This window comes from Suncus etruscus, chromosome 2 (assembly GCF_024139225.1).
Source record: "Suncus etruscus isolate mSunEtr1 chromosome 2, mSunEtr1.pri.cur, whole genome shotgun sequence".
NCBI lineage: Eukaryota > Metazoa > Chordata > Mammalia > Eulipotyphla > Soricidae > Suncus > Suncus etruscus.
This window is the reverse complement of record NC_064849.1, coordinates 94,613,167-94,674,114: the sequence shown is the minus strand read 5'-3', so window position 1 is coordinate 94,674,114 and position 60,948 is coordinate 94,613,167. Positions and strand designations below refer to the sequence as shown.

General features: G+C 56.6%; 3 protein-coding genes across 4 annotated transcripts; 1 reads left to right on the top strand and 2 right to left on the bottom strand.

The window, feature by feature from the left end:
* Nucleotides 1-5,958: 5,958 nt before the first annotated feature.
* MRPL36 (mitochondrial ribosomal protein L36) lies at nt 5,959-6,541 on the bottom strand. Its single transcript, XM_049767951.1, has one exon. It carries the CDS (start codon nt 6,323-6,325, stop codon nt 6,005-6,007), a length of 321 nt encoding a protein of 106 aa, XP_049623908.1. The 5' UTR covers nt 6,326-6,541; the 3' UTR covers nt 5,959-6,004.
* A 267-nt stretch (nt 6,542-6,808) lies between these two features.
* On the top strand, nt 6,809-10,064 carry NDUFS6 (NADH:ubiquinone oxidoreductase subunit S6). The gene is made up of 4 exons (XM_049767950.1): nt 6,809-6,958; nt 7,344-7,397; nt 9,099-9,221; nt 9,965-10,064. Exons 1-4 carry the CDS (start codon nt 6,824-6,826, stop codon nt 10,028-10,030), a joined length of 378 nt encoding a protein of 125 aa, XP_049623907.1. The 5' UTR covers nt 6,809-6,823; the 3' UTR covers nt 10,031-10,064.
* An 18,349-nt stretch (nt 10,065-28,413) lies between these two features.
* On the bottom strand, nt 28,414-33,858 carry IRX4 (iroquois homeobox 4). Of its 2 annotated transcripts, none has more exons than XM_049767933.1 (5): nt 33,757-33,858; nt 33,232-33,483; nt 32,684-32,796; nt 31,290-31,696; nt 28,414-29,770 (listed from the first exon to the last, which is right to left on the bottom strand). In XM_049767933.1, the coding sequence occupies exons 1-5, from the start codon at nt 33,799-33,801 to the stop codon at nt 28,947-28,949; spliced, it is 1,641 nt and encodes a 546-aa protein (XP_049623890.1). In that variant the 5' UTR covers nt 33,802-33,858; the 3' UTR covers nt 28,414-28,946. The 2 variants fall into 2 exon arrangements, with proteins under 2 accessions (XP_049623890.1, XP_049623889.1); XM_049767932.1 differs by having other exon boundaries at nt 31,290-31,618.
* Between the last annotated feature and the right edge of the window lie 27,090 nt (nt 33,859-60,948).

Here is a 60,948-nt window from a genome sequence, read left to right as displayed (position 1 = left end):
ACACTAGCACACATTCACACTGACACATTCTTACACATTTACACTGATTCACATGCTAACGCTCACATAGTCACACTCATACACTCATACGGACAGGCTCACAGAGACACAAATACATTCTCAGAAACTCACACATTCACTCACACACATGCACTCTGACATACTGATGCAGATTTTCACATCTTCACACACTGATACACCCACCTGACACCTGCACTCTCGCACAATGACACACCCAGCTGGCTCTGCTCCCTGCACCCCCAGTCTCCTGACCCAAATAGGCTCTGCCTCTGGAGGGGGCAATGGGAGGTTCAGGCTGGAGCAGCAGGAGCTCAGCACAGACCTCTCTTCTGGTGGACAGTAATGCCCCCCACAGGATGCACAGGATGGTGCCACTTCCCTCAAGCACACCAAGCACACGTAAGCGCACATCACACGCTCCACACGTGCACAGGACACATCCAGGCTCCATAGCCCACCTGCACACAGTTCACGTGTACACCATAATACATGCCAAATGTGCGTGCTTACATAACCAAACGAGGTGCAATGTACATATATGTTCACTCACAGCACATATGGACCACACAAGCACATAGGTGTGTCTCAAAGCATATGCACAAAGTACAGACATATAGCAGGAACCATACATGTACAGGCATACACCAGGAACCACACATGTACACACACAGCAGGGACAACACATGAATCAGGAACCACATATATGCATGCGTACAGTGGGAACAACATGCAGACACACATAGAGCAGGAACCATATATGGACACACAAAGTAGGAACCACACATGTATACATGTACAGAAACAAGCTACACATGTATACACATGCAGCACATGTATGCCTACTCCACATCATTCGTGCATATCCCAGACACATCTCACAGGCACAAGTGGACACCGCAAACCATGTGCCTGCCTTGCACAGGGTGCACATGCCCAATCTTGCAGACGAGGCCTGTGGCCGCCCTGCCTGGATAAGGGACACCAGAATCCCCAAGGTGGGGTTGGAGCTATGCCTGCCCCCTGTGTGTGCCTGGGGAATCCAGTGCCCAGCCCTGAGACTCAGCTGCGGGAATAGGGCCCCCGTACCCAGCCCTCCTGGGCAGGTTTGGGTCTTGGGTGGGCGGCCTGGCCCGCGTGACAATAAATAACGGCAGTGACAGGGCCCCTGGCAGCTGCGGTGATGGACGGTCTGGCGGGCGCCATTACAGCCTGGTGGCGGCGGGAAATTAATTTAAGTGGTAGTTAATTTCTAATGAATTCCACTCAAGCGACTAATACAGTCCCTCGGTGTTATGGTAACCTTCATGGATCATTGCATTATGTAAATAAATTCTACTTTATTCTGCTTTATTCAAAAAGTGGGAGCTGGGGAGCTGGGCTGGGCAGAGCCTACAATGCACACACAAACACATGCACTGCACGTGTGCACTCACATGTGTGACAGGGAGGAGCACCGCGTCCATCAGGGCTGCAGGTACTGAGGTTTCTGTCTTCCTGCGTCAAGCCTGGTGACTCTGCTCTGTGGCTCCGAAGCCCTCAGCCCTCAGCCCTCAGCCCTCAGCAGATCCTGCCTGCTCCCAGCAGGTGGGGGTGACCTCACACCTCTTCTCTGGCACTGCCCAGCAGGGCCTTGGGTCTGTACTCAGGCTGGCATGTTGGATGTCCTGTGATGCTCTTCTCAAACCACATGGCAGACAGAACCCCTGTAGAGCTATTTGTTCCAGGGGACCCCATAGAGCAATTGTTCTGGGGATTCTCCTTTAGGCTAAGGGAAGGACTGCACAGAAAGGGGTGCCATCCCCCATGTTCAGTGCTTTATCATCCAATTTGACTCTGGGTTGTCTCCCTCCTCCCTGCCAGAGAGCTCTGGTTCCAGCAGAGATAACACTTCCTATCATCAGCTGGGGGAAGGGTCCTCCTCGGTCCCCAAATTCACTGGGGGATGGAAGTTGACCCTTGTTGTTAGTTGACAGGCACAAAGGGGTGTGAGTGCAGAGCATGGGTGAGGGAGAAGGGGTAACTGGGTTGAAGGAACCGGAGTCGCCTGGGCCAGTGCAGATTGGGCTTAGTAAGGAGGGGGACTGCACGTGTGGTTGAGATTTGAGATGGGGCTGATGTGTAGCCAGACAAGGGCAGTGGGAAACTCTCAGCAGAGAGCTGAGTCAACACCTGGGGATGCTCAGAATCACCCCAAGATGCATAGATGGAGCCCCCACTGTCCAGAGATGTGGGTGCCCCAGGCCCTAGGGCTCACTCCAGGCTCGGTTCTGGGGTTGTGCAGGGGGCCTGTGGCCAGGCCAAGAAGGCTGAGGGTCCTGGGAGTGTAAGGCCCCCAATGAACCCCTCTGGGCACAGCCCTACCCCCAGACACGGCCTCTGGCCACTGCGGCAGAAACAAAATCCTTTTCTACAGACACTCACGTTGAGAGATGCAGATACCTGATTGGTTTCCCATGTCAATGATCAATGGCCCTGTAGGACACAAGCTGCTGCTGCTGGGGCTGAGCGGGCTGGGTAGTTGGGTGAGCAGTGCTGACAGAGCCAAGGCCACACCTGGGTCAGACACCCTGACTCTTCCCACGTATGGTACAAGAGGCATTGCAGGGTGTGGGGGGCACCAGAGGGCGTGACTGAGGTCTGCCTCCTACAGTAGACAGGATGGTGTGTGTATGTGGGGGGTTCAGGATCTCCTGCAGTAGAGACAGGATTAGGTTTTGTGTGTGTTTGTGTGTGGCTGGGGATCTCCAGCCCCTGCAGTAGAGATGGAGCAGTGCGGGGCTTGGCCAGGGTCTCCCTGCTCACCCTGGGGCCTACGGCCCTCCAGTGGCATGCACAGAGCCCACAGAAGAGAGAATGGACTGTCAGGGATGAGGGAGCACAGCACAGCAGCTGCTTGCTCCACCCTGTCAGTCAGGCTCTGGAGAAGGGTGAGGCACTGTGGGCAGGTCCGGTATCCGGGGGGATTCACGGAAAGTTTTGGATGCGGGTAAGAGCCTTAGGAGAGTCTGCCTCTCCTTCCTTCCCATGCATGTGGGGAAGCTGCTGACATGGGTCAGGGATGAGACCAGGAGAGCTGCCAGAAAGGACTAGAAGGTTCAGGGCAGCTGGGATTTGACTCATCCTGTATCCTCGTCTCACCAGACTGCCTGGAAGGTCAGAAATGATGGCAGGGGCTCCCGGAGCCATCTTATGCCATGAGGTCACTATGAGTATAAAAACAAAGTCCCAGTAGGTGCTGACAAGGGAGGGCAGAGAAGCAGGACCCACTGTGTCACTTAACGCTGCCCTCCCAGCCCCACCTTACACTGGACACCCACTGCAGAGAGCTCACTCTTGGGGGTCACTCAGCTGTGCTCGGAGGTGTCTACGCTAATGGGCTTTGGCTCTGTGCGCTGTGCTGAATAAACAACCGCAAACACTCTGGTCAATTGGGGGACAAAGGAGAAATCGCCCATGACTCCGGCCCACCTCCACATCTGTGTGTGTAGTAGTGGCTTAGGCGAAGGAGATGGGGAAGGGCCTGGGCACAGCCGGGTGTTGTTTGGGGGCCCAGCCTGTCAGCTAAGCGGTGGCAATCGTGTGTGGGGACGTGGCTTCCTGAGCACGGACGAGACCATGAATCTTTCATGGGCAGCCAGGGGGGTCTGTGTGGGCCCCCACGTGGGGCTGCCGTGTGGGGGGGTGTCCCCTGACAGCTCTGCTGTGGAATACTGACGACCGGAGTCAATTTCTCATGCAATGCAAAACAGCTCTTTGTTGGGGAAATTCCTCGTGTCCGCCATGCTTTCTAAACAGAAAAATGACAAGTCGGAATGTGGAAAAAAATAATTGACCTCTAATTGGAAATCACAGTCACTAAGACAAAGTAAGACAGGAGAAAGGGGGACGGAAAATAAAAAATAATCACCTCGAGAGAAGAGACACTGCACTGCGATGAAGTGTCTTGTGGCTGGGGCCACGGACACCCACTGGGACTGAGCCAGTTAAACAGGATTGTTTCCAAATAACATGGTTCCAAACAGTAGGCTGGGCCAGAAACGTAGGACAGAGGGAGGATGCTGGCCTTGCGGTGGCTATCTGGGTTTGCTTCCTGGCATCCCATAGGGTTCCACAAACTGCCAGGAGAGATCCCTGAGCAGAGTCAGGAGTCAGGTCTGAGCACACCGGGTGTAGTCCCCAAACAAAGACAAACAGGACAGCAGCAACTCCCTGTACTGAGTGAGGAGCAGTAAACAACACCCCAAGGCCCAGGTCTGTGGTTAGTCTTTCAGGCTGACACCCCGGACTGGCTGCAGCGTCCAGCAGCGACCCGCACCCGGTTCAGGATCAAACTTTCACCGCCTTGCACCCCAAGTGACCCCACAGAGCAAAGGGGACCCTGTGTGAGGTTGATGGTGAGACACACCTGTGGGCAGGGTGGGCACTCAGGATAGGGGGTCCCAGTGACACCCTGCCTGTGTGACAGGCACACAAGGTGTTCATTGCCCTGGAGGAAAAGAGCCTAGGACTGGAGGTGACATTTCCAACAGTCCCTGTCTTCACACCTTCTGCCTTGTGAATGAATGTGTCTTTGAATCTGATGAGTGTATGAATTGTTAGTGTGACTGTGACTGTGAATGCTAGTAGGTGTATCTGGAGTATGTGTGTGACTGTGTAAATGTATCTCAGTGTATGGGGGAATGAGTGTATTTCATTGTTTCTTCTTCCAAGTGTCTACCGCTGGGACTGTAGATGTTTCCTCATCTACATATCAGTGTCTCTTGAACAGCAGTTCATGTTGACACACACCAAATCTGATTGTCTCCTCATACCTTCCCAGGACTCAAACTCACAGGCATATCCTTCTCTTTTGGTGATGCATTTTTAGATTTTATGTGCAGGTCTATGAACGATCTCACATGTGCTACCTATGATTCAGACTTTTCTTTTTGGACCAAGCCTGGCAGTTCACAGGACTAATTCCTTAAAGAGTGCAGGGAGGGGCCCGGAGAGATAGCACAGTGGCGTTTGCCTTGCAAGCAGCTGATCCAGGACCAAAGGTGGTTGGTTCGAATCCCGGTGTCCCATATGGTCCCCCGTGCCTGCCAGGAGCAATTTCTGAGCAGACAGCCAGGAGTAACCCCTGAGCACCGCCGGGTGTAACCCAAAAACCAAAAAAAAAAAAAAAAAAAAAAAAAAAAAAGAGTGCAGGGGAATGTATGGGGTGCCAAGTACTGAACCCATGTGCAAGGCAAATGCTTACTCACTGGCCCCTTACCCAGTTCCATTAAAGTTTTGGGTCAGTAATCAATGTGCTTAAATAAAGGTATTAAAAATAAAAAAGTTTTGGGCCAGAGTAATAGAACAGCAGGCAGGGTACTTGAGGACTGGGTTCAATCCCTGGCATCCCAAACGGTCCCCAGAGCAGTGCTAGGAAAGATCCCTGAGCACAGAACTAGAGGTAACCCCTGAGAATAGCTAGGTATGCCCCCCCCAAACAAACAAACAAAAATAATCTTGGCACCTTGCAATCAAGTTCTGGCTGGGATGTTCATGAGATTTCACCCAGACTATAGTATATAGCAAGTCTGGTGACAGATACCTAGATGTTTTTCTCATTCAAGGCACTCTAGGACTTAGCAGTTTGAAACACACCTAGTGTGATAGTCTCAAGACTATGTCGACTCACTTTCTGGTAGTGGTCGGTATACATAATCACTTGGAAAGCAAGAGGTCAGGGAGTTGGGGGTCGAATCCTGGGCAAAGTGGGGGGCCGGGGAAACCAAGCCAAGGAATCTGCAGCGGGCTGTGAGTTGCTCAAAGATGTAAGCAGTGGGTGCCTTCCTCTGCGCCATCCGCCCTGCTGTGCCCTCTGTGGCCCTCTCAGAGGAGGGGTGTCGGCCTTCCAGGGTGGCTTTGAGGCGCAGGACCCAACACAGAGACGTGCACAAGCTCAGCTCGGCCCAAGACATTTTAATGCTCCGAGTCCGAGCCGCCCCGCGCGTTACAACATTTGCCTCTGCTTGTGCCTGGGGTTGGTTTTGCAGTAGACGAACCAGCGGCCGCGCCGCTTCACCAGGTAGCAGTCCTTGCAGCGCTTCTTGAGCACGCCCTTGGTCTTGAAGCCCTGGGCCGGCGGCAGGCAGGCCTGGAGGCGGTCGGGGAGCAGCCAGGCCGCGGTTGCGTCGGGGCGCAGCGGCCGCAGCAGGAGCGAGAACGGCCTGGACGCCAGGGGGCCTGCGCTGGGCTGCAGGAGGAGCCGCGCGCCGGGCTGCAGCAGGGGCCGGAGGACAGACATCACTTTCCAGGCGAGACCCGAGGCCATGCTGGCGACCAATCTGCGGGAAAAGCGGAGCAAAACGTCAGGGGCATCGGGAGGAACCTATCCTGGAACCCCAACCCGAGCAGGAAGGGTGGAAGGGGCGCGCTGGGGCCCTCCGGTTCAAGAGACACAAGTTGCACGGGTTGTTTGGAGCCATGACCCACCCTGGAAACGGAGGCACAGCCGGCCTCGAAGCCCCGAACCCCGAGAACCTCCTGACCTGCTGACCTGCTGAGACTGGGAGCAGACGCGCGCCTCACGCCTGCGCAGTGAGACGGATCCACCCGCCGTCGCCCAGAGTCCGCGCCAGGAGTAAAGATGGCGGCGAGTCACGTGGGCGTGCGCGCGGCCCCGCGGTGTAGACACAGGCAACGCGACGAACCCAGTCTCGGGACCCGCGAGAGGCGGCGGTGCCGAAGCGCACTTTGCGCATGCGCGCGCAGTGGGACCGCCTCCTCGGCCAGCGCATGCGTGGGCGCAGGGGTCAGAGGTCACGGAAACATGGCGGCGGCCGTGACCTTTCGGCGGCTGCTGCTCGGCCGGAGCGGCGTCGCGGCGCTGAGTCTTCCCCGGGACGTTCGGGGTTTTGGGGTTCGCACGGCGCCGACCGGAGAGAAGGTGACGCACACTGGCCAGGTAAGTGTCGGGGCTCTTGAGCGGGCACCCCGTAACCCAGGTCTCCGGCCGGCATCCAGGGTCCTCGGCGTCTCCCTTGCCCGGGCCTTCTGCCCGCTGCATGCATGGACCAGCTCTCTGGATCCTGTGTTCCCCGTTACCCCGGGCTGAACCCCAGCTGCTCTCGTCACCCGCATAACCTGCAGCGCGGGCCCCGCCTTTGCCACCCGCTGAGCCGGGTGTCCCCACCTCCCGGCCGCTGGGAGCTGCGAGGTCCCCGAGGTCACGGTGGGGATGGGCACCCCGGGCGCTGCTGGGCTGTGCCAGTTGGGGTTGGGGTCGCGTCTTTCCCTGGGAGGGTCTGCGGGGATCCCCCGATTGTGAGACTCCCCGCTTCTCCCCGCAGGCCTATGACGGTCAAGACTACAGGAAGATCCGGTTTGTGGGCCGGCAGAAGGAGGTGCGTGCGGGGCTTCGAGCCTTTACTTGACCCCCTGACAGGCAGCGGCTGGAGTGGGACCCGGCTGCCTGCCTGTCCTCCGCGACCTTGCACTAGTCACTGCAGAGTCGGTCTCTGATCTGAGTCAGGTCCCCTCCCTTTCCTATGTCCCAGCTGTTTCCCCAGTGTGCTTTACACCCATTTGATGCTCAGGGGTTACTCCTGGCTAAGCGCTCAGAAATCGCCCCTGGCTTGGGGGGACCATACGGGACGCTGGGGGATCGAACCGCGGCCCTTCCTTGGCTAGCGCTTGCAAGGCAGACACCTTACCTCTAGCGCCACCTCGCCGCCCCCCCCCCCCAGAGTGCTTTCCTTCCCCACTGTTTTTCCTCTTCTCCACATGCACTCCCTTTACTGTGCTCTCCCTCCACCTAAGGCTCTCTCTTCTCCCCAGTGCAGCTGTGCTCTCAGTTCTTTAGTGTTGGCCCCGGGTTGCGGGTGCATCTATCTCCAAATAGAGTCCTGCTTCTGTTCTGAGCAAAATGTTCATGTGGCACTGGTGGTGGACCAGGCTGGGGTCATTGGGGACAATCTGGCCCTGCTAGTTACTTCTTGCTGGGGCAGCTGTGTGAGGAGGAGCCACGGAGACCTGACCCCAGTGTGGGGTGCAGGGCAGTGTGCCCAGATTCCCTTGGGGTCATTGCGTGAATTTGACCCTCCATCTGCTAGGGGGACCCATTGTGACTCTCCACCCATTGTCCCCATTATTCCCTTAGCTTCATTCAGCCCTGAGTAGTCCCCGCAGGTCTTATCTCTGTAGGGCACACATGTATGCGTGAAATTGTATACACGTGTACACAAGTGTGTGGCTCATGTGGCTTATATGGCTGTGGACATGGCACATGAGGAACTGTTGCATGGATGTCACATGTGTGGGACTGGATGGATGTGTGTGTGTGAGATTGTGAATGTGGGACCAAATGCATGGATGTAGCATGTGTGAGACTGCATGGATGTAGCATATGCAGACTGACTGGATACATGAATGTATCATGTGCAGGACTGGCTGCGTGTATGTGTCATGCAGACTGATTGCATGGATATAGCATGTGTGGAACTGACTGCATGGATGTATCAAGTGCAGGACTGTCTGGTGTGGTATGTGTATATGACTGCATGGATGTAGCATGTGGAATTGACTGCATGGGTATAGCATCTGCAGGACTGACTAGGTACATGAATGTATCATTTTTTTGTTTGTTTTTGTTTTTGGGTCACACCTGGCAGTGCTCAGGGGTTACTCCTGGCTCCACGCTCAGAAATCACTCCTGGCATGCTCGGGGGGACCATATGGGATGCCAGGATTCGAACCAATGACATTCTGCATGAAAGGCAAATGCCTTACCTCCATGCTATCTCTCCAGCCCCACATGAATGTGTCGTGTAGGATTGACTGCATGGATGTATTAGGTGCAGAACTGACTGGTGTGGCATGTGTGTGACTGCATGGATATAGCATGTGTGGGATTAATTGGATACATGGATGTATCCTGTGGATTGACTGCATGGATTTATTAAGTGCAGAACTGACTGGTGAGGCATGTGTGGGACCGCCTGAGTGCGGCATATATGGAATGGTTCTGATGTGGCATGGGTGGGACTGGGCTTGTGATGCCTGTTGCACCCTTGGTGACCCCCTCACCTTCCTCCTCCCCACTGCAGGTGAATGAGAACTTTGCCATTGACCTCATCGCTGAGCAGCCAGTGAGCGAGGTGGGGAGCCGTGTGGTATCCTGCGACGGCGGTGGGGGTGCCCTTGGCCACCCCCGGGTATTTATCAACCTGGTAAGGAACCCTGCCTGCCCTTTGCATTGTGTCCCTAGGTCTCCACGAAGTGCCAGGTGACATGGTTCAGAGCTGGGGGGAAGAGGCAGAGGAAGTAACGCTCACACACATATACACAGAAACATAGACATACAGTGACAGAGACATGATGGCACATCCATGTACACATAGGAACTTGTGCAGACACAATGGCATGTACATAAAACATGCATGGAGACAGTAGATGACAGCACATGCACAAATATGATGGTGCACACTCAAATGTACACTGACGCAGGAAACATGTGTACACAATGATATGTGGACACAGGCATGCTTGCACAGTGCATGCATGGGACACAATGAGCACGTGATATACAGATACCACTGCATAGACATGTACACGGACACATGGCTGTATGTATATGGTACTTGTATGCACACACATGCCCACAGACACATATGCATATACAGTGGCACACAGACAGGATGGCGTGTGCAGAGGGAGTGTATGCAGGCCAGAACATTCACAGATACAGGGTGGCAGAGGCTTGTGCACAGATGTGGCCGCTGGCAGGCATGCAGACAGATAGGCACACAGTGTTACACACAGGCATATTCAGCAGGTCACACATACTCACACACACACAGACAGGATGGAGCTCTGCCTGGCATCGCTTGCCACTCTCAGCGGGTGGGGTGTGTGTGTCTGGATTCTGGGCTGCCTCTGAATGTCACTTGCTTCTCTGTCCCGCCTGCTGCAGGACAAGGAGACCAAGACAGGCACGTGCGGCTACTGTGGCCTGCAGTTCCGCCAGGAGCCACACTAGCACTGGAGCTGGCAATAAAGGGGCATCCTCAGGCTGCGCGGCTCCTTGTGCTTCTTTGGCTGCATCGCCTTGTGCACCTATGGAGGCCCTGTCACCACCGGCATGGCTCACATGGTAGCCTCAGGGAGAGCTGGACCCCAAGGCAGGAGGGGGTGCTGGGAGTGGGTGGGCCCCAGGAGCCTGGGGGTCCTGAACTCTGCAGTCAAAGCCACATGCACCCCAAGCTCATGCACTCAGGCTCAGCCCAGCTTGGGTTCCCAAGCTGAGTGACCAGGCTCCCAGTCTGCACCCCACATGGGTGTTTGTGTCCTGCCCTGAGTCCAAGTCAAGGCAGAATTTGCTTCTATTGTCCCCAGGGCCAGGGGTGGGAAGCTGGGGACATGTGTGTGACCCCAGGAGCCTGCAGGAAGCAACTCAAAGGGGAGAACTGGGGCCTCCACTGCCCACAGGGCTATAGCAGCTGCTGCATTCCAGGATGGCCTGGACAGGCCGACCTCAGTGTCAGATGTGCAGAGCCATGACAGAGGTTGGGGCAGCTACAAATAGTGGGATTACACCCACGATGATCAAGTGAGGCTCTTCCTGCAGGTGCGTGATCTTTGCCTGGCTTTGTCGAGGGCCTGTGTGGGTTCCAGCACCTCTGGGAGCAGTCTGCTCTGGCTCCTGACAAATGTGCACCTTGGGCGGGAGAGATGGGACAGGAGGAGACCCTCCTTTGTGCACAGACAACCCAGGTTCTATCCCCAGCACTGCATAGGGTTTTCCAAGCCCCTCAAAACAAAAATAGTTTACCTAGCAACGAGAAGGTGACTGTGCACGCTGGATGCCTGTGATGAATTCATGCCCAACATGCTTCAAGAACTCAGAAAATGAGTGAGGGGTCAATATAGCATGGGGACCAGTCACTGGCCTTGGGGAGGGGTGTGGCGCAGAGGATTGAGTTGGTGGCTCAGCGGGTCCTCCAGCTCTCTGAGGAAAGGGGGCTGGTGTGAGTGCATGTGTGAATGTGTTCATGTGTATGAGAGTGGGAGTACGTATGTGAGTATGTATGTATGTGTGTGTAGCAGGAGAGGCCAGAGTGAAGGAGCCGGTGGTGCTGGGATTATGGCAGCCTTGGACAGTGGGAATGTGGTGGGAGGTTCCATCCTGGGGTCCCTGCAGAGATCTACTATGGACACAAACATGCCAGGATAAGGGGGCCACTACTGAACAGTGAATCCCAGGCATGATAGGACACAGCTGATCCTGGAGGTGTCTGTGCAGGAATAGTTCTACTCCTGAGGGCTGCCCTGCAGAGGGAAGGTGGGTGCCTGGCACTGTGGGGGTGAGATTGGACCTTACAGGGCTCCAAGTTACTTTACAGTCGTGGAACCACCGACGTCTTCTTACCCATGATTAAGTTCTGGTTCTGTTCCTGTCCTGCTGTTTGCAGGAGTTGGGTGTGGGGCCTTCTCTGGAGAAGCAGGGGACAACCTGGGTGCCACCTTCCTCTGATGACCTGCCCCAGCACTGATCACTAGAGAAGGATCACGCTACCCAGGGACTCTACTCAGGCTCAATCCTGGGGGCTGGGGTGTCAGCTGGGTTGTGCCCTGGCTCAGTGCCCTCCTGATGCAGCCTCTGGTACCTGGCAGTGGGGGACTCTCCCAGTGCAGCCCATGTCTGTGTCTGTCCGCAGCCCCGTGACCTATCTAACTCCCCAGCCCCATGTTTGTCCCCTTTCTGGTTGGGCAGGGTTTGTGTGTGACTCGTCTGTGGACGTAGCAGCTCTTCTGCCTGGCTCTGCTCAGGCCCTTCCCTCCCTTCCCTGTTTCTTTCCTCTTGGTGTGGCTTTCCGCACCTTCAGGATGTACATATCATGGTTGATGATGTGACCCCATGTTCCCCAGAGAGCCAAGTGCACAGAAGAGTCCATTTAAGGGCCTGAGGCTAGAGTGTCAGGAGAGCAGCTATGAGCAGCATGAGGAAGACATGTGTCCCTAACCAGACATGTGGGTTTCCTGGAGTTGTCACCCCTCCACGTGCACCTGGGCCCAGTGACCTCTCCTTGTGAACTCTGACCCACTGGGGAGCTGTCACCTGTCCATATGAGCAGGGCTCAGTGTTGGTGGTGGGACCTGAGCCTGAAAAATCCACTGTGGAGTCGGGCATCTCCTTTCAGGGGGTGATCATGAGTGTGGCATGGCATTGGGCTCTGTGGCAACATGCATTGACCCCTGGAACAACTTTCTTTTTTTTTTTTTTTTTTTTTTGGTTTTTGGTTTTTGGGCCACACCCTGTGACGCTCAGGGGTTACTCCTGGCTATGCGCTCAGAAGTTGCTCCTGGCTTCTTGGGGGACCATATGGGACGCCGGGGGAATCGAACCGCGGTCCGTCCTAGGCTAGCGCAGGCAAGGCAGGCACCTTACCTCCAGCGCCACCGCCCGGCCCCCCTGGAACAACTTTCAATCAACATTGCTCCTTGCTGTCCTCAGGCACAGACACATTGCCCAGTCTTCTCATACATAGGCACCATCCATTGTCTCCAGATACTTCATACAGATACGGTAAAATGTCTCCTCAGACAGATACCTTCTGCAGTCTCTTTAGACAAACTCGTGTCCACAATCTCCTCAGACTGGAACCATCCACAGTCTACCCAGGCACTGTCCACACTTCAGAAATGAATGTCATCTACAGGATGCATCCACATTCTCAGACAGACAGTCTACAGTTTACACAGACAGACACACCAACGCCCATCTGGGACTGAAAGAGAAGAGAAAGAGAAATCAACTATACTCTATATACTATACTCTATTCCTCCTGGAGTCAGGTCTGCCTCCACCATGGGGGGGGAGGGGGGAGAGAGAGAGAGAGAGAGAGAGAGAGAGAGAGAGAGAGAGAGAGAGAGAGAGAGAGAGAGAGAGAGAGGAGAGAGAGAGAGAGAGAGAGAGAGAGAGAGAGAGAGAGAGAGAGAGAGAGAGAGAGAGAGAGAGAGAGAAAAATTCACTGGCCAGTGGTGGAAGCCTGGGTTCAGAAAAGAAGGAAAAAGAAATGGATGCGAAGCAGGCAGCATCTACCTGAGAACTTTATCTGTGTGCCCTGCACCCCCAACCCCCTACGGACCAGCGGGTGCTGCTCGGTCACTATCCTGGGCTTCCCCAAAGGTCCCAAGTTTTTCCTTTATATTCAGCATGACAAGGGGGTGTGTCCAGAGGTCATGTCCAGGTTCAACTCATTACAGTGAGAGTATCCAAGGGCATTTCCAAGTCCAGCTGCCATACACCAGTACACTGTTCATGGTCTCAGACACGGACGCCAACACAGTCACCTCAGACATAGGTACTTAGTCTCCTCAGACACCTTCCACAGTTTTCTCAAACTGGTCTACCAGTCTCTTCAGATGCAGACACTGTCCACAGTCCCTTCAGACATAGACTGAGGGGAGAGGCAATTGGGACCCCCAGCACAGGTGAAAGACCCTACATGAGCACTAGCCCTGTGGTGACTGGTCAGTGCCCATGCCAGGACAGCCACCAGGGGGCAGTGGCACCCAGCCCAGTTCTGGGTCTGGTCCTGAGTCTCCCAAGAGACCTGCAAGGTGCAGTGGCTGAGACCACAGGGATGCCAGGGAACAATCCCAAGGCTGGCATAGGGGGTGCGCTGGTCCAGAGCCCTCTTTTTCTCTCAGCTTGGAGCTTGTCTCCTGGTCTTTTTTTCTTTGGATTTTTGGGTCACACCCAGCAGCGCTCGGGGGGGTGGGGGGGGCGTTCCTCCTGGCTCTACGCTCAGAAATCGCTCCTGGCAGGCTTGGGGGACCATATGGGATGCTGGGATTCAAACCACCGACCTGCATGCAAGGCAAAAGCTTTACCTCCATGCTATCTCTCGGGCCCCCTGGCCAGCTCTTTATTGGGGAGCTGGAAAGACTTTGAAGCAAGAGCATCCTAGGTGAGCTCAGTCCCTTCCTGATTGGCTGGGCTGACACCCTCTCTGCCACTGAACCCCTGGCTCTGATCCAAGAGGTGCCCCTGAACCTGCGGAGCTTCCTGGGTCTGTCTTGGCTCTGCTGGTCTGGCTGGCAGGGAGCCCTTGGCCCAGAGCATCTGCACATCACATGCCCCGAGGATTCCCTTGAGGAGCAGGTTTCAGGGACACGAGGTCTGCTCTGATACCTAAGGCGCCCCACCCCCCAGTCTCTGCCCTCAGGACTCCCGCACTGCTGGTGGATGGTCTCTGTGCATAGGATGGGCTGGCACTGTCTCCATTCACTCTTGACTGTAGACCTGGCCAGGGACAGAACTCTCTAGAAAGTCATTAGTCAGTTATAGTAGGTGAACCTTTTCACCCAACTTCCTTTTTCCCTAACCTCTTTTGGTGTGTAAAAGCCCTCCTGGATTACAGGACTTCCTCCACCGGGGTTTTGGATAATAAAAGAGTATGGCTTTGGGTTTGAGAGAGAAAGCACAGGGCAAAGAGAGACCCTGAAGAAAAAAGTAGGTTGACTCCGGTTAATTTTCCTCACTACTTGGTGTATTATTTCTTCACTACTACCTGCTTCATCAGACCCATCTGCCCGAGGGGTTAGAAATACGGTGCCTGGGGCGGCTTCACCCAGCCTGTGGATATTTTTTTTTTTTTTTGGGTCACACCCGGCTGTGCTCAGGGGTTACTCCTGGCTCTCTGCTCAGAAATAGCTCCTGGCAGGCACGGGGGACCATATGGGACACCGGGATTCGAACCAACCACCTTTGGTCCTGGATCGGCTGCTTGCAAGGCAAACACCGCTGTGCTATCTCTCCGGGCCCAGCCTGTGGATATTTTTATTTTACAGTTATCCAGGAAATCTTCAGGGCATCTCCAAATTTGGACACCACAGAAGGGGTGGGGCTTGTGGGCTTGGGTGATTTCCTTAGGTCAGTCAGGTCTCTGAGGTCTGCCCTCAGGCTCCTCCGGGGACTCTGCCTAGCCCCCCCCCCCCCTCACTCCTCCAGGCTCCTCCCAGGTCTGAGGCTGAGGGGCCCTGAGAAATGGAAGGGGTGCTGCTCCTGAAGGGCAGCCCTGCTGAGAGGAGCACTCCCGAATGAGTCTGTTGTGCCTCTGGACCCTCCAGCTGTTTTCTGTCACTTCTGGCTTTTCTGGACAGGTGAACCTTCCAGAAAGGCAGCTCCCCTGCCCACCTCCCATCACCTTTCACCTCCCCTGGGGGTCCTGACCATGATGTTGACCCCTCAGGGGCGACCATGCCAGCTGCACAAGGCACAGCAGGGGATTCAGAGCAGCTCCACGGGGACCCTTGAGGTCCACAACAGTGTTGCTGAGACTGCCCTATGCCCTGTGTGACCCTGTTGTGACTGTTGTCTGCCCTGGAGGGCCCCACACTAAGGGGCTTGAGGCCTGCCAAGCTGTGCTTCCTCAAACCCGGCCACTTCACCCTCTGCTGCTGTCATGGCTCTGGGTCCCTAGCTAGAACACAGGCCCTGGTGAAGAGACCCTAGGACTGGCCTGGTGGCACCATAGTCTGATTGGGGAAGATGAGACCCTGATGCCAAGAGGGCACAGGAGGCGTCGCCCTCACAGCACCCACCCTGACCTTCATCTTCAGGCCCTGTGGCTGCCATCACCTGAGATTGAGGTGTATCCTGTTCCATTGGCCCCACTGGACCTGGGTGTGCTGTATCTCAGAAGAGGGTGGGGTTCTCCTTCCCTGACGTGTGGGGGTGGGGGCAGTGAGACGCTTGTAGCCAGCTCAGCGCAGCAGGAAACCCGCCATCACGTCCCTTCCCGGGAAAGGTCACATTTGCAAGGAAGCAAAGAGAGGAGCCTGGTAATTGCTTCCACGCCAGGACCGCAGGCGGTGGCTGATGGTGACGAGAAGGCTGCGTGGGCCCGTAATTAAAAGGAAGCTCGGTGCCTCATTAGATCAGGGGTTGGGCGGGCTCAGTCTCACTGCAGAGTGGGGCTGCATTGGACAGAGCTTCCCCATAGGGTTGGGGGCTGGACAGAGTTACAGGAAGGCAGATGGGGGTCCCAGGACAGACTAGGAAGAGGGTATGAGGGGTCCTAGACAGGTCACAGGAGAGGATGTAGGGGTATGTGACCCTCACAACCCCCGGAAGCTGAACACTGCTTGCTCCTGTCACTGGGATCTTGGGCCAGTACTACTCCCCACATGTACTTGCAAGGCTGAAAACCTGTTGGTACAGCAGCCACCTGTGGGTTTGGGACCCACTTTGAGTCTTGGTGTCTGCCAAGATCCCTGTGGGTGGCTGCTGTTTTCTAACAGGGTGGGAAGGGTCCTTCCAGTACAGTTTGGTTCCATAGGTACCAGTGCGAGGTTGATGGTCAGCCCAATTGACTGACTTCCTGGGGCCCACCCAGCCCCTCAGGGTGGCAGGAGTGGGAAGGGGCTCACGCAGACATCCCAACTGTCCTGGAGCCTGGCCTGCAGAAAGAAGTTGCCCAGGCCCATGACTGCTCTTGTGGGCACTATGGCCTGTATTTGCCCTGTGTGGTGTCCATGTCCTTTCCAAGCTTGTTAAAAGTCGCTATCCCTGGGGAGGGGCTAACAGGAACCCACCTCTCCAGGCACCGGGGGCCAGGTCATCTATGCAACACCCTCATCTGGGTCTGCTCACCTCACCTCACCTCACCTCACCGAGAGCCCACACTGACCGTCTATACCCTCTGTGCCCAGGCTTGGGGATTCCCCACTTCTGTGCTGTCTAAACCCTCCCCAGAGCTGGGGGGTATGACTCGGGGACACACGAGGCCTTCAAGGGGGATATGCAAAGGGATGGGTCTGTCCTCAGGATCACCTGAGGTTCCAGCTGGGGTGGGGCACTGAACCTGGAGAATGAAGCTTTGCATCCAGAGCTTGCGGACCAGTGACCCTCAGCCCTGGGCTTTAGCTGTGGGGCCCTGAGCACACTTGGTGGGTCACATCCTGGGCTTGCACCCCAGGATTCTGACTGGACTGACTTCATCCCTGCCCAGACACCCAGTACCAGTGTCTATTATCAGCTCCCTGATATGCTCAGTGTCCCCCCTGTTCATTCGTGTCCCAGCTGGGAGCTCTGTGGCCAGTGATAGCCACTGACTAGGTTGTGCTGTAGTGACTGAATCTGCCTGGCTCTCAGGAAGCCTAGGTGGGGGCCATGGGGTATGTGCCTGGGGGACAGGTCATGTGAGGTAATGCAGGCTGGAATCTGTGTGAGTGGGGACACATGAGCAGGGTCAGGTCTCGATCTCCCCTGGTGTCACTGGGCTCCCTCACAAGCAGGCAGGAGAGCATCCAGCCCCATGCAAAGGCAACAACAGGCTCTGGGGTGCTCCATCACAGCTGAGGCGTTGTAACACTGGACACGGCAAAGCCTGGTGCAGACAGAGCAAGCCCTTGGGCTCTACATGGTCTGCCCAGCCAGGGCCTTTCCAGTTCCCCAGGCCTGGAGGATCCGTTCTTGGGGAGCTGGTCCACTCTGCCTGCCCGCCCCTTGGCCACTCCTGCTGGCCACTTCAGCAGCCAAGGGCAGACCCTGCACAGGGCTGACAGACTCGGAGAGGGTCTTGGCTCACCTGAGTCTGGGGTCGGGCTCGCCCGGACCCACAGAGTCATTTGTTATTTCTCGGGGCTGCTGGCCCGGCGGGGTGAGGAAAAGGTCAGCCGTAACTCTGTGCTCGCTTTTCCCAGGAAAAATGTAATATTGATCGATGGAAAATGAAAGGCCACACCAGATGACCTTTGCCGTGGCGGGGCTCAATGATGGGAGGGCCACCTGCAGGCCCTCGGCCAGGCCGTCCTCATGGCCGGTTCCTGTCTTGCACCCATGACCTGTTCTGTCCACATGGCCTTATCCTATCCTCACAGCCCGTTCCCATTTTCATGGCCTGTTCTGTTTCATCTCCACAGCCTGATCTTGTTCTCACAGCCTGTCCCCGTCCCTGTGGGCTGTCCCCCAAGCCAGCACCTGGAATCTCTGGTTGGGGTCTCTCTCCCCATCACTGGCTTACTGTGAGGGTCCCAGGCTTGCCAAGATCGGGTGCATTCCCACTCACCACAGTGCAGGTTCCTTGCTGCTGTGCACATGCTTACCTCTATGACACCTTTCTCTCTCTCTCTCTCTCTCTCTCTCTCTCTCTCTCTCTCTCTCTCTCTCTCTCTCTCTCTCTCTCTCTCTCTCTGTCTCTCCTTCCTTGTAGACACAGGTTTGGGTCCTGAGTGATAGCACAGCAGTAGGGCATTTGCTTTGCACACTGACTACCCAGGAAGGACCCAGGTTCAATTCCCAACATCTCATATGATCCCCCAAGCCTGCCAGGAGTGATTTCTGAGCACAGACCCAGGAGTAACCCTAGTGTTGCCAGGTGTGCCCCCCCCCAAAAAAAAAAACCAAAGAATAAGAGACACTGGTTTGTAGTACTGTTACTAAAGAGGTACCCTGCACATAACTTTTCCTCCTTCCAGCACCCAGTCCTTGTCCAGGATGGTCATGTCCCATAGTCACTGTCAAAGTGCTCGCCTCTCCACCCTAACCACCCCTGCCCCATGGCCCATTGTTCCTGGCCCTCGCTCGGGACCATGTTCTGTTTCTCCATCTCCATCTCATGGAGCTGGTGCCTATCACTGGAGCTCTGAGTCATTCTTATCCTGGGAGGGCCTCTGGGCTCCCCACCCACTGCTGCCTCCCTGCAGCATGGGAGGGGACGTGCTGTGAGGCCACAGAACAGTGCTTATGCCCCAGGAGCTGTGCTCAGACCCAAGTGCTACTGAGAGCTGGAAGTGACAGGTGGGGATGTGTGTGAGGAGGTGCTGGGTCCATCAGGTTTGGGGACTGGGAGCAGGAAGGGGGCACAGATGGAAGAACTAGGACAGAGCAGGGGTGACTTGTGGAAGGGTGTCCTGGGTGTGTCCTGGGGAGTGTCTTGGGAGGACCAGCCTACATAGAGAGCATGCCTGGGGATGGACGGGGCCTCCCTCTCTGGGAGGCAGGTGGCCTGTCCCTTCTCAGGGGACAGCAGGGCAGGAAGGGCCGAGATAAGGGCTCTTGGGGCGGGTTATCTGGTGACCTTTGGAGAGGCTGTGAGGCGAGTGCTGGCATTGGGGCACGCAGGGTCACCTGTGGGCGCATCAGAGCAGCAGCTGGGTTCGAGCCAGATGACCCCACAGTGCTGGGCAGGGGCAGGTATGGGGGGAAGAGTGGGGAGGGCACATGGCAGAGACAGTGGGGAGAACACTGTGGGGGAGAACACAGTGAGGAGGGCACAGTGGGAAGGGGCATAGAGTAATCTCGTGATCCAGCTTAGTCACGTCTACAGGCTCAAGCAAGACTCTGCTTCAACCAGAGAAAGGGGAGCTTCTCTGAGTCCCTGAGTGGGAAGGGGGTGTCCAGGGAGCACATGCTTGTCAGACTCCTGTAGGGATCCCCAAATGCTGATCACACAGGTGCACACACATCACCTCACATGTGCTCAGGGCACTGTTTGCACTGACACACCCATATGGTGCATAAATGCACACCAGTAGTCAGAGTCTACTCACACGGATGTGCAAGCACACAAACTTGCACAGGTGCACACACACAGGACACAATCTCATGTTCACAAGCACATATCCACCATTACATGTATACACATGGACACGTGTGCATGTGGTGTACCATAGACAACCCTCACATGCTCCTAGGCATGTATACACCCACATGTAACAATATCCTTGCAGTATACAAACATCTGCAGATACACCCCCTCACACTGTATGGGCACGCCTCCACACAGGTTCCCAGGTACACACATACATTCTCCCACATGCATGTACTTGAGTGTACATGAGGACATGCATGCCTGCACATGAACATGTATGCACAAAGCACACTCGGACACTGGTGCATACACACACAGGCACACACAAACACACACGCGTGTCCACACCCCATCATCCCCATTGGTCCTGGTGCTTTGGTGCTTGCTGGCTCTGGGGACTCTGTCCTTCCTGTTTCTCTCTCCCTGTTCCCCAGCCCTGCAAAACAAGGCAGTGACAGCTGGCAGCTAGGAAGTGTCAGCATGAACCTTTTGTCACCTTCCCGTCACGTCTGACCCTCTGCCACTGTGGTATGTGGGAGGCGTCCCCACCCCTACATAGCTCCTCTGCACCCAGAAACAGTGCTACCAGATAACATGCAGCCCTCCCACCACCCTGCCCCTGCTGCCCCGGGGCACCTGACCTGGGCTTTATGGGCCAACCAAGCACAGCTGCCATCTGGCAGATTCCTGTGGCACTTGGGTGGACAGGGCCAGCGGAGCCCTGCTCAGGACTCCTGTCCTGGGCACCAGGCACAGGGCTTGGTGTGTCCCAGGGCTTCAGAGCTGCATGCACCAGCTGCAGCCGTGGTTGAGAGTGGACATGCTTCCTGGCCTGAGCGGTGCCAGGTGCCATTCACAGGACAAGGTGGCTGGTAGAAAGCAGGCTGGGCATGGGCTGCCCAGGGTTCAAGGGGATGGGCACCCCATGCCCTGACTCTTCGGCCTCTCTTCTGCAGCTGCTGCAGCTCGTCATGGCTGGAGCAAAATAAGCTAAAGAGCATCAAGGAACTGAACAACTCTGGGGGGCTCAAGACTGTGGTGCACTTTGGGGGACCCTGACACTTTCCTGCTCTGCTCTGTTGTGCCAGCTCTCTGCCCTGACCCCTCAGGAGGTGCCAGGACAGGCCCTGAGAGCCCTGGGTACTGTGCTGACTCTGCACAGTTCTGTTTATCTGACTGCAGCTATCACAGTTGTCAATGTGGCCGTGGCCTTGGGGACTCTCTGCACTGGTTCCTGATGACAACACTTATGGAGCTGAACAGTCCCCAAGCTCCCTGATTCTACTCCCTGCACGCCAACATTCTCCAAGATCCCTGATCTTGCCACTACTCCCGACAAGCACTGTGCACTGATTCTGCTCTCACATCCGACCATCCCTCTGTGCTCTTGGTTCAGCTCCCTGAAACCCCAGTTTTCCTTTTTCCTTCTTTTTGATTTTTGGGCCACACCTGGTGGCACACAGGAATTACTCCTGGCTTTATGCCCAGAAATCTCCTCTGGAAGGCTCGGGGATCATATGGGATGCCAGAATCGAACCTGGGTTTGTCTTGGGTCGGCTGTGTGCAAGGCAAACACCCTACTGCTGTGCTATGGCTCCGGCTTAGTTTTCCTTTTCTTCCTTTCCTTGCCTCTAACCAGACCACAGTGTCCCTGGTGACCCTGGTCCCCATCCTCTCTGCTGCCCCAAGTCTACATGTTTCTGCAGCGCTGGGAGGATCTGGTTCCGTCTTGGATGTGGGATGGTGTTGCCTATGTCGCCTGGTTTGCAGGCTCCCTCCTCCACCTCACCCCTGCCTTGGACCCCAGGCTGGCGAGCAGCTACACTGTCTCTGGATGAGGAATCCATGCCCTGGTTTTCCCCTGTACCCCATAGCCCAGGTTCGTGCATGGCTCTCAGTAAGCTTTCCTGTTAACCCAATCAGGAATCAGCAGGCTCTGAGCCCACAGAAGGCCCCACCAGCCCACACACACTAAGCAAGCACCACATAAGACTCACCACACATGCATGCTTGCTCATAGGCTTGCACACGTGCACAGTAACTTGTGTACAATACACACCATGTGCTTGCACACACAGCACCCAGGCATACCTTCTGGCTTACACTCATGCACCCAAGGAACACAAAGCACACATGCACTCACATACAAGCACGAACACACATGTGCACACACAACACACCACATGCACACAAACATGTGAACACATGCATATGTATAAGATGACACCAGCCCTGAATTTTTTATACATATGTACATACAAGCCTATGACTCAGACGTGTAGACATGCACCCAGCATAGATGCCACCTTACAACTCATATGCATGTTCAAATGCTCATGTGTGAGTACATGTGCACAGACTCATGCATAGATATGACACACTTGGGAACATTTCTCCAGCTCTGCTGAAGGGGCGTACGGATGGATGGGGCTGTCCTGTGTCTCTTTCCTCAGTCAGTAGCTGAGGTTGGGGTCATGTCTTGCTGCTGGTCTCTGGGAAGGGGAGCTAGGGAACGAGCCCTGGCCTGCCTGCGGTTTTAGTTCTCTGGAGGCACAAGTAACGGAGGGACCCATGAGTGGATGTCTCCCATAGGAGTCCCCAGATATTTGCATATCGGGTCCAGGCCCCTCCCCTTTTCAGCTTCGTTGTAAGAGAGGGACTCCACACTGCACTGGGGTGCGGACCAGCCCCTGCTGGCTTTGTGGAGTCCCCAGAGGAGCCTCTCTATGGCTCTGCTCTATGACTGTTTAGGCGGGAAGATTCTGTCTCCTCCTGGAAGGAACACACTGCACCGTGTCCGTGAGTGCCAGCCATTCTCTATGAGCCTGGCCTCTGCAGCTCTGAGCACAAGTCATCCTGGCTGGATGGCCCTGGCTGTGTGCATGGCCCTGTTGAGGTCCTGCCTAAATGCATCTCTGGATGAGTCATAGAGGCCCGGCCAGGAATCCTGGGGCTCCTCTCCCATCTTCTCTGAGCTCTGACACCCCAGCTTACTCTTAGTGAGAGTGAGGCTGGAGTGACCTGGGGCTGAGACTGAGGAACGTTGTCTGTCTTAGAGAAGGGTTGGGTCAATACCTGGGGTACAGTACTTGGCAGGATAGCACGGGGATGTCCTACACTCTTGGTCTGGGGTGGAGCTGCAGGCAAGACTCAACCCTGAGTACTGCCCCCCAAATTAGAGAGGATAGTTGAAGGCTCCTGACTTCAGAGGCTAAGCCTGCACCATCTAAGCTGAACTCTAAACTGCAGCTCCTCTGGCCCCACGATGGATACAGGTGGGAACACTGACAGATGGACGTGGAAACATGGCTTGCCATGGTGTCTCTACTGTCCCACAGCACCCTAGTTCCAGCTTCCCATCATTGCCCCTTGAGAGGGGACTGCTCCATGACTTCATTTCTGGGTTTGGGACCCTTGTGGAAGAACCATTTGGATCTCAAACCAGAATCCACTACAGATCTTGAAGTAAAGCAAACATTTCTCCCTCACTCTAAGAGCATATCCTGGGCAGATGGGGCTCCAAGCGTGCTTGTGGTCCTGGGTAGGTGGGGCTGTATGTGTGCCCTTCCCTGCTACAGTCCTGAGTGAGTGGGACTCTGGGTCTGTAGTTCTGGAACCAGTCTCTGGATTGGTCAGGATTTGGGTCATTCCAGGGTTTGAAGCATTTTCCCCAGGTCCAGGCTGACGTCCCCATCTTCAAACCTGCCCAAGTTTCTCCTCGCAGTTTTCTAGCTGCTTTCCTTTTGACCAGACAGAAGAGCTTCTCAGGGATCTTTTTTTTTTTTTTTTTTTTGTGGTTTTTGGGTCACACCCGGCAGTGCTCAGGGGTTATTCCTGGCTCCAGGCTCAGAAATTGCTCCTGGCAGGCACGGGAGGACCATATATGGGACGCCGGGATTCGAACCGATGACCTCCTGCATGAGAGGCAAACGCCTTACCTCCATGCTATCTCTCCGGCCCCGTCTCAGGGATCTTGCTGTGAGAACAAGTCTCCCCCCACCCATCTCACTTTGGAAAGGGACTCATGGTGAAGACCAGGGGTGGCGAACACGCAGTTCTCGATCCGCATGCGGCTCCTAGCCTCTTATCATTATTTTGTATACTGCGGCTCTTTGCCAAGTTTGGATTTTTTTTGTTTGTTTTTGGGCCACACCCGGCGATGCTCAGGGGTTACTCCTGGCTGTCTGCTCAGATATAGCTCCTGGCAGGCACGGGGGACCATATGGGACACTGGGATTCGAACCAACCACCTTTGGTCCTGGATTGGCTGCTTGCAAGGCAAATGCCGCTGTGCTATCTCTCCAGGCCCAAGTTTGGATTTTGTTATGCTGCTTCTGATGAGGGACCTCTGAGAAGAGATCTCCGAGAGCGTGTAGTCCCGCCCCCAGGCTGCGTCATCTCGTCTCCCATCCCTTGGAAACAACTGCATGGGCCAGCAAGCGGGGGGACCCGTGTGTCACATGTTGTGTCACATCTTGCCGTTAGTTCTTAGTGTGGAGAACGCAGCACACCCTCACCATCACTGCAGGATTTTGACCCTCACTCAAAATGGCAAAATGCAATATGTGTTTAATAGATTATTGTTAAAATTAGATGCTTTTGTGTGTTTGTCTGTTTTGGCAGGTCACTGCATGGTATGGCTCTCTGACTCTCACAGTTTAAAATTTTGGCTCTTTGTGTCGAACTTGTTCACCACCCCTGGAAAGACCAAGGGGATGCCAGGGACACAGGTGGGGGTAGATATCAGTATCTCTGGTCCCTGGATCAGGGATGCTGGTCCCCCACCTGAGAAAATTCAGAGTTGCCTCAGCTGAGAGCAGTGAAGAGGGGGGGCTTCTGGGGCCAGGTCTTCTCTGGAGTACGGCTTCATCATTGGCTAGACCATAGGGGAGTGGGTAGCAGTCCTGCCTGCCCAGCTCTATTACTCTGCAAAGTCCCCAAAGCAAAGGGCATTGCCGTGCCCATGTCTGGGCAAGTGTTGGTCTCTCTTGGAAACTTGGGTCAGAGTTAGGCTCAGCACCCTTGATCTTGGGATATAATGAGGGTGGCTGGCCCCTCAGGGAGTCTGTGGCTATGCGGGTGTGGTGTACCCCAAGACCCACCCATATCTGGGAGGAGTTTTGGGAACCGGATAATAGGTGTAACTACCTGCAAGACCTCCCATTTCTGGGAGGGGTCTGGAAAAGGATAGATAAACCTCTGAGCCAGGGGATTCGGCCCTTTTGCCGTTTCTCTCTTGGCCCGGCTTGGCTTCCTGGCTTTTGGATCTTTGGGCCGCATGGAGCCCAGAGGGAAGATGGCTAACAGGAGATAAGATGCAGGGCTAGCAAAATATAGCTGTGCTTGAAAGGTTGACATAGGCCACACACCTGTGGTGGCAAGGGCATGAATAAAGATGATTCTTCCTGAAGCCTGCATGTGAGTGAGTCTTGATTACGCGGATTACCTGGGCCTGAAATTCGCCAGCTGGATGGGGATGAAGCCACGTGGCTGGGGCCTAAGCACAAAGGCCTCCATCCATCGCCATCCAGCACCATCGTTAATTATTTCATGCTACATGCGGGGTGGGGTCAGGAGAAGCTGTCTGGGGGCATTATCTCTCTTTTCTTACCCGGAATAGCTGGAGCACATACCTCCTGAACTCCACCTGGACTCATACTTTCAGTACCATAGAGTGCCCTGATGTGCCCCAAAGTGCCAAGGTGCACCCACTTTCTGGTAGCCAGAGCAGACTGTCCTGCCCTCTGCTGCCCAACCCTACTGCCACCTCTTCTTTATTCCCTCTCCTCCTTTCTGGTCTTCCCCTCTCTGCTTCCCTCCCTTCCTTTCTCCCCTCCCTTTGGCTCTCATTCCCTTCCTGAGGTTCCTGAGTATTGTGTTTCCTTTTGTGGAGGAACAGGGACCCCTAGCACCTTCCAGTAGGGCAGTACTGGGATCTGGTGCCTTTGGCCTAAGGCATTCATGGAGCAGTGCCAGGACTGGTACCTGCAGTGCCTGGGGGGTTAGGAGGTGGTGCTGGGTACTGTGGGGAGAGGGTTTACATGTGTCCTCCCCATTTCCTGCCCACTACATCCCAACCTGCTGAGGAAAGACATCTGAGCTGGAGGGTACCTAGTACCCCAGATGGTCCCAGGGTCTCCCAGGGAAGGTAGGAGCTGAGGGAGATATTTCCTCTCTGAGTTTATGGAGGAAATAAGGAGGCAGAGACACACTGAAAGATAGACACAGAGACTGAGTGACAGGGAGAAAATAGGCAGGGACACTGAGACAGAGACACAGAGAAATAGAGACAGGGAAAGTGATACAGAGACAGGGACACTGAGGCAAAGACACAGAGATAGAGACAGGGAGACTGAGACAGAGACACAGAGAGATAGGGGCAGGAAGACTGAGACAGACAAAGACAGTGAAACTGAGACAGACACAGAGATAGAGACAGGGAGATCGAGACAGAGACACACAGAGCTAGAGAGAGAGGGAGATTGAGATTGACACAGAGACATGGAGACTGAGACAGAGACCCAGAGAGACCCAGAGAGGGGAAGGTGACACAAGGAGAGGGAGAGACCCAGAGAGAAAGGAGGAACAGGCTGTGTGTGGGCTCGGTGGGAGCCAGTGCCCAGGACAGGTAAGTGGCGTGAGCCCAGCAGAACCCCTTGAATCTTTATGGCCTGTAACCTCACTTCAGGGCCAGCCTCTTTGCCTCTGGTAGAGGTGTCTCCTCAGACTCTATTACTTGTAGTGCCTCTCCCTTAAGTTAAATTTAAAAAAAAAAAAAAAAAAAAGGAAAAGAAGAAAAAAATAAAAGAGGAAAAATGGAACCATCAGCGGCGGTGCGAGGGTCGATAAAGCGTTTAGTTGCGGAGCCGAGGGCGGCGCGTGTCCCTGGGCGCAGCGTCTTAATGGAGCTGCGGGAGGCGTGGGGAGAGGCCGTATATCCCGGCGAGGCGCGCGCTGTCGGTGCCTTAATGAAAAGAAACGCGCCGCCGATTACAGCTGGATTTGGGCGAGCCAAGAGCCCGTTAATTCAGCGGCCCCTGCTCCGAGGGACCGGGTCGACACGCTTGGGTGGCCCCGCGCGGCCTCCTGCACCAGACGCCGGCCCAATTGCTGTTCCCCAACCCACCCCACAATTGCTCTCCCACTCCGGCCTCCCGCAGAGCGCCCGCCCAGCCTGCCCAGGCTCTTCCCGGAACCTTTTGGGTATCTGCAAAGAACTTTCAGAGGTTACTCAAAAGAGTTTGGGTTGGGGTGGCCACTGCACAGCCCTGTTTTCGGATGTCCCCTTGAGTTGCGCCCCGGGACTTGGCTGATCCCTTTGTGCCTTCCAGTCTCCATTTCACTCTCTTGGGCATCTGGGTTGTTCCAGGGGGTTGGTTCATCCAGGAGCGCAAAAGGAGGATGGGTTTACACAGTGGAGATGCCTCCTTATCCTGGGGGGAGAAACCCGAGACCCGGTTCCCAGCTCCCCTTCACCCTTCCACTGCCAGCTGCCCATCCAGCCCGGCCCGCGCCCCTCACCGCGCCCCACATCAGCACCGCTCGTCTGGGTGGGGGCGGGCGCGCTCAGACGCATTAAAATTCCTGGCGCCCCAGCCTGGGCCAGAAGCGTCTCCCTAGAGACTCCACTTTCGCTATTCCTGTCAAGTACCCTTGACTCTTTATTTTTGCCCTTTTATCTATTACAACTAATTCGAGTTCTTTTGCCCTTTTCAGTCGACGACGTGGGCTTTCTGCAAAGCCTGCCCGTGCCGGCGATCTCTGGAGCGCGGAGCCTTTAGAAATTGAGGGGTTTACTGTCAAAATGAAAATTTCACTTCAAATTATCTTCGCTGATGCTGGCTGGCCAGGCCGGGGGCTGCCGGGCTGCCGTTTGACAGACATCAGCGGCGAGCTTCCGAGCCTCGATAATATCATCCAAGAGCGGAAAGTCAATACGGTGACAGCGCAGGCGGATACAATCCAATTACCGGGCCGGCGGGGCGGGCGGCTCCCCGCGGCGGGTCCCGGGTGCGAGCGTCTAGGCTCAAGCCTGCGGGGGGCCCCTGCGCACAACCAGGCGCTGGATCGGCCTCCTCTCCGGTTTTCTCTGGGGTGCAGCCGGGCGTCTCCGTTCCCCAAGGGCTTTGCGCTTTTACAAGGCCCCTGGGGGAAGACTCCCCCTAGGCCTCGAAGCCCCAGGAAGGCCGCAGAGGCCCCTGCAAGCCCCCGATTATGTCTTTCATCTCCCCTCCCCTAGGGCCCCTTGGCGTTTGAGAAGTTCTCATGGCAGGGGACATCTTGGAGCTCCCTGGAGGCGCGACTGAGCAGGGAGATATCCAGATCTTTGGACCACCCAGGAAGCTCCCGCCTTGGTGGGTGGTGGGTGGGTGTGATTAGGCATCAGGTCCCCCAGAGAAACAAACCGGTGGCTCTGCCCTCTGACACCACCAGCTCTAGCTCTCCTCTCCACTTGTCCCTGCGCCCCGCCACGCCCCGTCTCCTCCGTGTGCACCTGAGCTCCTCAGTCCCACCTCAGGTCATCCCAAACAACCGCGGTCCAGAAACAAATAAAAAGGGGGCTAGCAGAGGGCCGTCTTAGGAGCATGTCCCAGGCAGGAGCGAGGGCCTCTGGGCAGAGATGCCCAAACCACCCCCACCCTTTGATTCCTGGAACCACGGGAGTTGGAAGGTCCCCTCCCTGGGAAACTTATGCGCAATGGGGCCTGGAAATAGGATCGCCATCAGCGCGCCCCCATTTTATCCCCATCTCCCCCGATCCACTCCTCTCCTGGGAGCGGGGGAGGGGGCTACCACCCCGGCCGGCCGGGAAGCGCGTTCGTTTCTGCGATGCAAACATCACCACTCATTTATTGGTTTTGCTGTATTTAGCCTCGAAGCAGGCGGTCGCCAGCGCGCACAGACATTAGAGAAAAAAACAAAAACAAAAACAAAACAATTGTATCGCGTTACGTGTGCATTCGTGTGAGCTCGCGGGGAAGCTGTCGGTGAGACGGGGTGCAGAGGAGAAGGGACGGCGGGTCATCCTGGAAAGCGGCATGCCTCAGACCCGCCGGGGCGCGCAACGCGCGCGCCTTTCCATGTAAACTTTGGGACGTAAACTTGGCGCGTCGGAGGCCGCTGCATTCCGCCCGGCTCGGACCTAGGTCCGGAAGGACCAGGTCCACTTCGGTGGGCAGGTCGGGCTGTGCTGGTGACCGCAGGACTTGTCCTGGGGGCCCCGGGACACCGAGAGCCCGGCCCGCCTCCTGGGCTTGCGGGGCGCTCCACTGTGCGCCCTAGGGAGCCGGACACCAGGAGTGTACGCGCCCCATCCTGAGCGCCCCAGGCTCCTAGGCTAGGATCTGGCTAGGCTCAGGCGCAGAAGGGCTTCCCGCCGGCTTTAGGCAGAGCCAGTAGCTCCTCGGAGCCTCCACCGGGGCCCGGCACATCACGGGGCGCACCCGGCGGGAAGGCGCGCGCCAGGGGTGTGGTCAGCACGTTCGCGCCGGACCCTAGCGAGCGTCCCAAGGGCCCCGGGGCCAGGAGCGCGCTCTTGGCGGTGGCCCAGGCCTGGTTCAAAGTGCTGTGCCTGAGGACGGGGTCGTGGAAGACGCCGTCCACCCAGTTTCTCAGACTTGTGACCGGGGAGTCCTGCTGCCGGTCCAGGGCCCCGGCGGCAGCGGTGGCGGGAGTCACGGGCGAGGATGCGGCGGCCGCGGGGGCCGGGGGCCCGTGGCGTTTGAGCATGCACGAGGGGAAGTCAGTCTGGCCCAGGGCGGTGGCGGCAGCCGCGGTGGCCGTGTGCGCCAGTGACCAGATGCGCGGCTTGGCTTCCAGGCCCGTGGGTGCACCGGCGGGCGCGAAGCTAAGCTTGGCGTCGCAGGCCTGCGGCCCGGGCCCTGCTCCTGGCTGCGGCGGATCAGGTCCCGCCGACACGTTCCGGAGACAGCTCCGGGCCCGGTCCAGGTCCTGCTCCCGCGCCGCCCCGCCGCCCGTCGACAGGGGCAGCCGGAGCGTGCCCGAAGTCTCCTGGGTTGGGGCGCCGACACGGTCGCCGGTGGCCGGGACGCGCTCGTGGCCGCCGTCCAGGGGCTGGAAGGGCGGTTTCAGCTCGCACTCGGGGGGCTCGGCCTCCAGCGGGTCAAAGTCCTCCAGGTCACTGAGTTCCAGGTCCTTCTCGTCTTTGCCGGCAGGCTCTGTCCAGGGGAGAGCCCCAGGCAGCGGGGCAGTGAGGTGAGGGTCACAGAGCCTGACTTGGCCAGAGGTTATGGGATGAGCTTTGGAGCTGTGAGCAGGACCCCAAGTGTGTAATACTGGTGTGTGTTGGTGTATGATGTTGCTGTGTATCGTGCTGCTATTTGTGATGTTGGAGTGTGTTGGTATGTGGTGGAGTGTATGTGTTGGTGTGGTGTTGGTGTGTGAGGCTGGAGTGTGTGATGCTGCCGTGTGTAGTGTTGGGACAGTGCATGGGGTTTTCTTTTTGGCTATTTCAGGTTCAGGAACAAGGTCTGGAGGCCTTTCCTCCCCAACCCCAGTTTGCTGAAGATGCCCCTCAACCTCCTAGGTCCCCCCTGTCCTCTAAGGTCTTCCTGTTCTCCTAGGTCCCCATTCTCTGAGGCTCCCTTTGTTCTTCATGGTCCCCCCCAGTTCTCCAGGGTCCCCCTGATTCTATGAGGTTCATTTTAGTTCTCTGAGGTTCCCCCATCCTCAGAGGTTCTCCCCTGTTCTATCAGGTTCCCTCATTCTCCAAGATCCCCCATGTTCTCCAAGGTCCCCCCTGTTCTCTGAGGTCCCCTCTGTTATCTGAGGTTTCCCCTGTTCTCCGAACTTCCTCTTGGTTCTTCTGAGTTCCCCCTGTTCTTTGAGGTCCCTTCATTCTATGAGGTTCATCTTGGTTCACCAAGGTCCCCCTATTTTGCAATGTCCCCCCTGGTTCTCTGAGGTTCTCCTCTGTTTTCCAAGGTCCCCCAGATTCTCTGAGGTCCCCCCTGGTTCTCCAAGGTCCCTCTGTTCTTTGAGTTCTTTCCTGATTCTCCGAGGTTCCCTTAGTTCTCTTAGGTCCTCCCTGTTTTCCAAGGTTCCCCTTGTTCTTTGAGGTCTCCCTGATTCTCTGAGGTCCCTCCTGGTTCTCCAAGGTTCCTCTTGGTTCTCTGAGATACTCCTGTAACTCCACCCTGGATTTAGGTGTACCTTCCCGAGACCCTCCCATTCTGGGGAGTGGTCTTGAAAGGTACACCTAAATCCAGGATGGAGTTAGATACTCCCATTCTCCAAGGTTCCCCTTGTTGTCTGTCAGATTCTGAGATTCCCCCCCACCCCCGTTCTCCAAGGTCCCCCTTACCCTCAATGTCTCCTGTGTTCTCCAAGGTCCCCCTGTTAATAAAGTTCCTCTTGATTCTCTGAGGTCCCCTCATTCTATGAGGTTCATCTTGGTTCACCAAGCTCCCCCCCTTTCTACAAGACCCCCTGGTTATCTGAGATGCCTCTTGGTTCTCTGAGGTCCCCCTGATTCCCTGAGGTCTTCCCCTGGTTCTCCAAGGTTCCTCTTGGTTTTCTGAGGTCCCCGTTTTCCAAGGTCCCGTTATTCTTCGAGGTCCCCTTGATTCTCTGAGGTTCCTCTTGGGTCTCTGAGGTACCCCCGGTTCTCTAAGGTTCCTCTTGGTTCTCTGAGATTCCCTCTTGTTCATCCCGAGAGAACCCCCTCAGCAGACCCACCTTCACCCTTGGTGCTCCTCAGTGGCTCCTCCCGGGCCTCCTCCTCAACTCCCTCCTCCTCCTCGCCTTCCGGGTAGGGCCGCTTGTCTTCCGTGCACTTGTTCCGCGGAGGCCATGTCATCTTGTTCTCCTTCTTGAGGCGCCGGCGCGCGTTGGCGAACCAGGTGGACACCTGCGTGAGGGTCATCTTGGTGATGATGGCCAGCATGATCTTCTCGCCCTTGGTGGGGTAGGGGTTCTTGCGGTGCTCCTGCAGCCAGGCCTTCAGCGTGCTCGTGGTCTCCCGTGTGGCGTTCTTCCGCCGTGTGCCGCTGTCCATGGTCCCGTACCTGAGGACAGGCTGGGCAATGGTGTGGCCTCGGGGTTCCAGGCCCAGGCCCCGTGGCCTTGCTGCCTCCTGGGCCCCACTCCCTGGGGTGCTGGCCTTCCTCTGTGCCCGCGGGCAACAGAGATGAATTCCAGACGCCAGAGCAGAGAGGGGTGTCGCCCTCCTCCTGAGTCCCAGACTACTGGGGCCTGTGCTGATAGGGGCCACCACTGTTCCCTCCAGGCAGAAAAGGCCTTGTAGCGCAGTAAGAGCACAGAGCAGCTCTGGGACTCTCTGGGAAACCTCTTTGCCAATCTCGCTCCACCCGGAGCGGGAGAAAAGGACCTCAGGAGGGGGCAGGGGTTGTCCCTGGAGTTTGCGCAGGAAGATGCACTCCTAAGGAACCTGGATTTGAGGGAGAGCTGAGCCTGGACCCCAAAGGGACTCAGTGGGAGGCTCCACCTCCAGCTCCTCTGCCATTGCTAAGGGCCTAGCTCATCGTTTTGGGGGTAGGGCCGGCAGCATTGGAGGCGTGGTCTACAACAAGGGGCGGGGCAATCTTCTTGGAGGAGAGTGACAGCCTGGGGCAGGGGTGGGGCTTACTGCTCTGAGGGTGTGGTTTGTTGCATGGGGGGTCCAGTCTTGGAGGAGTCTGATAGCACGGGGTGGGCGGGGCTTAGCGCGCCTGGGGCGTGGCTTCAACTCGGGCGTGCTTGGTTGCATGGGGCGGGGCCAATCTTGAAGGAGCCTGACAGTGTGGAGTGGGCGGGACTTATAGTGCCGTGGGCGTGGCCTATCACATGGGGTGGGGTCAGTCTCGGAAAGAGTCGGGCAGCATTGGGGCGGGGCTTACCGCACTGGGCGGCGCGCTGGAGCTGGGGGCGTGGTCTACAGCATGGGGCGGGGCCAAACTCCTTCCGGGAAAGCCTGGCAGCAAGGGGCGAGGGCGGGGCCTACCGTATCAAGGCCGTGACGTCAGCATTGGGGCGTGGTCTATAGCTACGGGCCAGACCGGCCTCCAAAGCACCTGGCAGCATGGGGTGGAGGCGGGGCTTATCGCGCTGTGGGCTGACGCGTGGGGACTCACCTGTCATATGGGTACTGGCCTAACGCTGGTTCGTAGGGGTAGTAGGCGGCGGCTGCCGCGGGCGCGAGGCCCGCATGAGCAGATCCAGTCCCATCCTTGGATTCAAAGCTGTTCTGTAGGGGCAGGAGGCTGTGAACTGCCTGCGAGCACAGGGACTCGGGTGGCCCACATCAAGACCACCCTGTCCTCCCAATGGGGCCCAGGTGGAGAAGAGCTGGGGGAGATGTCCGGAAGAATGGAGTGGAGGGGCGCAGCGTGCAAACGGAGGCGCCAGGGTGGGAAACTGAGGCAGGACAAGTGGAGAGGAATAGAGGGTTCCGGAGCTCAGGGGGGCGCCCAGGAGGTGGAACCGACGCTCTCAAAGAGCTCAGGGGGTGCTCAGAACCTGACAACCATTGGCCTGTGAGCCCCAGCCCGGGGCCCCTCTCGTGTGCGCGGTGCCGCCGAGCGGAGCGCTCCTGGGCCCCTCCAGCTGTGCGCGTTCGGGACAGTGGCACCGGGGCGTGCACAAAGGCCGGGCGGGGGTGTGGGCCGCCCTCCGGGCTCACCAGCGAGTAGAAGGCGGACGCCTCGGAGCCGTAGGTCACGTAGTTGCTGTAGCCCTGCGAGCCCGCGTAGGGTCCCCCGTAGACGCCAAGCGCCGCGGCAGAGCTGAGCTCGTGGCGCGCCGTGGCCAGCAGCCGGCTCTCGTACACGGGGCAGTAGACGGGCGCCTGCGCCGGCGCGGCGGGGCCGGACTCGGCCAGCGAGCGACCTCCGGACTCGCAGCAGGCGCTCAGGGAGTTGGTGGCCATGAGGAACTGGGTGGGGGGAGAGGCGCGCCCCGAATGTCGGGCCTGTCCTTTCGCAGCGCGCTCCACCCCGCGCGCCTGCCACGTGCCATCAGGCTGCAGGTCCCGGGGCGGCCACTCTCGGGTTCTCAACACCCCGCCACCCCGAGGAAGGAAATCTGTGGGTTCGGATCTGGAGCCTCAGGTGACAGTGGCACAGTGCCGCGGACCTGGGCGTGCATGGCACGGACCTGCCGCGTTGGGTCCCTCAGCCCGCCCGTGCGACCTCTGGGGCCCCCTTACCTGGGGTGCCGAGGAGTAGGGGTACCCGAACTGCGGATAGGACATGGCGAGCCGGTGGGCGGGGCCGACGGGGTCCTGCACTCGGGGGGCGGGCGTGGCGCCGCCACTCCTCGGGGCTGTGGGTTCCTAGGCGCTGGGAAAGCGAAGCGGGTTAGTTGGGGAGGTGAGCAGGGCGGGTGGTGGCCAGGCCGAGCACCCTTCTCCACTGGCAGTGGGAGGGTCGCCGCAGCCCGCCTGGAAGAGACTCCGGGGGACTCTGGGATCGACCGCCCTGGCACCGGCGACACAAATACATATTTTGCACACAAAAAAAAGGAAGGGGGAAAAAAGACGAGTCGCCAGAACCGTCAAGTGAGCTGCGCGCGGCTTTAAGCGGCGGCGCCTCTGACGTCAGCCCCACCACGCCGCGCCGGCCGGGCAGCAGACGCGCGCGGGTCACCCGGCGGCCGTGGGGGTCCTCGGGGTGGGGGCGAAAGGGCCACCAGGCGGGGACAAATGAATTTCCTCGGACGAGTCGACACTGCCGACGACTCGCCACCTTTCTCCTTAGTCATCGCCGCGGATGCAGGCACTTTTAATTAGAAATTAATTAATGAGCAGCTGGCCTGCCCATCGCACTGTAATCATTAGTCTCAATTACAAATGAGACACTTGAAGGGGCACACGAGTGAGTCTCCATTGAAGATGTAATCAACAGTTCAAACGAGCCGAGCTCTCCAGCAGCCCGCGCCGCCCGTTCCGCCGTCCTCCCCGCCACTCGCACGCCAGGCCCCGGTCAGTTCCGGGGGGCCCCGCGCCTCGCCCCGGCGCTGGCAGGATGGGGGGCCCAGCTGCAAAGGCGTCTGGGACGGCAGGATATGAGGGTTCGAATGCCCTGGGCCGTGGGTCGCCGGCAGGCAGACGTCCCCGGAGACCAGGCACTCGCTGAGCCCTGCGCCCGGGTCCCCAGGGAGTGCCCCTCCTTAGCTCAGCGCGTCAGACAAGTTCCTGTGGGAAGCAGAGAAGCCCCCACCCCTTTGCAGCGCCACTACCGCCCCCCCCCAGTTTGCCCCCACCCCTCGCGGTTCAACCGGGACTGCCAGTCGGCTTGGAGCGATTCGGTTCCGTGCGCTTCGTGGGTAGGCGCGCTTCGGGGTTTAGGTACGTGGCGCGGGCGTGGCGCCCCTGAACACCGGGAGGCGCCCCAGCCTCTTTGCTCCCTGCTTTAGGTGGGGGGAAGAGCGGGGCTCGGGGTCCCCAAGCTAGTCTCGGGCCAGAGCCCAGCGGCCAGAGGCTGGCGCCACTCTGGGGGATGGAGCGCCCCGCAGTGTGCGCCCCGTTCGGCCTCCCGCTGGGCGCCGAATATGTGTGTGTGTGTGTGTGTGTGTGTGTGTGTGTGTGTGTGTGTGTGTGTGTGTGTGTGTGTGCGCGCGCGCGTACCGCGGCGCTGTGCAGACTTGCTGGGGAAGATTCCTGGGTTCAGACCTGTGAATAGCCCGGGGTCACCCTCTAATTAACGATGACGTTTTCGCCCTCTCCCCAGCTGCGAACCTGCCTCCCAGAAACGAAATCTGCGCGCGCTGACAGCTCGGTGGAAGGAGATTGATGACTAGCTGGAGACCGCGCTACGCATCCTATCATATCTGCTGCGTAATTGCTTTAATTCGCAGATGAAAACACCGCGTTCTCGGATCGCGCAGGACCGCAGCCGGCCACGTCCGCGCCGCTCGCAGAGAAAAATCATCGGCAATAAGGAATAGCCGCTCCATGCAAATTATTCAGACAGTTTAGAGCGTCTGTAGCCGGGAGAGATATATAAAGAACACGAGTCAAATGACATTAAAAATCGTTTTCGAATTCCCTATCGATCCTGCAGCCACGGCGTTTCTCTCTCGCGCGCTCTCTCTCTCTCTCACCTGACTCGCTAATATCCCCCTCCTGTAAATAATGCGGACCTCGGCTCGCTGTAGCACCACCGAGAAATGAATCCTGATTCCGGTGGCCGCCTCCTCCCCGCCCCCATCGCCTTCCCCCGACTCCATCCTTCCTTCCTTCCAGTTTTCCGGCTCCCGCGAGGCTCCGCTCTCGCCCTCCCACATTCCACTCTGCATTGTTTACAAACATCTCGCGCTGCCCGGGAAGGGGGGCTCGGAGAGGGAGGGGCCGCGCCGGGTGGCCCAAGGCCAGAGAGCCCCCAGTCCGCCCGGCCTTGGCTCCCCACTGCTATATAGCTCTGGTTGGCGCACGCGATGCCTCTCTTAGGTACCTTACCCGCAGGGCTCGCGCACCCCACTTAGACATCGCCACCCCAAAACTCGGCCAGGCCAGGGCAGAGTTTCCCGAGTGTTCGCCCGCCCGCGGCTGCCCAGAACTTTCGAGAGGAGCTGGAGGCACCAGAAGGGTTATGGGCCTGGGGAGGTGGGTTTCCCTGGCTTCCTCCCTCTGAGTGCGCCCCCCTCCCCAGCCCCTGCTACCTTCTGTTCTGTTTTCTAGAACGTCCTCCTGGCTGAGCTCTTCTCTCCAGCTTCAGAACCCTGGGGCTCCTTTTCTAGGCCCTACACATTCGGCCACGGCCCCCCTGTGTGGAGAGCCGGGGTGCCCCCCAGGAGCCCCGGCCTTTGCTGAGTGCACCCAGCCCTGGAACAGACCGGTCAGCTGCTGTCGGCTCCACCCCAGCAATGTTTTTTCTAGCCTGGGCCGCCAAAGCTCACTATCTAGCCCAGACCAGTGCTGTCCCCTTCCCCCAAAACGCGACACGTTGACACGTGGGCTGAGGTCATGGGGAGCCTTTCCAGGAACCGACAACACAGGGCTCCAGCCAGACATACCCACACAGCCCGGCTCCCTGGGCCCCAGGCCGAGCCTAAAGAACCCAGCGCGGAATCCCAGTTCTAATCGGAGCGGCAGCAACTGCACAAGGATGAGACCCCGCAGTCTCAGGAGTTCAGGAGACCAAGAGGTTAGGAAGCCTGGATTAGCCTCCGGCGTCCTTGGGCCCCGAGGGTGAAGATTGCCTCCAGCCTGGAGGGCCACAGCGGGACCTTCCATCGGCTCTGCGGGCTGTGCCCTGCCTTTGGTGGGCCCGAGGGCTTCAACCTTTGCTGGGGCCATATAGTCTCCCCCCAACACTCTGTGGAGGCTGCCCCTGGGCAGAGGTGGGGCACCCACTAGCCTGGGGCCTTCAAGCAGGCGTCTAGCCAAACCTTGGGTGGGCCCATGAGTGCCCACCCGCGCGCTCCACGGGCGTGGTGTGGGTTTAGGGGGGTTATAAGTTGGGGCGCCTCTGCCGCCAGCCAGCCTGGGGTTTGCTGGGCTGGTTACTTTTTCGTAGCTGCTCCAGAGGGGATTGTCTCCCGTCGTAGACAGGACAGTCCCTGCTCCCCAAAACACCTCCCCATCCTGGCCCGGACTCCCCACCGCGCTCCCACTGGCCCCTCGTTGGTCCTCCGCCCCGGGCGCCCCGTACCCGAGTTTTCACCGTAGGGCCACCCACTCCCGCCCCCAGACGGGCGACAAACTTTGTGTCCTCCAGCGCCGGAGCAATCGGAGCCAAGTTGGTGCGGCCGAGACCGCTCCCTACCTGCCGGAGTGGCCGCCGCGCTGCGCCGCGCCGCGCCGCGCGCTCAGGCCGGGGCCGCGGGGAGCCGCGCACCGCCCGCCCGGGACGCACCGGGGAGTCGCCGCAGTCGCCGCGCAGCCTCCGCCTCCGCGGGAGGGGGAGGGAGGGGTCTGCAGCCCGGGGCGGGGGCGGCGCGGGGACCTCGCTGTCCTACCTGCGGGGGCGCCGGGCCACTGTAGCTCGCCCGCGAGGCTGCTGCGCGGCCGCTCGGCACGCGCGCTCCGGCGGGGAGCAGGCGACAACTAATGGAGACATTTCCAGGCGGAGCACCTGGCGAGCTAGCGAGCCGAGCGAGGGGCGTCCCCAGGCGCCGCGGTCGTCAGCGAGCCCGCTCCGCTCCGGCGTGACGTGGGCGAGCGAGCGGGCGCGCTGCTCCCACCCGGCCCCGGTCCAGCTTCCCCGCTGTGCCTCCGGCCAACTTTGCGCACCGCACGCGTAGGCCCAGGAGGGCTCCTCGGGGTCCCGTCCCGACCCCGCGTGCGCTGCCCACTCCTGGGCCCGAGATGATGCTTGGTCCCCTTGGCCTCGGTGCCCCCGAGTCCAGGCCTGGAGGTCAGGCGGAGGGCGAGGCGGGCAGGCCCCGGGGAGGGTGGTGGTGGTGGTGAGATCCTAGAATAGCCTAGAATAGACCCAGGTCTGCTCTAGGCCCCGCCCAGGCCTGCCCGTCGCCAGGCCCTGGTTGCCCCGCGCTGGTCCTCTCCTGGACTTGGGCTGAGGGTCTGGAGACAAGAGGGAAGCTGTGTGAGCAGGGGGGAGGACTGTGGCCTTTGGGAGAACCTAGGTTGGCTGTCCTGGGATGGGGTTTCCGGCCACACTAGCTGCTTCTTTGCAGAAAGGACTCGCCTTCCCCTCTCCGCTCTCTTTCCTGGCCTGAAGCCCCTTGCGGGCAAATGAGCTTACCTCCATATAGGGGCTCACCTCCACTAATGGGCTCACCTCTTCATACAGTCCTCACCGTCCTGTATGGACTCACATACCCACACAGAGCTGACTTCCACTAATGGACTCACAGCCCTGTACAGTGCTCATCACCTTGCATGGACTCATCTCCCCGCATATATGGTCTCATCTCCCCAGATGGGCTTATCTCCACAGACTGTATCACCTCTACAGACAAGATCACTTCTCTGCATGGGAGTCACCTCCAGATAGGTCTCACCTACACATATGGTCTCATCTCCACATATGGCCTCACCTCCACATAAGGTCTCACCTCCACATATAGGCTCACCTCCCTGTATGGGTTCACCTCCTTGTTTATCTCATAGGGCAGGAGCCAGATAGCATTGCATGAGCCCAGAATTTCTGGGACTTCTGTGGGAAGGACACAGCAGTGGGTTGTCAACAGCAGGAGTTCTCTGGGGAGACCCACAGGAATAGGGATGGGACCTGGGTCACAAACAGGAGACCTCCATCGAGACCCACAGAATGATGGGCCAGCTCCACTGCAGGGAGGGGGTTCTTCCTTACAGGACTCCTCCCTGACTGCCTCCTGCTAGAGTACAAGCCGCAGGGCTGGCCGAGACAGGCATGCCTGTCCAGTCCCTCCCTGCACAGCGCCATTCTCAGAGGGTGAGAGATAAGCCAGGTAGGTCTGCGTTTACAACCTCGATCTGGAGATAATCGGGCTCCACTCTGTCAGGCCTCGGAACAGTCCCGGAGGGGCCAGGGGTTGGTTCCTGTGGAATTCACAGCCCGAGGCAGCCCAGCCAGTCCACACCACCTCCCAGGGCCACAGCCCGGCCAGCTGAGTGGACAGTCCATGGGGGTCTGCGCTTCTGGGCAAGGGCTGCTCTGGGTCCTGGTAGTGTCATGGGGGGGAACCCCCACCCTGCAGCCGAGATAGAGCAACGAGGGGTTTGCTACCCAGAGGGGCTGGGCAGGTCCCGACACCCACTCTGGGCGGGATAGGGCGAGGCCCCCTTGGTCAGCACCAGCTTCCAGGGGTGGGGAGGGAACTCTCAATCACCCCTTTGTCTGCGCCTGGCAAAGCTGGTGCAATCTGAACCGCGAGCGCAGCGCCCCAGGGCTTGGCCAGGGAGCAGGGCCGCCCCCTCCCGACACCGCCACAACACGCAGAGGCAGCTGCGCTGGGTGGGGGTGTGAGTGTGGGAGCCGGGGCCTAGGGCCTGTGCAGCTCTGGGCCTGCTGCCCTGTCCACAGAGAACCCCCCCTTGAGTTTCTGGGGGGCACTTGGAAGACAGTGGAGACAGGACCATCGTGGTGCTGGGGGTCCTGTCTCCCTGAGGTGCAGTGTGGGGCCCGATCCTAGCAGGTTGGGGTGGGGATGGCATCTTCCACGGGGAGTCCTCTCCTACTCTCCCAGCTCCATGGCAAACTGAGTCTCCTCCTTTGTCACCCAGAGCATCACAGAGCCAGGTGAGGACATAGTGTGGGACCCCATCCTATGTGGCCCATGTCCTCCCCGCGGGGACTCTCCTTCAGACTGCACTGAGGTGACCGGCTGGCCAAGCGGCTGCTACCTCAGGGAGATGCCTGTCTCGCAGTGTCGCACCAAGCTGTCAGCTCAGCCAGGGCCACGCTGGAGAGGAAAGGGGGTGTTCTGGAGGGGGGAGAGGTGCCCAAGGCAGATTGGGATGGTTTCCAACATGGTTCTGAAAGAGACCTGGGGCAGGGGGGGTCTGCATAGGGAAAACCCCTTCACACCTGCCCCCCCACCCCCGCATCATGCTGTCCATCATGGGCATAGGTTGGTCCCTGAGTTTCTTGCTTAGACAAGTGGGCTGGGGGCGGAGTGAGGACATTGGGGTGGAGCCAAGAAAACAGGGTGGGACAATGGGGGCGGAGTTAGGACGGAGTGGGGCTAGGGCAGTCAAAGTCATACTTGGGCACTCTTTGGTGGACATTCCAGGTTTGTTTTGGGTGTGGACACACCTCATAGTGCTCTGGGATCACTCCTGACAGGCTGAGGGGAATTATCTGGGGTGCTGAGGATCAAATTTGGGTCTGCTGCATGTGTGGCAAGTGTGCTGCTTTCTGGTCCTACTGCCTGGGCCCTCCCTGCTGGTCATTTCTCTCTCTCTCTCTCTCTCTCTCTCTCTCTCTCTCTCTCTCTCTCTCTCTCTCTCTCTCTCTCTCGTTTTTGGGTCACACCCGGCAGTGCTCAGGAATTACTCCTAGCTCTGCGTTCAGAAATCGCCCCTGGCAGGCTCAGGGGACCATATGGGATGGCGGGATTTGAACCACTGTCCGTCCTGGATTGGCTGCATGCAAAGCAAACACCTTACTGCTGTGCTATCAGTCCAGCCCCATCGATTCTTTTTGTCTGTGGGCCACTGAAGATGGTCAGAGAATGGAGGTGATGGAAGTCAGATGGTGGAGATGGGAATGGGGACATTGGGAGTCAGGTGGTAAGGGTGGTGGGATTCATGGAGGAGAGGAAATAGAAGTCAAATGTGCAGATAGTGGGAGTCAGAAGGTAGAGGTGAAGGGTGTCAGATGGTGGAAGTAGTGAGAACCAACTGATGGAGGAGATGGGAGTTGGGTGGAGGAGGTGGAAGGAATCAGATGGTGGAGGAGGTGGGAATCAGATGGTGGAGGATGTGGAAATCAGATGGTAGAGGAGGTGTTCAGCAGAGACCTCCCTGTCTTGGGTCCTGACAGTGTCGGAGAACATCAGGTTTGTCCTAACTGCATTCTGGAGGACCTGCGAGCACTGCCACAGGGTTGGTCCAAAGCTTTGAGAGTTAGTCACATCATTCTGACTGTGGTCCTAGGACACGGGCAACTGTGGGAGGCTGCTGTGGTGGCCAGACAAGCTCTGAGACAGACGTCTGTCTGTCTGGTCCCTGCTCCAGGCTGGGTTCTGCCCACCAGCCCCCAAACCCCAGAGATGGACAGGGTAGGGCGGTGAAAGGCTCCCCTAGTGGGAGTGCAGAGCCAGGAGAGCTGTGGGCCTGCTTGTCGGGCTGGCTGGCGGGTCAGATCACCTGATTGACGTGAATATTGATGCCACCCAGCTTGTCCTTTAGAGGTGAGCAGCAAACGCGCTGCTGACTGAAGTTGGTGTGGCCTCTGTCCTGTTCTAGTCTAACAGAATACTCCTCATTGACCCAGCGGGCGGTCCTTTTCTTGCCCGCCTGGCCGCCTCAGACCCTGCACTGTGCTGTCTGCAGGGGGAGTGGGGGCCGCTGCGCTGCTCTGGCCACTCTCAGTGGCAGCGCCATGAAAACATTTGACTAGCTCTGAAACCCGGCTGGTCCTCATCAATAATGGATTCTTCAATAAGTGGCGTGTCTGTGTGAGCAGTGTGGCGAGGGCCCACGTGACCAGCAGCCAGTGCACGGCACAGCGAGATGTGGGCCATGGGGTGCAGTGCTCATTGAGTGGGGGTGCTCCATTCTGGGGAGATGGCGGAAGAAGTCCGCTTGGTTCTGTGGGATGTGGGCAGGTGCACCCATGGGACGATTGATGGATTGATTTTTTTCCCACCCCCCCCCCGATTGATTTTTTTTAAGACTAAATTCTTTATTGGAATCACCCTGAGAGACACAGTTACAAAGTCGTTTCTGAGTTTCAGATACAGTCAGTGTCCAACACCTTTCACCAGTGTCCCCAGTTTCCTTCCTACTCTTTCCCCACCGCCTCTATGCAGACATTTTTCCTCTCTCTCTACATTTATTTTCCTTTTAGACACTGTAGTTCGAGATATTGTTACTGAAGGGGGACTATGCATATCACTTTATCTCCTTTCAGTACCCAGGTCTTGCCCAGAGTGATCAGTTCCAATTATTGATCCATGGGCTGATTTAAAGGAAATAACTCCTCCTTCCTACCTTCCCCACTTCCTGCCTTTAACCCCCACTTCCTGTATTCCTTCACTCATCCTCTCCCCTTCCACTTCCTGTTCTGTCTTCACTACCTCTCCTCTTCACTTTGTCCCCTCCTCCTCCTCTTCCTCCTTCTCCTCCTTACTCTCCTTTTATCCCTTCCTGCTTCACCCCATGTCCTGCTGTACCCCTCTGGTTAGGGAGTTGGGTGATCATGGGATTACCTGGACCCAGAGTTGAGTCTGGATCTGTAAAACTGTCCAGCCTTGGACCCTCCCGTCACTGGTCTCTGTTCCCCTCCCAACTCTCCACTGTTCCTTCCACCTCAATGGACTTGCCTCACCTAGTTGGGGTCTCCTGCACTATCGTCACAACAGATGTAAGTGGGAGGCACGGTCCTGTTCTGGGCAGTCCTGACAGGACCCGGCTGGTGGCCACCACATCCAGAAAGTTTCAGAAGGCCACTGTACAGGCTGCACCCCCACACTACCTGGCATCCCCTCTGCCACCCACACTCCCACAGCACTGCCCGACCTGGAGATGTCTGTTCACAGGTATGCATGTTCCCAAAACTGCTGGTGTGGGGTGGAGATTGCTCTCCTGAAGGGTGGGCTCAGAGGGCCCGGGCCAGCACATCAGGCAGAGTGGATGGGAGGAAAGAGCACTGGACCTGGGGCTGGGAGCATCCTGCAGGGAATCCCGCCCCTGATAGGGCTGCAGAACTACTGCTGGCCCCTGCTTTCTAGCATGTTCCGGCGGCAGACCCGACCGGTGTGGGATCTCCATGGATCTACTGAGACTCATACGGGGCTAATCCATGCACCTGGGATGGTGTCCATCAATGGCAAATCTATGGCACGGATGCCAGCTATGCCATGCGAAGGCTTTGCAGCTGGCACGCGGGAAGGGGTCTGCAATTAAGATATGCGGTGTGGCGGAAGGCGAGTGTGCTGGTTGTCTGCTTTGCAGCTCACCTGGCAACAGGGCCGGACTGGCCATTGAGAGGCTGGGCATTGTGTGGCAGTTTGGGCACTCGGGCTCACAAAGGTTAGCCATCACTGTGCCCTCCCCTACCCCCTAGGTCCTAGGGCCTAGGACTTTAGCAGACTACAGTGTAGCCTACCTTCCTCCCAGTGCCCCAACACAGAATCGGTGTAGACACAGGACAGACTGTGGTATAGATCCTCCAGTGTCCCAGGACAGGCTGTGGTGTAGACCCAGGACAGGCAGCAGTGTAGACCCTCCCCATAGGGCCCCAGCAGGCTGCAGCGTAGACCTTTCCCCTAGCGCCCCATGACAGACTGGTGTAGACCCAGGACAAGCTGCAGTGTAGACCCTCCCTCCCTGTTAGAGCCCCAATAGGCTGCAGTGTAGACCTTTCCCCCAGTGTCCCAGGACAGACTGTGGTGTAGACCCAGGACAGGCAGCAGTGTAGATCCTTTCCTCCCCACTAGGGCCCAAACTGGCTGCAGTGCAGACTTTCCCCCCCCTGTGCTCCAGGACAGACTGTGGTGTAGACCCAGCACAGGCTGCGATGTAAACCCTCCTTTCCTGTAAGGGCCCCAACAGGCTGCAGTGCAGACCTTTCCCCCCGGGTCCTAGGACAGACTGTGATGTCAACCCTCCAGTGCCCCAGGATAGGCTGCTGTGCTCCCTTTTCTCCTTTCTTGACCTGTCCCCCGTCTGCCTCTCCGAGCCTGGTGCTGCCCCAGCGGCTCCTGAACAATGGTTTCTCCTAAGAGCAAATCGATTTTCTGGTACTCAGAGATGAGCTTCAGTGCCTCAGCGGGAAAGTATCCGCAGCTGCTAGCAAACAACTGAATTTGCCTGGCAGGCTCCTCCATGGCTTCCTCCACCACTAGGTGCTGAGCCAAGACCCAGGGTCTGGGGGCCCCGTGGACTGAGCTTTCCCCCATCAAGCTACACATCAGAGCAGGACTGTCCCTGGGACCCCACCACTGACCACACAGGGCCCCTCACTAAACCTGGCCAGGAGAGGAGGCGAAGGCTTCAGGCTGGGGGAGCCCCTCCCCCTGTAATCAGGAGCCTCCCCACAGCAGAGGTGCATGTCCAGGCACTCAATCCCCAGATAGGGCTGCTCCCACAGAGAGTACATCTGGGAGTGTATACCTAGAGTTGCATATCTGGGGGTGCATACCTGATGGTGCATTTCTGGGGGTGCCTACTGGGGTGTATATCTGGGGTGCATACCTGGGGTTGCATATTTGTGGGTGCATATCTGAGGTGTATATCTAGGGGCGCATACCTAGGGAACAGACCTAGGGGTGCATATCCAGGGACCATGACTGCCTCAAGTGGAGCCAGTCCCCCACCTTGACCAGAGAAGACCTTAGCTGCCCGAAGCCCAGTAGCCAAAGAAAAAATTGCTCCAGTGTAAATAAAAACACACGAGTTGTGGGACCGCCCAAATGCCAAGTTTTTTTTTAACTCCTTAGGCGGACAGGTCTGATGAAGCAAGGTAGCAGCAGAGAAACGATACCAAGCCAGTCAGGAGAGAATGATTGGAGTCAGTCTACTTTTCACCTCATGGTCTCTCTACCTCAGCCCTTAAAAGCCAGAAAAGCCCTTTCTTTATTTTAACCAATTCTCCAAACCAGGAGGGGGAAGATTGAGTACTCCAGTGGGCTTTTACACACCAGAACAGGTTTAGGGAAAGAGGAAGTTGGGGGAACACCTTTGTTTAGGTTTTTTAGCCAGTATCATCTTATATCTCAGGACCCCCTCAGGGCTTAGAGCTTGGTGCTGACATATGTATTTGAAGGGCCACACAGGCAGGGCCAGGCACCAGAGTCTGTCTGTGGGGGTTAGACCCAATATGGGCAAGTGTCAATGGTTCAGGTGTGTTGAGGGCAGGTGTGAATGATTCAGATGTGATATGGGCAGGTGTGATAAGGACAGATGTGACTTGGACAGGTGTGATTTTGGAAAGTGTGAATGATGCAGGGGGATTTGGGCAGGTGAGCACCTATCAGAATTGTCCTCTGCAGACCACAGGGCTGCCCATTGGGCATGGAGGTCTGGGAGCCAGCAGGACTGAGAGCCCTCAGGAAAGGGATGATCTTGAGGCAGGAATTGGACCAAGGAAAGGAGTGACCCTGGTGTTTAGAGTCAATCCATCCCTGTAGGGCCCCACATGGGCTTACCTTTCTACTCTGTGGGTCTTGGACTGCTCCTTTCTCTTGGAGGGCCTGGTTAGAAGTACCCCTGCTGCAAAGGCTGGGCACATAGGCATCTCTGGAGCTGCCGGTAGAGAGTCTTGATGGTTGAGTGATGTAGTATTGGGGGATGGATAATGGATAGTTGGGTGTTGGGGTGTGTCTGTGTCCACAGAATCTGTGAATCTGGGTGTGGGGTTCAGGGCTCTTGCCTGCTTTGTGGACCTGGAATGCTCCAATGGAGGTTCTTAATTTTTTTTTTTTTTTTGGTTTTTGGGCCACACCCGGTAACGCTCAGGGGTTACTCTTGGCTATGCGCTCAGAAGTCTCTCCTGGCTTGGGGGACCATGTGGGACACCGGGGGATCGAACCGAGGTCCGTCCAAGGCTAGCGCAGGCAAGGCAGGCACCTTACCTCTTGCGCCACCGCCCGGCCCCCTGGAGGTTCTTAATTTTTTAGAGACCTGGAGACAGTTCCAGGAAGGAGGCAGACATGGCTGGTCTCCTGTTGTACAGGAAAAATTATTTTGGGAGCTCTCTCACCCGTTCCAAAGGCAGTAAAAGCAATTCTGAGAGCCAGAGCAGCAGGAAAGTGCTTTCAATAGAGTACCCAGGCCAGCAGCCCCACTGAGAGAAACAGCCAGCAGCCCCACTGAGAGAAACAGCCATGGTCACCCGACTGCGAGTCTCGAGGGCTCTGGGACCCCACAGGGCTGATCCCTCTGTTGCTGGGGTCAGATTCCAGTGGTGGGCAGGTGTGTCTGTCTGCCTGTCTCACTGGATGGACCCAAATGCTACCTTTGGGTCCCTCACATTGGTGGGTACCCATCCACCTTCTGGGGTCTCCCTCCTACAAGGTCACAGCTCCTTCCTTCAAGCAGCTGAGGTCCTGTGTACTCTGGGTTTTCTAGAACTAGAGAAGCAGAGGTGGCCTGGGGAGGAAATAATGGATGCTTACTTGAGGGTCCCTGGTACCAACTTTCTCACAGGGTCACAATTCGTAGACTCATAAGTTTGAGCATGAGTTGCTGGGAGTGTGGGTGTAGCCACTCTGGTGTCTCTCTGTCACCTAAAGGCACCTCACCGGTCCCATGCAGGGGTCCCCAGGAACCTGCCACCCTCATGCCCCCCTGCAGGAACCTGACCACCATGTACTCGGTTGCCTCCCACACCCTCCGTGAGCACAGGCAGCTTCTACCACAGCCTCTGGACTGTAGGGGGTGTCGGGCTCAGGGTCTGGGCATATGCCCAGGGATGCAGTGTTTCAGGGGCTGAGATGTGGGGGTATAGGTTTTAGGCATTTGACTATGGGTGCAGTGTTTTCAGGGCTAGGGCCCTGGAACCTCATCTTGACCTCACAGACATACGGTGCAGAGCTTGAGAAAGGATGTGTGTGCATCTGTGAACATATAGTTCCTGTCCATGTGCATGCCTATGGTTGTACCTGGCTGCCTAATTGCCTATGACATAGGCATACATGTGTGCATTGCAAAGTGCCTACATGAATATGTGTGCACGTGAGCATGTGCGTGTGTTTGACTTTGCATGTGCTATATGCATTTGCAGGGAGATGGGAGTTGGATATCTCCTCTGTTCTCCACAAATGTGTGTTACAGAGTTGTTTGGTGGAAGCGAAGGAACTACTCTCCGTGAAATGTAAAAGGAAAAGACGTTGATAAGGGCGCACGGGGAGTCTTGCAGCTGAAGCTGAGCCTGATTCCAATGATCTTCAGCAAATACAGACACAGGGCTTTCCCCGGCAACTCCAAGCTCCTGCTGGGGAAGCAGAATCTGAATGATGCACTGTCAACTTGGAGATGGGCAGCGCCACGCAGGACTAAGCTGCGTCCTGGCCAGGCCTGCTTGCAGGGAGGGGCACAGGTGGAAGATGGAAGAAGAAACGCATGACTTCTGTGAAGGGGCACAGCCCCAAACCTGCAGGTCCCACGGGGGCCTCTCAGACCACCGGACAGCCAGGGTTGCAGCGTCAGGGGGAAATCAGAGTGAGCTCGAACTTACTTCTGCTGCTGTGCAGCTCGGGCCCAGGAGAGAGGCGTCCTCTCTTCTGGTCAGGTTCGGGTCCAGGGGCTGCAAGCAAGGTCAGTGCTGTCCCCTTTGTCTCAGTTGCAGAGCAGGGGAATGTCCATGTGGCCCCCACAAATGATACTGGTGAGATCCTAGTCATCACACACCAGGGCATCTCTAGCCTTCTTTTCGAGCAATTTTGGGCACCACTCCCTCCAAGTCTCCACCTTCAGCACTGGCTCCTCAACCAGCATTGGCTCAGCCCAGCACTGGCTCCTCCCCCAAACTGGCCCCGCTCACAACCGAGGCCGACCCCAGAACTGGCTCTGCCTAACCATTGACTCTGCCCCCAGAACTGACTCCGCCCACAATCGGCTCTGTACCCAAAATGGCCCTGCCTTGGCTCTGCCTTCAACATTGACTTCTTCCCAGCACTGGATCCTCCACCAGCATTGGCTCAGCCCCAGAACTGGTCCCACCCACCATTGGCTTCGCCCCAGAAACTGGTTCTGCCTCACCATTGACTCTACCCCAGAACTGACTCCGCCCAGCATTGGCTTCACCCCAGAACTGGCCCTATCCACCGTTGGCTCCTCCCCATCATTGACTCCGCCCCCAGAACTGGCCCCATCCCATCATTGAATTCCACCTTCAGCATTGGCTCCTTCCCCAGATTGGCTCCTCCACCAGCTTTGGTTTTGCCCACCATTGGCTCTGCCCTAGAATGGCTCCGGCCCACCATTGCTCCTGCCCTAGCAGTGGCTTCAGGGCCCCAGCCTACAGGCAACTTTCCCAGGCATCTTCTTCAGGTGACTGCATCCTTGAACTCTCTCATTGCAATCCCCAGGGGATGTCTGTCGCAGTGTCCTCTGTCATGCTCTGGGCTTACTTCTCCCTCTCCATCCTGGCACCTCAGGCAGCAGGGCATAGGGCCTGCCTCTCTCTGGGGCTGCAGTAGGCTGTGTAGTTTGGAGGGTCTTGGGAGGGGCAGCAACCTGGGCCAGGCCCTGCTCCCTGGACCACTCTTCCAGGCTGCAGAGGGGCCAGGCTGGGCATGGGCCAGATGCAGCCACTTCAGGGTCTGCCCAGGTGGTTTGAGACACCCTGAGCTCTCCAGCAAGGGAGCGCTGAGGTCTGGGCACCACAGGCTCCCTGTGACTCCGTGTCCTCCCCTAATGCTTGTTCTGGGATCTTGCTGTCCCCCTCATCCTGACCGGCCAGCTGCCTTGGGGGTGCCTCTCCTCACCTCCATCAGCCCCCAGACAGAAGGCATTCCTAGGTGTGCAGGACCAGCAGGGGTTCCATTCTACTGGGACAAGGGTCAGCCTCATGTTCTAGAAGCTTCCATTGCAGCAGGAGCGTTGGTCATATGTGAGGAGAAGGGAGAGGAAGAAGATGGGGAAGAGGTGGGTGAGGAGGAGGAGGAGGAAAAGGAGGGTGAGGAGGAGGAGGTGGGGAAGGGAGAGGGGGAGGCAGCAGAGTAGGAGGAGGGAGAGTAGAAGGATGAAAAAGAGGAGAAGGAGGAGAAAGAAGAGGAGGGAGGGGCCGGGCGGTGGCGCTCAAGGTAAGGTGCCTGCCTTACCTGCGCTAGCCTAGGAGACGGACCGCGGTTCGATCCCCCGGCATCCCATATGGTCCCCCAAGCCAGGAGCGACTTCTGAGCGCATAGCCAGGAGTAACCCCTGAGCGTCACCGGGTGTGGCCCAAAAACCAAAAAAAAAAAAAAAAAAAAAAAAAAGAAGAGGAGGGAGAGGAGGAGGAGGGACAGGAGGAGAGGGTGCAATGCTCACTTCCTGCTTCCACTGTCACCATCCTCTGCCCCACATGGCTCCACTCACCAGAGATGGGGGCCGAGGCTGCTGGCAGCCGTGGGGCGACTGTGGGGGAAGGAATAAATGGCTGGGAGAGAAAATAGGAAAATTCCTGCGAAATGCCTCAAAGCTCCTGGGCTGTGTTGTACAGTGAAATGAATACACGCACCAAACAGCAGATCTGTCTTTCAATTTCTCGGGACGGTTGTTTACTGAGCCAAAAGCTCCCATCCACAGGGCTGGGGACCAAACCCGCTCCGATGACGCCACCTGGCCGGGCCTGCACCTCCCTCCTGCTGCTCCGGGCATAGGCCATGCCGGCCACAGTCAGAGGTCCTTGTGAGGGATGGTGGGACCCTCCTGAAGGTCGTGGCCCAGTTCCACCACAGGGTCCACCAGCAGGAGCTGAATGCTTAGAATTTTACACCAGGTGTGGATGCTGACCTGTCTCCTCAGCTCCCAAACATTTGGGGGTGCTGATACAATGGGAAAGAAGGAAACTGGTTCTGGCAAGTGGAGGCAGGACAAGGTGGTACCAGGACAGAGCCTGGGTCTGCAGTGGGTGGGATGTGGACACCCTGACTCAGAGCCTTGCACCCCACAGCAATGGTACCCAATTCAGGGGGAGCTTGGGAAAGATGGGGTGCTGCCCTCCACACACCTCCAGAGAGCTGCTGGACTTTAATGGCTGAAGTGGGAACTAGAGCATTTAATTCCGCCACTTCATCCCTGCAAGCCGTGTTCGACATTTTCATGGACAATTAAAAACGTACAGGACGACGCACAGATATTTGTTGCCAATAGGCTCCAGCTGACCCTGAGTCAACATTCCTGGAGTCCATCTGCCCACAGCGGCCTCAGGCAAGGGCTGGACTTGAGGGCGCAGTGCCTGGTCCTTCTACCTCTTCTTCTTCGGGTGGCATTGTGCCACCTGCTGAGGTGCCCCCCCCCATGCTTCTACTCCCACCAGCATCCTCCTTCCTGGGGCACTGATCTCGCCTCCTGGGACCCTCCGGTGCTTAAGTTGGGTCTTATTTTTGGGGAGGTGACATAAATGATATACTCGGGGAGCGAATATGACAGCAGCAAACATGTTGGCAAAGGCACAGTGGTCAGAGCTGGAGGCACCTGAATTTCTTGGAGCTGAGGGCGCCAGGCTGGGGTCCCAGCTGTAGTGGGGTCTATCTGCTGTGTGCCAGGTTTCTGAGGGGTGCTGCAGAGAATCCCGGGCACCTTAGTGTGGTGATGTGATGGGTGAGTATTCACCCTCCCCATTTCCCTGGGGCTCCAATGTGTCTGTGGGGTCTGTGGGGTTTTGGCCTTGAGACCCTTAGTTTCTCTCTTAGTTGGGTGCTGGGGTGCTATTCCCATGGGCGATGTGCAGACTCCTGCCCCAGCCAGACACCCCAGACTCCCACGCCCAGAGTTCCTGCACCCTAGGAGTCTCTCTAGCCTGCGTTGTCTGTGTCCCAGAGGCAAGGCTGAAGTCGCAGACTCCCTTGGCCTTTGTTTCTTCCTGGGGTTTTCCAGCACCTTCCAGGTGCCTTTGCAAGCCTGCGGCACGCCCCCACACCTGGCAACTGCCCTGGGCAGGGGATCACAGGCTCTGTGCCCAGCTGACAGGCTTCCCGCTTGGCACTGTACCATGTATAGCCGCCCCTGCTCCTGTCCTGCTCCCCTGCCCTTTCCCTCCTCCATTCTCCCTCTCCCTCCTCCCTGCACCCTTCTCCCTCTTCTCTTCTCTCCTCTTTCTCCTGCTCCCCTCCTTCCCTCCTCTCCTGCTCCTGTTCCCTTCTCCCTCCCCTCCTTCCTGCTTCCCTCTCCTCTTCTGCTCTCCCTCCTCCGCAGGAGGAGGTGCTTTCTTCACAGACACCCCTGTAGACAGTCTGACTGCTTCATGGAAGCCAACTGGGATTATTTCCGTCCTGGCTGAAGGGCCCAGGATCCTCCCTCAGGGGAGCTGATCTCTGTGCAGGAGTGTGATGGCGGCTGGACCCTGAGTGTTGCTGCCAGCAACAGTGTGGAGGTGCTGGTGAAATCTGCCCCTGCTGGCACCACTGGGCATGGGGAAGCCCCCTGCTGGCGATATTGGGTATAGGGAAGCCCCAGCTGGCAGGATTGGGCATAGAAGAGCCCCCTGCTGGCACCATTGGGCACAGGGGGGCGACACTGCTACATTGCTGTGTTGGGCTCCAGCAGGCTGCAGGATGAGTCATTTCTCTGCTGACTTTGAGGAACATGGAACCTTTCACCTTCCATAGCTAGATGGGACCAATCCTGCCCGGCATTCACCCACCTAGGCTTTCCTTGGGAGAGGCTCTCAAGGTTTTTGTAAAACAAAATAAAATAAACAGTTCTCAGGGGTTTTGCCACAGCACTGCAAAAGTCTTGGTTCTGGCTGAAGAGATCTGTGTAACCGGAACCTTGGTTTCCAGGTGCAGTTTATTCCTCCAGCATCTTCTCAGCACTGTGCTTTGGCTGTTGGTGATGGGCAATGTTGGTGCATTGGCGAAGGGACAGATGTTGGAATATCATATGATCAAAACTTGTATGACATCAGCAACTTTGTAACTGTGCCTCTCACGGTGATATAATTAAAAACACAGGCAAAACCCTGACCTTGAAGTTAGTAGGGAATTTCAAGGAGATGATGCAGTCCAAACAGCCTTGGCAAAGAGCTGGAGAAGAAAGAGTGTGATGGGGAAGAAGAGAGAAACTCCTTTCAGGAGTTCGATCATCTCCAGGTAATGGGAGAAGCTAAAAGAAACGGCCCAGAGCTCTGAAGGGATTTAAGCAGTATCAGAAGATAGTGGGTGCTTCCATATACACCAACAGAGACCAGCATAACAGAAAAATCCAACACTGGCCTCTTATTGTCCTTCTGATTGTCCCTCAGAAGAAAGCAGGTCAGGGTGAAACTCACAGAACTTGTCGATAGGGCATTTTCCTTGCATGTGGCTGACCTGGGATGGATTCGGGTTGATTCCAGGCATCTCATATAGTACCCTGAGCCTGCCAGGAGTGATTTCTGAGCACAGATCCAGGAGTAACTCCTAGGATGTGGCCCAAAACCGAAAAACAAAAACCCAAAAAAAGAAAAAAAATAACTTTAAACTCCAGCTCTCTGATTTGTGCTTGAAATTTCCATGAGGGTTTGAAATTTCACTTCCTGCTTGGGGAACCCCAAATATGACTCATCTCATCAGGGTCCTCCTGGGTCACTTCATGGACCCCAGTTTGTATGCAGAGGGGCATGAGAGCAGCCCAGGCTGACCTTTGCCTGCGTGATGTATCTTGCAGACAGGGATAGATGGACAGGGATGGGAGCTAGGTCAGGAACCCTTTGTAGCCGCTGTGATATCACCAGAAGGACCCAGAGACACAGGAGGACTGAGAATGAGGCTCCAGAAATGCTCTAGACTTGCTGCTAGGGCCAAGATGCTCTGCCCTCGGTGTGCTGTGTCCAGGGAGGTCCATGAGCTGCACAACGGTTCTCTGACTGGAAAAGGATATGATGCCAGTGCCCATTGAGGAGAAAAGGATTTGTTGGGAGAAACGGTGGCAGGCGAGTGAGGCAGGGTATGCTAGGGACCGTCCTGACTCAGGCTTTGGAGGAGGAAGTTAGGTGATGGCAGGGGAACTGAGCCTCCTTGCTGAGGTGGGGTTTGGGCCACATTTGGCAGTGCTCAGAGGCTGACTCCTGGCTCTGTGCTCAGGAGTCACCCTGGCAGGGCTCAGGGGAACCTACTTGAACCTTGTGCCAGTTGTGTTTGAGGCAAGTGTCCGCCTGCTGGGCTGTCTCTGGAGTCTAGGTGCTCTGTCTGGAGTCAGGCAGTGTGGGCAGGGTGATGGCAGTACAGGTGGGCACCGGAAATGTGCCCCGGCCACTGAGTTGAGGAGTTGTCACCTACCTTCCTGTTCTGAGCACGGCAGGGACTTCACAATGGCTCCACAATGAGACTTGCCCAGGTGAGCAGAGCTGACCAAGAGGAAGCCCGGGACACTGGGCTGGAAGCAGCAGTGCTACAATGTGTGTGTGTGTGTGTGTGTGTGTGTGTGTGTGTGTGTGTGTGTGTGTGTGTAGCCTGGGTGATTGGGGGTGGGGGCAGGATGTCCAGGTGGAGACCTGGGTGAGGTGGCCTGGGGGCCTCGTGTTTCCAACTACCTGGAAGGAAGGAAAGTGCCTGAGACTGCAGCAGGTCACCGATGGGTCAGAGATCATGGTAACAGCCTGCCTTACACATGTTTACATGCCCTCACACCCTCACACTCACACACACTTACCCACTCTCACACTCACACACAGTAGGAGTGTGGAGCTGTGCCTGCTTGTGCAGGTGTCCGAGTCCCCTTTGCTGTCCGGACTTCAGGAGTTCCCGCTTCAGTAACAGTCCCTGAAGGCCCTGCTGAGCTCCCTCCCCCCACCTTCTAGTGACTGAAAGGGGCCACGTGGCTGAGGGGTCTCTGGCACCCCCTTGCCTTCTCCTATCTCTCCCTCCTGTAGTATCCACTGATCTCCAACAATAGGGGAAGTGGGAGCTGCAGGCCCACGTCAGACTCCCCAAACTCTGGGGTGAAAGAAGGAGCGTGTGGCCTGGGAAGCAGGACTTTGGAACTAAGTGTCTCATTTGAATCCTGACACGAGTGTGGAGGATTCGTTCCACATAAGCACATTACGAAAATGAAATTAGGATAGTGGATTTGTTTTCAGGTTCAGGATAATCAGGCCTCGTCCTCCGCCAACATTCCGTCCGTCCTCATTCGAATGAGATGGCGCTTGATAACTTGGCGCACAGCTGCCTCTTGCAATTGGATTTAAGTGAGTTTCCAGGCGTTCCTGGACCCTGCTTGAATCGGGCTTAATCAAATCTAGCGGAGGCTGGAGACCTGGGGAGTTCTCAGTTGCACGTTGAATGTTAGACCCAAGTGCAGGCGGCACCAGGAAGCAAGATTCTGCCAGGGCACCTACGTACATGCAATGTAGCCCAGAACCGCTGCCTCAGTGCCAGATCCGTACCCCAGAGTGACCTTCAGGTCAGTCGGCCCTGCGCTTTTCTCCTCTGATCCTCTGGACCTCATGTCCTGCCTGCGATCGTTGCTTTCAGTGTGGCAAAGAGGCTGTAGAGGGACGTGGGAGGAATATTAGGGTTGATCCTTCTGTGGTTTTCCCCCATCATGCCCAGACCCTGTGGCATGCCTTGGAAATGGGGCATCGCTGTATAGCAGCTGCTAGAACCCTGGCTGGTTCCTGCAGAGCTATAGGACAGCTCTCCTGCTTCAGCACGAATTTACGGGCAGCGATGCCAGGGGCCAATGTGGTCACTGCCATAGTGTGGGGCTCCCCTGAGTGCCAGGACACACCTGCTCCAGGGCGCTGGCCCTGGGCACACCCACTGGGGCTGCCTGTCCCCTCAGAGGGACAAAGGAATAGGTTGGTGCTCTAGAGGATGTGGTCCAGGCATACAGACACTCAAATGCAATTTCCTGACTTGGAATAAAGCCTGTTCCGGTTCACTAGTTCCTCCCGGAGGGCATGAGCCGCTGCATATTGTGCCCCGTGGCTCTTGGCTGAATCTCAGCTACATAGCACACGTGGCCCCTCTCGAAACAAGGCCTGTGAGCACGTGCACAGCTGGAGGGAACACGAGTGGCCTCAGCTGGGCTGGACTGGGCTGGATGGCCAGCTAAATGTGGGCACTCGGCACCCAGGTGCTCCTGTCTGCGTACATGAGAAAGGGCAAGTCCAAGGGAACATCCACAGAAACAGAGCAAGTGAGTTCTGTGCTACCCCCCAGCAGTGAGAGGAGAGGCAGGAAAGCATCTCTTTAGGGGTTCATTGATAGAGCAGACACAGAGGGTCCGGGGAGATAGCACAGCAGTTGGGTGTTTGTCTTGCACACAACTGATTCAGGATGGACGGTGGTTCGAATCCCGGCATTACATATGGTCCCCCTATGCCAGGAGCGATTTCTGAGCACAGAGGCAGGAGTAACCTCTGAACACCACCTGGTGTGACCCCCCCAAAAAACAAAAACAACAACAAAACAAAACAAAAAACAACAAAACAAAGGAAAAACACAAATAAAACCACAAACAAAAGAGTGCACACAGAGGCAGAAGAGGAGAGAGTGGGGCACGGGGGGATAACAGGAAGGGGCAGCTTTAAGGAGGGTCTGGAATCAGAAACCCAGGCAAAGTCCAGCACACTACACTCTGCTACACTGTCCCACACAGGAGGACACTTAGCTATGCTGTTTCACACATCAGGACATTCCACTGCATTTTCTCCACCCACACCAGGCAAATTGCTGCAGTGCTGCGTGCACAGAACGGGTTTGTGTGTCTCGGAAGGACCCCAGCGCACAGAAACTATTCACCCGATCACCGTGATGAACGCAGCGGCCTATGGAAATCGGGTCCACATTGCCTGGATTCCGGCCAGCTCTGCTCAGCTCCCAGGTTGATCAATAGCGTTTCTTTGAAAAACATATATTGTGAATTAAGGCCAATTCTCTGTAGGGGGAATGTCAAAATGATTCTGGGCCTGATGATGAATGGAGGAGCCCTTCCAGCACCCCCACCCCTAGGAGCCGTCGCGCCAGACCCCCATCACCATTGGCTGTGTACTGGTCTGCCAGTGGGGACACAAGCATCTCAGACTCGGAGGCTGTCCCTGTACTGCCGGGGCTCTGAGGAACGAGACCGTGTGTGTGTGTGTGTGTGTGTGTGTGTGTGTGTGTGTGTGTGTGTGTGTATGAGTCCCCTTCCACTAGACCACCAGGCTGGATGCTGCCAGCTCCCCTGGGCAGGTGCCCATGAGCTTTCTCTGATGGCAGGATTCTGCCTTCCCAGCCATGTGCCAAGAGGCGTGAGAGGAAGCCTCTTGCCTTCCTCGGGTGGACTAATGGTTGCCAGGGTGGTACAGGTGAATCATAGGCTGTGGGAATGCACAGGACATGACACTGTCCTGGGTTACTGACCTGAAGGGCCCTTAGTCATGTCAGGTGGGATCTACTGTGTGGGGGCCAAGTTTGGGAAAGGCCTCGGGGATGAGCAGTGTGGGGAGAGTGGAGAGAATCCAGGGTTGATGATGCACATCTGGGGTCCAGCAGGGAGACAGATGGGGCATGTGTTGGCTGAAGGAAGGTCAAATCCTGGGAGCTGGGGAGATGCCTAAAATGAGGGCTTTTCCCTGGGCGTGGGTCTGAGGGCAGAGCAGCCCGGGCAATTGGTCTGGGAAGGCTGTGGCTGAGGACAGAGACATGAGAGGCTTTGTAAACGAACCATACCAGTGCCCAAACATGCATCCTTGGGGTGGGGGTGGGGGTTCTCCCAGCCAGCTCCGTACAGCCAGCCCATCTGACCTTGCAGCCACGACTTCTCTGTGACAGGCAGTGAGAGACCACAGTGTACCTTCCTTGGGGTTGGGGGTAGTCTCAGTTTCTGGACACCCCTCCATCTCCACTTCCAGTGTGAGTGTCTGAGTTCTGGGTCACACACAGTCTCCCTCAGCCCTTCTGCATACACTCTCAGTATCCCTGCGCCCCTCCCTCAGAACCCCTGCATTTGTCCCAGGGGACATCTGCTCACCTAAGCTCTAGGCTCATTTGCAAAGTGAAGAGCTTCAAGGATTTTACCCGGGACGAGGCTGCACCATTGCTGGTGCTCCAGGTTGTCCACTCTTGGGAAGGGGGAATGTTTCCCACGTCCAGCCTCTCTTGCCCGAATGCCCCCGTTCCTGCCTCCTCCTCCTCCCCACATTTAGCACTGCCTCTTCCCCTTACTGCATCCCACTCTGGCATGTCCAGGCTGTGTGTGCGGAGCCACATGGGTGAGCCACTGCTGAGGTTGGTGACTGGGGACTGGTCAGAACTGGCCACAGGGACAGGCGAAGACAAGGTTCTCCAGTAGCCCAAGAGTTGGGGGCTGCCTCAGCAGTGTCAGGAACCCAGCAAGAAGATATGCTGGTGGGACACAGCCGAAGTGGACCTGTAGGACTCAACTGGGGAGCATCTATGGGACTCAAAGCTGAGGAGCACCTGCGGAACTCACAGCTGGGGAGCATCTGAGGGACTCATGACTAAGGAGCACCTGTGGGTCTCAAGGTTGAGGAGCACCTTTGGGACTCACTGCTGAGGAGTACCCGTGGGATTCATGGCTGGAGAGCACCTTTGGGAGTCATGGCTGGGGAGCACCTGTAGTACTCATGGCTGGGGAGTGCCTGCTCGTCTTCCACCCCCTTCCTCTGGGTGTGATTCTACTGGAGCAGGGAGCTAAAAGATGGAGTTTGCTTGCCATGAACTGCTTCCCTGACATCAGCTTTATGATCCACACACTCTGGGCTCCGCTGGGACCATGAAAACTGAGGGGTGCATGCTGGGCAAAACTATACCACTCCTGCTGGGTCCCTCAGGACACCCCCTTCACTGCTAGGGACCCTGCTCCAGCTCCAGACTGTTCCTTGAAGGTGATGTTGATCAGAATCCTGCAGTCAGGGAGAAGATGCCATACTGGGCTGATCCTGGGTGCTGGGCAACAGGAGGGCACTGGACTCAGCATGTGGTGGGCATTTTGGGAGGGGTCCTGGTCTCTACCCCTGGGTGGCCTCGAGCTCTCACAGGTATTGGGCATGTCCAGGGATCCCCTCTTTGCTCCATTCTAGGTCCCTGACCTGGTGTTGCCTGTTGCTCCCCAGGGGGCACTGAACCCCTAGATCCATGGGCTGTCGTCAGTCAGGCTGGGCCAGGATTAGGTGGGAGCTCAGGAGATCACAACCTCCCCCCACCCTCTGTGTCTAAGAGTCAAGTGAAGTCACCAGAGGCGTCTCTAGAACCTTCCTGCCCTGGCATGGCAGCTTGACCTCTCAGGCGCATTTTGACCTGTCTGCCTCTAGCTGAGTCACAGAGGATCTGGCGCTAAGACCTGAGCCTGGCTTCAAACCCATCAAAGGGAACAGGAGTGAACTCAAAATGCAGAGAAGGGGACACACTCCCAGAACCTAGAGAGAGAATGAAGACAGTAGAGGAGAGAGAAGAATCCAGAAGATATGTTAAGGGAAGGAACTGAGGAGAGGGGAGACCACAGGACAGTGGAGGTGGGACGGGGCCCATTTTCAACTCGCCCCCAGTCCGTTTGTCTCTGCTGAGTGAAACCCCATTTTCTGGAGCCCTGGACTCCTCACCAGGAAAAGCAATGCTGGAGACATTGCCTGAACTCGGGTACCGTTTCCCCAGCCTGGTGCTTGTCATTTGGTATTTTGATTCAGCCTGGCATATATATATATATGTTTTTGTGTCATAGCTGGCAGCTCTCGGGGATTACTCCTGGCTCTGCACTCAGAAATCACTTTTGGCAGGCTCTGGGGACCATATGGGTGCTGGGGATCAAACCGGGGTCTGTCCCGGGTCAGCAGCGTGCAAGGCAAACACCCTGCTGCTGTGCTATCTCTCTGGCATATTTTAAGTTACTAATTATGTAATTTAGTGGATTATGTATATGGTAAAAATATATCTTTATGTCCCCCCCCCCCCCCAGAGTAGTTGGTGATTTTATCTTTTATCTCCCTGGAAGATTCTGTTTTCTTCTCTGCACCTTGCATGGTTCCTGCAGTGATAGGTGGCAGAAAGGCACCTTCTCAGTCCTTGCTTTCCCTCTTTCTAGTCTTTATGAGTAGTAGAAGTGGCTTATTCATTCCGAAAGCCTTCTTTTTTTTTTTTTTTTTTCCAGTGGTGCTGAATGTCATGCTTACGAGAGGCTGTGCTTGACCACTGAACCGCACTCTGGCCCTCACCATGTTTTAGGAAACATTTTTGCTTTCATTCACGTGGTATTTCTGGGTTTAAAATTTCAATTTACTTGTTTTCCACCTTAATCTCAATCATTTATGGAACTTACTTGCGTTTCATTTCCTTCATTTTTATTTTAATTTTTTCCCTCTCCAAATGTGGGCATCTCCACCAGTGCTCAGGAATTACTCCTGTTTCTGTGCTCAGGGGTTGTTCCTGGCACTTCTGGGGATGGAGCCAGGCTAGCTGCAAGCAAGCAGGCACCTTTTTCTGCCCAATATCTTCTAGCCTCTTCTTTTTCTTACAGTTCCAAGCTGGGAGCTCAGGTAAGTGACTGGGGGCATTTTTACAGACAAACTTTGAAAGGAGACACTTTCTCCTCAAGGTTTCTGCTGCACCCCCTCCATTTGGAAGCAGCCTTTTCATTCTGCTCATTTAAACCCCTTTCAAGTTCTTTTGTGAATCCTCTTTTTGACCCATGAGCTGTCTCAACTATCTCATTCGATCCCCCTTAATCTGCTCAGGCTTCCCAAGTTTCCTTCTGCAGCTGATTGGTAACGGAATTTCTACTTTCATTCCTGTCCAGGCATGTACTGACTTCATCTTTCAGGTTCGCAGTGGCCTCCTGGCTCGGTAATGGTCCGTGTCGAGAGTGTTTGCTCCTGAGAGGCTGTTTCACGGGGTGTGGGCAGATGCTCAGGGGCACTCGCTGGTCAAGTCTGTGGACGGTATCCAAGTTTTCTGCAGCTTCTGGCTCTGACCCACTTTCCACCAGCTCTCCGAGTGGGCACGGCTGTGCCCAGCTACCATCACACAGTTGTTCCATTTTCTCATCATACGTTGTGACTTTTAATTGATGCCTTTTGAGGTTCTGCTGCTAGTGACCATCTGTTTCCAATCACTGTGTCTTCTTGATGAGGTGACCATGGTACCGTACTCAATGTTTTGTCCTTAGGGAAAACATTTTGTCTAAAAGTTGATCTGTCTGATATTGGTTTAGCTTTTCTTATTCCTGTGGAAGAGATAGAATGCTTTTGTCCTTGACTGTAAATTTAAAGTATCTTTGATGCTGTTATATTTATTCTGGAAAGCTTGACAGTGGTTTTTGTTTACCTTAGTTTGGATTTAGCCAGGGTAGTAACAATCTACAGCTGATAATGCCATATTTAATCCCTTTCCCTGGCGTGGATTTGGTAACAGGACTGGATTCATTCTTGTTATTTTGCTCTATTCTTTGTGTTCATGGTTTTTTTTGGGGGGCCACACCTGGCGATGCTCAGGGGTTACTCCTGGCTGTCTGCTCAGAAATAGCACCTGGCAGGCATGGGGGAACTATATGGGACACCGGGATTCGAACCAACCACCTTTGGTCCTGGATCGGCTGCTTGCAAGGCAAACGCCGCTGTGCTATCTCTCCGGGCCCCTTTTTTTTAATTTTTTAAAAAAATTTTTGTTCCCTCTGATTTCCTTTTGTGCTTTATTTTGTGTTAAATGTACTGTTTCTATTTTTCATTCTCCTTCACGATCAATCATATTTTTTAGGGGAACATGTCTATAGAGATGGTCGTTTAATATTTAATTATCACAGTCTACTTGATATTAACACCCATTGAATTTTGGTAAATTATGGGCACTTCACTTCAGTTCAACTGTTTCTTCCTCCTCTGTGGCATGAGCACTCACTTGTTTGGATATTATTATCCTAACGACACCCCAGAAATCTTTGCCCTTGTCCACACTGGCTCAGTACAGGTTCCCCTTTTCTATCCCTTTGTGTGCTCAAACCATCGGTCCCCTTTCTGTGTCTTGTGCACCCAACCATGGGTCTCCTCTGTCTCCTGTGCGCTCAGTCTTGGGTCCCCCTTTTTTGTCATGTATACTGAATCGAGGCCCCCCCCCGGGGGGGGGGCTTATTGCCTTTTGACTGCAGCTCCCCCAGGCATGCTTGGAAGGCCTAGGGCTCGAGCCCGTTTTCCTCCAGGCCCCTATGCTCACCGACAGCCCTTTC

Coding starts and splice junctions, on each gene's coding strand:
- MRPL36 (XM_049767951.1), bottom strand. CDS start 6,325: ATGGCCTCGGGTCTCGCCTGGAAAGTGATGTCTGTCCTCCGGCCCCTG.
- IRX4 (XM_049767933.1), bottom strand. CDS start 33,801: ATGTCCTATCCGCAGTTCGGGTACCCCTACTCCTCGGCACCCCAG. Junction 32,797..33,231: donor CGTCCGCCTTCTACTCGCTG/GTGAGCCCGGAG, acceptor CTGCCCCTACAG/AACAGCTTTGAATCCAAGGA. Junction 29,771..31,289: donor GAGGAGCACCAAGGGTGAAG/GTGGGTCTGCTG, acceptor TCCCCTGGACAG/AGCCTGCCGGCAAAGACGAG.
- NDUFS6 (XM_049767950.1), top strand. CDS start 6,824: ATGGCGGCGGCCGTGACCTTTCGGCGGCTGCTGCTCGGCCGGAGCGGC. Junction 6,959..7,343: donor AGGTGACGCACACTGGCCAG/GTAAGTGTCGGG, acceptor TTCTCCCCGCAG/GCCTATGACGGTCAAGACTA. Junction 9,222..9,964: donor CCCGGGTATTTATCAACCTG/GTAAGGAACCCT, acceptor CGCCTGCTGCAG/GACAAGGAGACCAAGACAGG.